The sequence below is a fragment of the Vipera ursinii genome (genome assembly GCF_947247035.1).
Source record: "Vipera ursinii genome assembly, chromosome: 1".
Classification (NCBI taxonomy): domain Eukaryota; kingdom Metazoa; phylum Chordata; class Lepidosauria; order Squamata; family Viperidae; genus Vipera; species Vipera ursinii.
Genome location: NC_139512.1, coordinates 83,637,116 through 83,692,791, shown reverse-complemented (window position 1 = coordinate 83,692,791; position 55,676 = coordinate 83,637,116). Strand labels below are relative to the sequence as shown.

The 55,676-nt window shown below is 37.8% G+C and overlaps 1 protein-coding gene across 1 annotated transcript; it reads right to left on the bottom strand.

Annotated features, from left to right (window-relative positions):
• Positions 1-1,228: 1,228 nt before the first annotated feature.
• On the bottom strand, positions 1,229-35,477 carry SLC1A2 (solute carrier family 1 member 2; the record flags this gene model as incomplete). Its single annotated transcript, XM_083348192.1, has 10 exons — positions 35,342-35,477; positions 31,167-31,319; positions 29,309-29,559; positions 23,882-24,044; positions 21,132-21,258; positions 18,481-18,714; positions 14,559-14,753; positions 12,649-12,783; positions 4,293-4,524; positions 1,229-1,303 (listed from the first exon to the last, which is right to left on the bottom strand). The coding sequence occupies exons 1-10, from the start codon at positions 35,469-35,471 to the stop codon at positions 1,229-1,231; spliced, it is 1,695 nt and encodes a 564-aa protein (XP_083204318.1). The 5' UTR covers positions 35,472-35,477.
• Between the last annotated feature and the right edge of the window lie 20,199 nt (positions 35,478-55,676).

The window sequence follows — 55,676 nt, the reverse complement described above, 5'->3', positions numbered from 1 at the left end:
ATAGAGAATAACACTATTCTGAAAAGAGTATCAGATATTAAATTGGGCTCGCTTTGCAGGATTTGTTCTTCTACAAACGTGGCAAAGAAATAATCACATTTTGAGTACCATAGCAAATAAAAAATAAAACACTCTAGAGAAATGAACTGACATTTGCCAAAACTAATTTGTTCAAATTACTCAATATGATTAAGATTCAACATATTGGGTGGGAAGATATCTAATATTTACAGGAAAATATCTTAGCCCTGACTAAATAACTTTTATAGATGTATGAAGATTCTGCTAACTGTTGAATATTTATTTATTTATTTATTTATTTATTTTATTTAATTTATATACCGCCCTTCTCCCGAAGGACTCAGGGCGGTGTACAGGGCAATGCAATAAAATATCTTCCCAGGTAAGTGAGCATACTTCCTGGCATGGATTGTTAGCTGTGCAAACATGTCATTTGTTTAATTCCAGTGTCACAGATTTGCCTACTGGAAGGACGTTCTACAGGGATATCAACCTACGATCATAAATTTATCCAGTTGAGTTATGCAAAAACTATATCCTGCCTTCTGATCTCAAAAAGGTTGATTGTTTATAGAGCTAAAATGGAGAGATGAAGATTTTTATCATTAAAAGTACTTTGTTTTTTGTTTTCGTTTTTGCATGTATTGGCACTCACTGGAGTTCAGAACTGGAATTTAGGTAGATCACTTATTTTAAGAAAGCTTGAAGAAAAGGGAACTGAAGAAAACCACATGCAAAATAAAGCACATGAAAAGCCTTTCAGAAATAATGTCTTATACATAATGTGTTCACTGTGTTCAGTATGCACCAAGATATAGGTTCACATATTCAACAGGATGGAGATTCTGCATGATGTACACTATACTTAATGCTAAACATTTAGTCCCTGAAGCAAATCAGCTATATTGTGCCTTTAAAAGTCTTTCTTCTTTAAATGCCTACATTTTCTATGTTTTGAACAGAAGGAGGAAACTCAACCAATGATCTCTCTTACATCCAAACAAATAATAAAATAAGATAAACCATTTGGCCAAGAAACTAGAAGAGCAAAGATTTCACAAGACCATTTCTAAGTTTCAGTTAACAGCATTAAGTAAGCACATTTCTATGCTAAATGAAAACAGTGGACAATCTTGGATCTTGATATCTGCTTTACCAAAAGACAACTTCAGGGACTTATTCAAGATGGACCTGGAGTGTTTCCACCTTATTTCTCGTGTTTCCAAAGTTCTTCTTCGACAGCATTGAAGTCTGCAGATTTGCCATTGGTTGCCAAGGTTACCTGAAAGTAATTACCATCAACACCTAGCTTAAAATCAAGGCACTTTTGCAGGAAACATAATGAATTATGCAAATCTTAATATTTACAGAACTGATTATGTTTGTACTTTAATTTTTTTGTAGTCATGCAGTTCTGCCATTTCAATTTTTTTAAAAGAATCTATTGAAAATACTCAAATTTACAGCACAAAATACAACGCAGAGAAAAACTGATAGCAGACCGATAGGCTATTTTTTTGCACACACACTATTAAAAAAATAGCAAAACAGTAAATAGCAGAATTAATTTGCCACAAGAGAGTGACATCTGTCATTACTGTTGCATGTTAAAGGTACAGTTACAGTGAAGTCAAACAAGTATTAACGAGAGTGCATTTTATTTATTTCTGATAAATTTTTAAATTAGACAAAAATGATGCGAAGCCCAAAATGATGAAAACATTCTAGGGGAAACACCCATTAGTAAGCAATAGTCAGGTAGTTAATTGAAAAAATATTTCCTGGCCATGGATACCTTTTTCACAGTTGTAGTATCATAAACACAGCCAGAAAACCCAAAAGGTTAATGTACTTATTGGCCTGATTAGAACTGAACTGGACCTTTGCATCATAATTGTCTTATCTATTTGCACTTCCAACCTTACCTTCCATGTTCTAGTCCTCAGCTTCAAAAAAGAACCTTACAAGACAAGATTATTATTCCACATGATGGACAAATTGGATGTACAGAAAACATGAGGTATGCATTCACATTTGAAACAATTGCAGCCTTTTTTTCTGATTACAAAGAGGAAAATACATGCATTAAAAACAATAAAGTTCACTTCATATTTGAAGTTGAAAATGTAGGGTTAGATCAAAAGAAATATAAAACGTGACAATAAAAATACAAGGAAAAACTGTCATGCAATTTATAAGCCAATATTGCTTGCCAATAAACTTATAATAGTCATGCAGCACTATCAAGATAGGAAGCCAGTTAAATATTAAAAAGTCAAAAGGACAAATAACTATATTAGTAATTAAGTCAAGCACCAATAACAAAACCTGCTGACCAAACCTGGATCCTGTTGCAAATTTTCATAACCACGCATTCATTTTTAGTGCTATTTCTTAATTTTTATTGGGGATGATCAAGTTAAACATTTAATCACATTTGCATCCCATTCGTTTCAACGTTAACATCTTAAATGTGTGCTCCACTGTTTGAATGACTGAAACTTAAAAGTGATTAATTTTTGTGTAGTGTTATTTTATAACAACAACTAATAATATTTTATGGAAAAAGTAGTTTAATGCCTATACCTGAAAAAATCTGCTTAGAACATAATCATAGTGCTATCATAATTTTTCTGTCATGGAAACTGACATATGGATAAAATCTTCTGATTACAATGTTTTTGGACTGAAGCATAATTTTATTGTGTTTAAATGATGAAGTTCTTTTGGAAGTGAAAACTAACCCTTGTAGATAAAAAGCTTAATGACTATGTAGTTAAAACCATGATTATATGTCAAATTGTATGGGGGGAAAGGCAAAACCTACATTGGGTCATCACAACTCAAACTATATGAGTTACACAGAATATTTGTCTCCAACATTAAGGTACAAGTATGAAAGTACATCGTTTGTATTGTGATGTCATAACACACGTTGTCATTTTCACATCATTTCAGTTAGCAGTGGACATCTATGGCCAATAAGAAGCTAGTTACAGAATCAGCTATTATCAGCATAAATATATAAAGATGAAACTGTAGATCTACTAAAGAAAACACTGGATTCAGTTCTGCAGTCAAACCTAGAGCTGCTAGTAGTGACAACTGTGCTTTATTTTGCTTTGAACAAGCTAAGGAAATCACTAATTAGTGTACTGACTTCTCTTTCTTCCCACACTGACTGGAAGCAATCACTTCCATTTTTGACTGATCACAATTTATTCTTTCATCTAAATCCTCAACAGTAACTAATCCTAATTACTTGGGATTGAGAGAAAGACAGTTTGGAATCTATGTTTTTAAGCTAGCTTGTTGCAAACAAACTTATTCTCTAATATTTTATCAGATTCAATTGCCACCTCAAATTGTGATTAATAAAATAAGATTATTCCAGGAATTATTCTAGAAATCTTTGTGGCCCTAGAGTTCTCTGAAATTCAAATCAATCTTGGTCAGGACAATTCTTGTTATAGTTTTCTCTTAACTCACATTATTACTGACAGGATCAAACACAAAGCACAAAGTTGACATGGTAATGATGACCAAAAATAATTCTGAAAGCAAGAACAAACATGCCTGGATTAGTGAGTTTCCACATATTAAGAAGTCCGACACATATGCCCGTATGGTGTATTATGGAAAGCATTAATCTAAAATAATATTGGCTTTACATTTTGCTTGAGGCTCATTGTTTCTCAACAATTAAATGTCTTTCATATTAATCATCATACAACTTCTTAAATCTTTTCCTTAGTTAATTCAATTGTCTGTTGCATTGTATCGTATTGTGTGGTTTAGTATTTATAAATTTATTTTGTGATGTTTTATGGCTGTCTATTGTTAAGCACCCAGACTCACTAGGTTAAGATGGGTGGCCTTATAAATTTTATAAATAAATCAATTTTGAAGAAGAAAAACAAAGGTTTTTTTTAGGAAGCAATCATAATTTGCAACAAATCCATTATTTCATATCAATTAAATCAAAGTGCTTTTAAAAAAATCAAATGAATATTGAAATAGAACATGAAGCCATATTCTTTCCATAACACAGTGAAACATGCTCTTGGTTGTAAACAGTACATGCATCTTTAAGGTTAAACAAAATTGCAATAAATTAAATAAATTTACAAGCAAATATACACATGTTCAACATTTTTAATGGGAGCCAGTTTTCTCCTCATTACATTTTTTTTAAAAATATTATTTTTTAAAAAAGTTTGTACTGTGACTTGCTAGATGCAAGTCTCAATATCCATAAATGTGAAAGGTACCTTGCATTCATCTATTATGACAGAGTTGTGAGCTGTGTAAACACATTGGTTTGAGTTGTTTTCCCTGTGATTTTTCAGATCATCATAAATTGACTGAGTCTTGGTCATTTCAATATCCTCATGTATCTTGTGATGGGCATCGATGTTTTCCAATTCTGCCTTGGATAGATGATAAACAATGCCAGCTCCAAAGGAGTCCCCTACTACGTTGACAGATGTTCTCATTCGATCTCTACAAAGAAAATATTACCAAAAGATGGAAGACTTGAAGCACAAAGAATCAATTTACAGGAGACCTCAGCAAACCTCCAAGTGTGATGGTAGTCAGAGCCAAACTTGACCAATGGCCAAGCTCTAACCCTGTTGCAATCCAATGCATCTGGTAGACATTAGGCCTATTTGCAGTGTGAATCCCCAATGTAAGAATGTTTACATGACAAGAGAAAAGGAACAATATAAAGTAGAATCCTATATTTTCTTAAAAAGCATTCCAGAAGTTGTAGTTAGTAATTACTTAATTACAAAATTCCTTCATTTCAATTTCTCCCCTTTTGGAAAAGAATACATTTTTACCTCTTAACTTGGTTAACATTAATAGTGAAACTCTGATTAAGAGGATAATGTGTAAAAAGGTTCACCTTAACAGGGAGCTAATTATTAGATAGCCAAGAAGAGCTCTTAAAAAGCCCTGAGTATTTATACATTTGCATTCATACTTTCCAAAACCTCTATAAAATGCTGGCTTCTGCTGTAAGGTTTGTTTCAGTGTCAGTCACTGTGTGACCCTTTATTTCTTTATTATTTTCCTAGAAAGATTGGTAATTTTGTTATGTCTGCATTTCTGTAGAAAACATTTTATCCATAGGCCGAATACTGCACAAACACTGTACAGAACTGATCCACTGGAATCCAACTAAGACTCAGGACATTAGCTGCACAGAACCTATGAAGAACATATTTTGTCTAGAGCCAATTTGTTTCCAGTAGATTAGGTGGAAAAGCCTTCTTCAAAAAAAGAAAGTGAAAAGCTATCATAATTAAATATACTTTAAAAAAGGACTGACCAGACAAAATTTTCCAATATGTTTTTGATTTTTTGCTTCTTAATTTGAGGGTTTTCAAAATTTGCTCTTTCTTTATAGCCTGTCTGTTGGCTATTCATTCACGGGCTGAACCTCATCTTGATTTATGATTTGTATACTAACATTAAAATGCCATTTTACCAAGTAAATTCAGAAACTTTGATTTTACATGGCGATAAGTGGAAAGAAAATGAGATCTCCATACTAAATTTGAGAGATAATTCATTTCCTCAGGCATCTCAGAAGCAAAAACTTAACAATCAAGACTGGACAAAACTATTCTTATTTTCCTGTTTATCAAAATACAAAATCCCTGTCCTGGGGGTACTCCTATGATGTTTGCTTTGCTTTGTCAATTTCCTCTCTGTAAAATTCAGTTCTTTGCCACTACTAAGATAATGAATTAATTTCCCTGTGAAAATATAGCACTATTTTTTTTATATAAATGCATTTTAAAATAGGAACAGTGCAATTTGCTAATGCTAGAAAGATATTCTTATAAATATGTGTGTGTGTATTAACAAACTAAACGAACACTGGGATGGAATAAGAAAAACTAAAACAGTTTTTATTGCTAAAAGATCAAGCTTTCGTTGGCTAACTGCCAACGTTGTCAGGATGGAACGCTGGGGTGGGGAGATCGCGTTTATACTGTTGGTGTCTGCACTCTGCTCATGGAGCGCGTCACTGGTCTGTTTGTTGAGGTCGGCCGTATTTGAGTTGTCGCGCATCTGTTTTGGGGGGATGTAGTTGTCTCTGGGTATCTGTTGTTAAAAGTGAATTGCTGATAGTTCTATGTGTTGTAGCCATAGCTCTAGTCATTGCCTGTGTTCTCATACCAGAGGTCCTAAATGGTTGTTGCTCTTCTTCCCTGTGTTCTACATTGCAGGGTGGTTCATGAGCAGAGTGCAGACACCAACAGTATAAACGCGATCTCCCCACCCCAGCATTCCATCCTGATGACGTTCGCAGTTAGCCAATGAAAGCTTGATCTTTTAGCAATAAAAACTGTTTGTTTTTCTTATTCCATCCCAGTATATACACACATACACATACATACATACATAGATACACACACGCACACACATATGCATATATATATATGATTATACAGCAATTTTGAAAAAGTTATATGCATATTAAAATCTAAGAATTAAGTATGAAGTAGCCAGTGCTACATATCACATTATATTTAGATGTATAATTCAAACCAGGCTGATAAAAATAATCAATCAATTTTAATTAACTCATGATGATTAGTCAAAGGCTTTTGTTTGCTAGTACTAAATGGTTGGATACTGGGTACACAGTAACATATTCACTGCATAAATACAAATATCAGGTAATTCAAGCCAACTAGAAAACAAACTACAAAAACGAAACCTCAGTTAGGTTTTATGCTGTTGTTTTTGAAAGTGACAAAATCAGTAGTTTCATTTGGAACCACTTAGGTTTACTAGTACAAACATGGCTTTTTCATGTGAGATTCATTGAAATATGAAATTGTCCCTTCCAGTAAAAAGGAATTTTAAAAAAACAACATTCCATCTCTGAATGTAAAGTCAGTCTAAAAAGGTGTATGAAACAGCTTGATGTTTCTCTCAATAACAGAACAGCCCTCCTGTCACTAAAGCCTTTAAGCCTGTTCAAGATCCCAAGCTTCCTTTGCCATACCTGACCTTTTCTATAAAGATGACATCACAGAACTGCTTATGTTAAACCACAGCATTACCCAACCTTTGAGAAAGATCAGGCATCACAATGTAAACTCCAGCCTTTCCTGCCCAGTTTGCTTGGTTGGCTCCATTGGTGAATGATGGCTATGAAGTCTCTCCATTTAGGAGAGGCGGACTGTTTTGACAAGTGACATTGCTCCAAGTGATATTTCCTTGAACAAGAAAGCAATCACCGATATCAGTTTAACATCCTCTTACCGCTTGTCAGGCTTTGTTCTTTTTTGCTTCAATATAAAACGTGCACTTAAAATATAAATCCAGTACCTGTTGTTTATTGATATAGCAGTTCCTATCTACATCGTGCAATTTTTCCTTGGGCTGCTTTCTATTAACTATTAAATTGCCTGTATTGTTTCCTACCTACAGCAATATTTTACTTTATTTATATACCACCTTTATTATTTTTATAAATAACTCAAGGCAGCGAGCACACCTACTTTCCCCCCCTCCTATTTTCTCCACAGCAACAACCCTGTGAGGTGGATTGGGCTGAGAAAGGATGTCTGGCCAGCTGGCTTTCATACCGAAGCTGGACTATTTTCTTATCTTTTAACCCAGAAGATAGGAATGAGGCTGAAATTTGATATAAACCAGTTGTTAGAGCATCTCTTTTCTATAGCATTGCGGGTAGTCTTTGTTTAGTGACTGAAACTAGAACCAGCAACCTGGTTGCTAAAGAAAGCAGTCACTAAATTAAACTCAGATGACTCCAAATGTGCTTACAATCTTACTTCAGTTTTCCTTTGGTTTATAAACTCAGAAGGATACAACTCTAAACAGCCTGGTGAACCTAAACAATGGGGAAGGTTTCTGAAACTCAGCTCACAAGGAAGTTGGGTAAAAAGGACAAATATTATAGCCGTTTCCCCTCCCCTCCCCTCCCACTTCCCTGACCTTTGGAATGCTCACACCAGCACTGGGATAATTAGCAGGAAAATAATTGATGTTTGTACTTAGATTCATTGGAGAGGAAGGGATTAGAAGAGAGTAAGCAGGCACATAATAGGGAATGTACACTAGCTATTGCTGGCTATTTGCCTAGCACAGTAAGTTTATGAGTCAGGCCCTGCTTGTTGTTGTTAGCTGCGAAGTCGTGTCCGACCCATCGCGACCCTATGGACAACATTCCTCCAGGCCTTCCTGTCCTCTACCATCTTCTGGAGTCCATTTAAGCTCACGCCTACTGCTTCAGTGACTCCATCCAGCCACCTCATTCTCTGTCGTCCCCTTCTTCTATTGCCCTCGATCTTCCCCAGCATTAGGCTCTTCTCCAGGGAGTCCTTCCTTCTCATTAGGTGGCCAAAGTACTTGAGTTTTAGCTTCAGGATCTGGCCTTCTAAAGAGCAGTCAGGATTGATCTCCTCTAGGACTGACCGGTTTGATCGCCTTGCAGTCCAAGGGACTCGCAGGAGTCTTCTCCAGCACCACAGTTCAAAGGCCTCAATTCTTTGGCGCTCAGCCTTTCTTATGGTCCAACTTTCACTACCATACATTGCAACTGGAAAGACCATAGCCTTGACTATACGCACTTTTGTTGACAGGGTGATGTCTCTGCTTTTTAGTGTGCTGTCTAGATTTGCCATGGCTTTCCTCCCCAGGCCCTGCTTAGGTAGCAAAAAATGCTTCAGTGTGAAATCAAACAGGATCTTGTCAGAGTCAAGCAGCAGCCCACCCATGAGGAGTTAATGACTGGTCCTCAAGCTGTCACAGCGTTCCTGAGGCCACATGATTTCAATTCAGGCACTTGGCAACTGGCTTGCAATTAGAGGGCCAAAGGTTCTAATCAACTAATTAAGGTCACGGAGCTGAGCTTGTTAACTTGTGGGTAGCACTTGGGGGGGATCAGTTGCAGGAGGAGAAAAGCAGTTCATGAAGAGATAGCTTATTCAGGCAATCTCTCCACTCTATATGGGTGGGGAAATTTTACACAGGTCAGGCTCACAAAAATGTGACTGTGACTGAGACAGAGATTCTGCAAAGGTCATAAATGGGCATATTCATCACTAAGTTACTTTTTCATTATCATCATCACTGCAAACATTTGCTGTCCAAGGCAATTGCTAAACAATGACTGTACATGAGCCTACAGGACTTTTTGTAATAGAGCTCATCTTACTTTCTTAACTTTTAATATCTAGGGTATGGAATGTTTTTTTTCTCTTTTCCTCCCAGGAGAATTATACAGCATCAATACTAACGTCTTCTTGGTGTCAGATGAATATCTCACGTGCTCAACTGCAATAGATAGTTAACCAAGTGACTGTTTTATCGTTCCACTGGCTGATATTATTCTGTCATATCTTGCTGCCTCTGCAGTTTTAACATTTTAGCACTGTGTTTTAATTATCAGCTTGTCTTGTTTATTGCTCCAATATGTAAGTCAATTTCAGTATTTTTAAATGGTGTGTGCGTTGTTGGGGTGAGAAGAAATATGCCAAGATCAAATCCTTCTGGACCTCTAAATATTTTACGGTAAGTGTCCATAGAAGCTTCTAATCAGAAGTTGATGAGATTAGAAGCTTGCTCAAAAAGTGAATAGCAAATGCTGCATCACTATCCTATCTTTTTTGGGGGAAAAATCTGTAAGGCAACAATGGGGAAGATCCAGTGATAGGACAGTGTTGTGTCAACAACTGAATAAGGTCTACAAACATACGTGTAGTTTTAGTGTCCTAAGAAAGAGTTCCAATGCAATCCTGACAGTCCTTCTGTACATTATAGCTTAAAATAGAATTGCAAAAGAACCAGCATCCATCTCATGTTCTACATATATTACAGCCCATGGCCAGGGTCAGGATTGAATATTTGTCCATCTACCATTCCAGGATTAAAAAATGGAATGTGTATTATTACATGTATCTCTCTGAAGTGATGAAGGCACTGAATGAGGAGATTTTGTGGGCAGTTGTCTAAATTCCAGCTATTCCAGCATTCTTGCAGTACGTTTGATTGCAATTCAGGTGCTTAGCAACCAGCTTGCAATTATGAGTCATACTGTCCTGAAATCACTATCTGTGACCTTTACTGTCAGCATCAAACTATGTCAGTGGGAAAACCATCAGGTCACAAATGCCAATCACATGATGCCACACCTAATAACCATGTAGGATTTGCCTAATGACTGCAACTGGAGCTGCTATTGTAAATCGGCACAGAAGCTCGATCAAGGTTGACTCAGCCTTCCATCTTTCTTAGGTTGATAAAATGAGAACCCAAATTGTTGGGGGCATTATGCTGACTCTGTAAACTCAGAGAATACTGTAAAGCAAGGCTTTTCAACCCATGTACACGTACCACTGGTAGTATTTCAGCACCTGGCCGGTGACACACGTACGACGGGTTGAAAAGCACTGTAAAATCAGAGAACACATCTCTTAAATATACTCTTTAACATCAATTTTCTTCCATCTATATAATTTTCTTAGCTGATTTCCAGGGCTTGGAAGGATCAGAGTTATTAAAATTATATTAAAAAGTGATTAAATCTTTCCTGATAATAGGTTTTCTGTAACTAGTATCCAAAACATTTTTTCTAGTAGGAGCCATTCATTCTTACAGAATTTATAGCCTCTGTGTTTATATGAGTGTGTGTGTATTAAATATGCCCTACGTATACAGCTTCATAATATGAGAGTCCAGAAACAGTGATATTGAGGGCATACTTCTTAGAGCAGGGCTTTTCAACCGATGGTACACGTACCACTGGTGGTACTTCGGCATCTGGGAGGTGGTATGTGTACGACGGGTTGAAAAGCACTGTAAAGAAATAGTGTAAAAGTGGATGAACTGAAGCAGTGGCAGTGCCAAAGAGGCCTGGGGAAGAGTCAGCTGGAGCTGCAGTGTGGCCGGGGCTCTGCCCAGTATTGGTGCGCACAGCTCCAACTGATCGGAGCTTCCAGTGCACCAGGAAGAAAAGGGGAGGAGTAGGGGGAGAGAGAGGAGACAATATAAAAGGAGGAGGGGGGAAAGGATATAAAAGGAGGAAGAGGTGGAGAGAAGAGAGGATATAAAAGGAGGAGAGGGAAAGAGGAGAGGATATAAAAGGAGGAGGTGGTGGGAGAAAAGAGAGGATATAAAAAGAGGGGGAGGGAGTAAAAGTTATAAAAGGAGGAGGAGGAGGAGAGAGAAGAAAGGATATAAAGAGGGGGAGAAAGGAGAGGATATAAAAGAAGGAATAAAACGTACTTTTTTTCCTTTTTATGGTTTGTAACATTTTATTAGATTATAGAATAAAATACAAAAATATAAAAGCAAATAGTAGGACACAGTGGGTAGTAAAAAGGGAAAGAGAAGTGAGGGGGAGAAGAGAAAAAGAAAAGGTATTGACTTGGGGCTTCCTCTGTTGCAGTAGAATGAAGCATTAATATCAAACCTCAACTTTTTGTTTCTCCATAATAGTATAAACTAGCCATTTCTATAACAACAAATCAATCTAATCAGTAAAACCCAAAATTCCCCCTCCCTTTTTTTTAGTCCTCAAGTTTTTGACACCTTGCTAAGCAAGGTGGTACTCGAATATTGTCATGTCCTAAAAGTGGTACAATCTGTGAAAAGGTTGAAAAGCCCTGCTGTAAAGCACTATGGAGTGGTATATACTATAAGTCTAAGTAAGGCAGGGGTTCCCAAGCGGGGGTGTGAGACAATATTCCAGCAGGTGCAAAAACTTGGGTTTTCAAAATTATAATGTATATGCATAATTTGTTGCTATTATTTCAAACTTTTGTAAGGGGTGTGAGAATATATCAGAAGTGTTCAAAGGGTGCGGGGTATAGAAAAGGTTGGGAGCCGCTGGTCTAAGTGCTATTGCTGTAAGACATTATATTATTATAATAGCAAATAGTAGTAATAGTATGCAACATGTACATATTACCTACAATTGGATATCAGAAACAATTCACATACATGACATTAACCCCTTTATATTGTAAACATCTTGCTTTTACTTTGAGTGCTGAAGACAAGGTTATGATTTAACAGCCAAACAGCTTATGTAATAAGATGATGTAATGATGTAATGTAATATAAGGTGGATGATGCAATGATAGGAATGACTCAGCAGAGTCTGTATCCCTTTAAGAGCCTGAGTATAAAAGGGAAGGTTTTGCTGGAGTGTCTCTCTCTCTTCCATTTCCTGCTGTAACTGCTGTGTATTGGAGTTTGCTGTATTAGCACGTGTATGTATATTGTTCCTGGAGTATGATATTGTAGATAGTGTAAGATAAACCACCATTTAATACAAATCACTGTTTACTGTGTTTACCCCTGGGTTATCTCAGCACAATAAGGCTGTGCACACTCTGACAAAGATCAAATTCTGTGAAGTGGGTTGAGCTAAGACACAGTGTCTGACTGTTCCATAGCGATGTAGGAAATTCCCTGATCAATAGGAGCTTGACCATGGATATCCCTATTACCAGTCTGAGATCTTAATTGCTAGTTTGCAGTGTATCATGAGGAGGTGACTGAAGGCAAAAGTTAATACCCTACCAGATGGATAATCAATCACTATTTTGACTTATATCATAAAAACACACTTACAAGAGCCAATCTACTGCCACAAGTAAGCTTATATCCTGGGTGGGAAGTCCTACTGCAGTGAGGATAAGAAGCATGGTCACCAGTCCTGCACTCGGTATACTTGCAGCTCCAACACTGGCAAGGGTGGCTGTCAAACTGCAAAATGAAACATGTCCGCTTATATAATACAGGAATTGTACAAACTTGGATTCTGTTTATTATCTTTTCAAAAATAGTATAGGCAGTCCTTGACTCGTAAGTTCATTTAGTGATCATTTGAAGTTACAATGGTATTGAAAAATGGGACTTATGACCGTTTTTAACACTTATGACCCTTACAGCATCCCGATGGTCACATGATCAAAATTCAGATGCTTGGCAACTGGCTCACATTTATGTTTATGTTTATGTTTTATTTAATTTATATACCGCCCTTCTCCCTGGGGACTCAGGGCGGTTCACAGGGCATATAAATAAAATACAATACTATACAAAAGTTAAAACAAAGATTAAATCAGTGCCCAATTAAAAAACAATAATACAATCTAAAATGACAATTTAAAACCCAGCTCCCCATCAGGCCAGACCGGCCAATTCAAAAAATGGGTCTTCAGACCACGACGGAAAGTTCGGAGGTCATTTATGATGACTGCAGTGTTGCAGGTTACGTGATCACCTTTTCTTCTGAAAGCAAAGCCAATGGGAAAGCCTTATTTATTTAACGAACATGTTACTAACTTAACAACTGCAGTTATTTGCTGTAGTGGCAAGAAAGGTCATAATTCACTTAACAAATGTCTCACTTAGCAACAGAAATTTTGGGCTCAATTGTGGTCATACGTCAAGGACTACCTGTACAGTCCTACTTGCATGGGGAAATATTTCACTTGTTTCTCCTGAACCATCATCACATTGCACACTTCACAACTCTGCTCCGCAGTGTTCTTCAAATTTCCAAAGAGGAGTGCTTCCTACTGACAAATGGATAGACTTGGACCTAATCCATTTTTATAAATTCATAACATCTATTAATTTTATATTAAAGGTAGTTGGTTGAATTTAGAACAGGTGAGGCCCTCTAGATATTGTCGAAGTGTTCAAGTCAGCATTGCTAATGGTTAGAGATGGTGGGAGGTACAATCCAACACAGTAACAGGCCACCATCAGAATCAAAATATTTTCAAGTGCTCTTATTACAAGGGTCCTTATTTAATGAGCACCTGTTCAGCAACCATTTGAACTTGTCATAGTGAATTAGTACTTACAATCCTCAAATTCTGGTCATTGCAGCACCCCTGTACTCATGTGATCATATTCCAGGTGCTCACCAACCAGCCCAGATTTCTGAGCATGACAGTGTCCCATGGCATATGATCAGTCAATGGGGAACCCAGCAGGAAATCAAAAACTATGATAACGTAAGATCCACACTTAATGACAGTAACTGGGGACTGCTGGATGCAGTCACATGACAGTGCGCTTTAGGACATCACTTAGTGATAGAAATTCTGGTCCCAGTTACCATCATTAAGCCTGGATTACCTGTAACATGCCTACCTGTTCATTTTCAAAACCATTTTTCCCAGTTATATTCTTTTATTAATTGTTCTAACATTAAAATAATGTGATTCATTTAGGTTTAGCCAATTGGCCCCTTCACTGGGTTTTTTTCTATTTACAATCAATACAGTGAAAAAATCATGCTCAGTGTTAACATAATATAAATGATGGCTATCAGACTGCCTGTATTTGTATGTAAATGGAGAAACTGCAAAAGAGCTCTTTTCAGTTCTTATTATGATGGAAATGGAAACATTTTACAGATTCTGGGCCTGAGTAAACACTAGCATGTACTTCCAAATGTAAATTATTTTGCAATACAATATTTAATGTTGGGATGCCATTTTTTTTCACCAATCCCAATATATTACCTGACAGTGACTATCTGTCCGGCGTCCAACACAATGCCATTCATCTGTGCTATGAAGATGGCAGCCACTGCTTCATAAAGAGCAGTTCCATCCATATTAATAGTGGCTCCAACAGGCAAGACAAATCTTGTCACACGCTTATCAATGCCCAAATTTTCTTCAAGGCAGCGAAAAGTAACAGGCAATGTACCGGCACTGAAAGACCAAGAAAAATGAATTCTTTTATTTTGTTATTTTAAGCATTTGTACAGTTGTAACTCAGCCTGATTCTGGGCAGCATACAAAAAACAGTAAACAAAATACAAAAGAAAAACAAATGCATACAACTGAAACAATAAGCAATTAAATAGTGATCAGGAGCTAACTTTTTTTTGTCTCCTCCAAATGGGAGCTCTGCTCTTCCTGATCCAACCATTTGAGGGAAGAGACAATTATTAATTATCTTTCCGAAGGCTTGCAGGATTGGAGCCAATGATATGTCAGCAAGGAGACATTATTCCAAAGGGCAACATTGCCACAAAGAAGATACGCTTCCTGGATTCCACAAGATGACTGATGAACTGTGACCTAGGCATAGTTCAGGAATGCTCATAACTTATCTATGCTGTTGCATTCTGTAGCCTTTGGATCAAAGGCTGTCACATGTAGCGTATAGTGCAATAATCTAACCAGGAGGTGACTAAGGAAAGTAGACTGAAAGGGGAACCCTCCAATGTAAGGACAGGCACAAGTAGCATCCAAGATTAAGTTACTCAAAAGTCCCATGGCCACAACTGCCATATGTTCATCAAGCAGGAGGACCTCCAAACTGCACACTGAATCTGGGCAGAACAGTTGACTCATCCAGAATCACTAATAAAGTATCTCCAGTTCCAGGTTTATGGGCTCAAAATTTTTGATCTTGGTATGACTGAGAAGAAGCTTGTTCTTCTCCATCCAGACCCCATAGCTTCTAGATATTGGGATAAAACCTTGATAGCTTTACTTGGGTTGGCTGGAGGTTAATATACAATTGAGAATCAGCAGCACACTGATGATATTGCACCAAATGTATCTTCATATAATTAAATAATAATAATTCTGATTCCATGGTGTTATCTGGCAGCACATGGTCAGCCAAGACTCTCCCAGTGCCCAAGTGAACTTTGTTCATCTACTCTAGAAACTTACACATTTTGAGTGAAGCTTTTCAGTGATGGGACAAAACTTGGCCATTAAGGTTTCATAACTCAAGGGTGCCTTGAACCAGAATTTATTGATCCTATTCCAACATCTTAACTGGTTCCTAGGGTGTCCAAACAATTAAGTCTCAGTGTTTGTTGGTGCAAGTGAAGTTCCTCTCTTTGTAATATAGAGGCAGCTATGTCCTCCAGAAATCTTGGTGTGTCTTTTCCAGCTTGTCTGTGCATGTATATCGAACACTGTACTTGGAACTCTGGTGAAATGAAGTGGATATGAAGACATGCACATATTATGCAAAGTGAACTTCGGAAAGTTCCTTTGGGACATGGGTGCTTCAACATTTCAAAGAGAGGCACTTCACTCATGCCAAAACCCTTTGTAAAGCACTTTGTAAAGTAATCCTTCAAATGCCTTCACACTACAGTTTAAGTTGTAATTGCTCAATAAGCAAAAATGTCAATCCGGAGGCAGAGTTGACAGCATCTACGTTCGGTATCTAGTGTTCAGTTTATTTGGCATCATTTCAACATGGACAAATCATCATGCATTTTGGTATCCAGTTTTTCCTCCAGTTACCCACATATTCTTTTTACAGGGGACAAAACTACAAAATAAGAAGTAACATGCTGACAATTAGCTTCACTTCCAAAATAAGAACATAAATGGATTGATCAATCTAATATTTATCCCATAGGCATTCCTTCCTCTGTGATCTGTATCTCTTCTGATTGTGTTTCAAAGGAAAAAAAATCTCAGTGAACACTATGGAGATTTAAATAACTTGTTATAAACATGCTCACCACCAAGAAATGCTTAACCCCTCCACTACCTAAAACAAATACTTTGCTTTGATGATAATAGTATTTTCTAATGATGTAGCTAGAGAAGGTAGAAACATTCACTTGGACAAATTTTTACTTGTTTAGGACAACAGATGAACCAAAACATAGTTCTAATTCAATATTCATAGCTTTTAAATTGGTGCATGCAGTTTATTTTAAAAATTAGGGAAAGCATCTGTCTACATTCATTTATTTTATTTATTTATTTTAATTCCATTTATATCCCGCCCTTCTCCGAAGATTCAGGGCGGCTTACAAGCATGCGTGTTTGTCACACATAAAAGGACTTGAAAATAACATAAATGTGTTTTTATTATATTTTGAAGAAATGTGAACTGTCCATCTTCTGAAAAATATTTTCCAGTCTGATGAACCAAACCTGGCAGATTTGCAGAAATGAAGAACTCTGAGAAACCAAAACGGTCATATTTCCTATCTCTAATTGTAATTACCTAACCTAGCAGTTCGAAAGCATGCAAGTAGAAAAATAGGGACCACTACGGTGGGAAGGTAACAGTGTTCTGTGCGCCTTTGGCGTCTAGTCATGCCGGCCACATGACCACAGAGACGTCCTCGGACAAGCGCTGGCTCTTCGGCTTTGAAACGGAGATGAGCACCGGCCCCTAGAGTTGGAAACGACTAGCACGCATGTGCGGGGGAACCTTTACCTTTACCTAAGTAATTACATATGAGACAGAATAGAAAATAGGACTCAGTGTAAGGGAAAAAGTAGAACACAGAATAATAGAGTTGGAAAGGACCTTAGAGGTCTTCTAATCCAACCCTCTGCTCAAGCAGAACAAACCATTCCAGACAAATGGAGCACTTATAATCTCTGGAAACAAGCCATTCTACTGATTTATTGTTCTCACTGACAGGAAATTTCCCTTCAATTGGATCTCTCTTTGATAACTGTCCATCCGTTACTTCTTATCCTTCCCTCAGGTGCTTTGCAGTCCCCTCTTCTCTGTGACAGTCCTTCAAATATTGGAAGGCATGTCACCCCCAGTCTTTGTCTTCATTAGACAAGTCAGAATAGACTATAATTAAAATAGACTACAATTAGTCAGATAGGACAGGGGAGGACAGGACAGGACAGAACAGAAAGAATAGACCAAGAATAAAGGTAAGGGCCAAGTATTATTTTCTGGATCCAGTATAAACTAGTAGCTCACATATTATAGACACACTGTCTATACACACTGTCTATACACACATGGAGACAGTATCATGAGTCATGAAACAGTTTATTTTATTTCTGCATTTCTAATTTTGTCCCCATATGCCACTCTCTAGGCACGCTACAAGTTAATACAACATTCAGCCCAAAGGAGAAACTTGCAAAGATGATTAACTGTTTTATGTTCTTGAACTGATATGCATAGATGTGTTCTGCAGTACTTTGATGTTGCTGACCCCATTGTCATTATTCTGCATGTATGTATGCATATGTATTTATAAGTTTATTTGTTTGTTTGCACAGTTTTTGTATCACCCAGTCAATGGACTAGGGACACTTAAAAATAAAACCTAACTCTGTAAAAGTGACAATCCAGTCACCATCAGGTCAAAGAAAAAGAAGAGTCTTCAGAGCAATCTAGATGTCAACTACAACAGGTCCAACTCAATCTCTTTTATCAATATAAATCAGACTGAACCCAATTTTGGTGGTGAAATTCTTTGACCTTCTATTTCGGGGACACTTTTTACACTAACAAAGCCTTCTGATAGTCTCAGTCTGCAATCTTGCAGTTGGCAGGCAACAATAGCCTTGGAGAAAAATGTTTCAGGACACAATTCTTTATCATGATATTGAATTTCCCACCCATTTTGGTTAAAAGATAGGCCCGTGAAAGGAGACATATCTCTAGCAAACATCATCATTTTCTATTAAATACCTTGAAGCTGTGCCTAGAGCAGTGATCCATGCTTGAAAGATTCCAACAAAAAATGAGAAGGGATTTTTTCTTGTAATTACAAAATACAACAGAGGCAAAAAAATCCCTCCATGGATGAGAAGACCTACAATCACGGTTACCATGTACATGCCAAGCTGTCGAGCAACTACTTCCAAATCCTTGATTGCAATGATTTTTCCACAAATGAGGCAGGCAATGCCCAATGGAGAATACCTAGAAGAAATAAATAAAAAGTAGAATTAGATTAATAATAATAATAATAATAATAATAATAATAATAATAATAATAATAATAATAATAATAATAATAATAATAATAATAATAATAATTTTATTTATATACCGCCCTTCTCCCGAAGGACTCAGGGCGGTGAACAGGGCAAGAATAAAAAATACAAAGTTACAAAAGTTAAAAAAGAATTAAATATATGCCCACTAAAAACAGTAAATACAAATATTAAAATAACAATAAAAAACCCACCAACCCCCCATCAGGCCAGGCCGGCTTGTTCAAATAAGAATGTCTTTAGATCGCCATATCCACCTGGTAACAATCAAATGCACTAAAAATAGAAAAATTGCCTCTTACAATTAGAATTTTATTTCACTTTCAGAAATCTTGAACTTACACATTCTACTTCACTATTGTTTATACATTTGCTAAGGATAAAGTCTGTATAATTTTGCCTAATATAATGCAGCTAATGAGAAAATTAAACTCAACATTTTCAGTCTACTTATCTGTTTACACATTCTTTTTGCTATCTTTGGCTTGCTCCTTGCCCACTTGCATTCTTCTACTAGTATTAGTAGGGGAATATTCAATCAGATCTTTATAACAAATTATAGAAGAGTAGCCATGATAGTTTTTGATGGCAATAAAATATTGTGTCATTTAAAGACTAATGCTTTTATTACAGCTTAAGCTAGTCTCCTGGAAACTGGAATGTCACAAATGCTCTTTATATGTTACATCCTCACTATTTTACTATGAACTAAACTGAAACTATGGATTTACATCTGATCCTTCAATAAAGAATCCTAGTAATCAACCAGGAATCTATAAGCTTCTCAATCATGTTGTTTTAAGCACTGTTTCCAAAAGTGCCAGATAGTCTCTTTCCTGAAATATTCACTGAGGATAATCCTTACAATCTGGTTTCAAAGAACCCTTACTAAATGTTCAGCGTTGTTTTATGTTTTTATGGAGTCTATGAGAGTTTCATAAATCATTGAAGTGCTGATAGATATAGAACATTTCCTCAAAGAACAGTTATAAATAATTAGACAGAAAGTATCTTTTAGATCTGAAAACAAATATCTTTATCTCCATACAATAAACATTTTGCCTATATAAATAAACAAGATTCATGAGTGAAATCCCTATAACAGTGACACTAGAAGCTGTGGAATCACTAGATGGATTCTAAACAGTATGTGAGAATAACTGTGATGCAAAGATCCAGTTCTGGTACAGGAAAAACTAGAGCATCACACAGTAAATTAAGTATTACATTTTGCTGGACCAAGACATGAATCAACTGCTATGGACCAGTTCTATAGCTCCCCAAAGATGAAGAAGTTTAAGTTTAAGTTTATTGAATTTATATATAAGAAGGGCCTCCAAAGTGATTAGAGCTGAAAAACAACAATCACAGACATTCTGTACAATTCAGTGCTTCAAAAGGCTGCCATAAGCAGACACTATTATGCAATCTAACTTAGTTCAAATGCAAATAAACGTAATAAAACCTAGGTACAAAATCCTTGAATCTACTCCTTTGTTCTGAGGAGGAAGAGGAGTACTACAGCACAGCAGCGACCAGATGTGAGTTTTCCATGCTCCTCAGTAAGAGGTACTGCATATGATTTCCTGAATCTTTCTTTGAACTGGAGCCAGGTCAAATTGGATAGATTTTAAATGAACAGTAGACTGATATTTTTTCCAAATTAAAAACCAGGCTCTCAGCTACTAATCATTTTCCAAGTTGCTGCTAATCATCTTCAAGAAGCAAGGAAGCTATGAAGAATTAAACGATAGTCTACTAGAATTCTTTAATGAGCTAAAATGCTACATAGTGTAGCATGATGTAGCACATAAGAAATATTCTCGATAGCCCATGTTCACGTTTTAATGAACCCAATCCACACTTGCACAGACTTCTGTCTGCTTACTTATTGTAAAAAGATACCATGATAATTCCTCTCTGTGTTTTTCTCTAAGCACTTTGTACTATGAAACTGGAAACAAAACTGGAAAACACACACACACACACACACACACACACACACACACACACACTATAGTTTCAATCCAATATAGTAAAATACATCAGAGCAAACATTTTGGCAAAGTACAGGCTTACAGTATCTGGGTCTATATGACCTCCAAAATCAAAGGCAACATTATTTCATCATCATTAGCTAGAAGGCATGAATGGAAGATGTTATCATCATCATCATATCCTGCTTAAGAATTTCCTGGACATATTTATAATCCAGACTCCTGGATTATATATACTTTTGGCCTGGCTCAACAAAATTCTCTGTATTATCGCTGATCAAATTCCAAATGATTTCCAAGGTAGAACAGGATTTGGAGTATCTAATAGACGATGACTTTAACTTACCACATGATCATAATTACTAACTTCATTACGATCTCATTCAAGATATTGAAGAAATCTACCATCATCTTGGCTTGTTCTCCCATCTTGCCCATTGTAATACCAAAAGCAATGAAAAACCCAATGAGGCCTGTTGAAAGAATATTACCGTCAGACTCTTTTATGAAACTGTTCTTAAAATTGTGAATTTTTCTGAAGGGGAATTTTCTGTATTCTTCAACCTCAATGTACCATTTTAAAAAAATATGTGATTTTGTAGAGGGGGCACAATTAGAGAGAAGAATTGGGAACAAAAACAAGATAGGCATAGCTCAAACAAGTAGGATTTCTTTTGATTTTGCATTGCATGGAAGCTCATATGGATGTTTTTTAATTTCCTTGCTCTATTCTAGGTAATGTATTTTTTTTTAAATGAAGCTTCACAGTGCAGAATTTTGTAAAGAATCCAGCCTTTGTTATTTTCCATCTGGAATATTCCTATATGTCTGTCAAAATAAATTGTCTTTTTTTTCCTTAGACATCTGTTACCGTGTTTCCCTGAAAATAAGACCCAGTCTTATTTATTTATTTTGCCTCCAAAAGAGGTGCCAGGTCTTATATTCGGGTGGTTGGTGTTATCTTTTCCACTCACCTCCAGCACCGACAGCCCTGCCCAGCTGGCCCACTTCTTCTGAGGCTGAAGGAGCAGCTTCCTTCTGCAATTGAGAATGGTGCACGGGCCTGCATTTTGCAGTCAGGCCTTTCCGGAAGGCCACTGCAAAACCACAGAGGCCTTGTAGAACCAAGCTATGGATTGAATCCATAGTTCTTGGCTGCAGTGGCCTTCCGGGAAGGCCTCTGACTGCAAAATGCAGGCTGGGGATGCCGCAGAAGAAGTGGGCCAGTAAGGAGAGGGCTGGCTGCAAGGTAAGTGGGAAAGGGGCATGTGGGGCAGCTCCATATTTATTTTTTATTTATTTTATTTTAATTCCATTTATATCCCGCCCTTCTCCGAAGACTCAGGGTGGCTTACAAGCTTAGCAATAGCCTTCATTCTATGTATATGCCTGCTTATTAGGGCTTTCACACACACCCCAAGCGGCATTATTACAAAGTCAGCTTAATTGCCCCCAACAATCTGGGTCCTCATTTTACCTACCTCAGAAGGATGGAAGGCTGAGTCACCACAAAACCAGGGCTTATATTTTGGGTAAAGTTTATATTAGGCCCACCCCCAAAAATCAAGCTAGGGCACATTTTCAGGGTAGGTCTTACTTTCAGGGAAACACAGCAATAAGATTTGTTATTGTTAATAATCTTTTTAAGAAGACAGAAATAATTATGGAATGCCTTTTAATAGTGATAAGAGCACTCCATCTCAAAGCATTCCTTGACTATTTTTAGATACATTCTGATGCATAGTGTATGTGTGTGTGTGTACACATACACACGCATGCATTCCACCTTGGCCAGCTTGGGCCAGTCAGTTTCTGCCAGCACTAGCCAGGAGGCAATAGCAAACTGCTTCTGAAAAACCTTGCCAAGAAAACTGCACAAGGTGGGATTAGAGCTCAGTCTGCCCATTTACAGCTTGATGCCTTAATCACTCCCCCAAAATAAAATACATAGCATATAATTCAATAAACATTGTGCACCTCTGTTGATTTTTCTTATCCACTCAGTGACATCCTATACTTCTGACCTTGGTTATGGGAGATTTGGGTGATGTAGGATTTGAGATATTATTTTAAAGAAATCCAGTCCTAACTGGCCATGCATTCTCAGATAATGGAGCTGAAGGAATAGCTTTGCTTTGTGGCTCTTAGTCAAGGATTAGTTTAGTTTCTCATCTCATTAACATCCTTGTGAATCTGATGCAGAAGCTCATAAGGATTTGGAGCAGGGCTACAAGAAAATGTCTGTGAAACTAATTATTTTCAAATGATACCAAGGTGTCTACAAATTCCTAAACAATACAAAAACTAATGATGGAACTGATTCAGTCCTCCCACTTCTCTCCCTGCATTCCTAAATATACTCCAGAAAAAGGGGAAATGTCTACAACAGATTTGGGAATACAGATAGTGTAAAGACATTCTCCTTTAAATTCCTTGCTTAATGTTCCTTCCGATAAAACTGAACTGAGTCTTGGTTTCAGCGGTTTGCAGAATTATTAGCAGAAAGAATGTCTAAGAAAGAACTTTCTTGGCCTCTGATAAAATGTTATGAGGATCAAAGCTTGAAAACAAGTCTAATCTATTTAGGTGTTGCCTGAGAATAAGTGAAATCCCTTAAATGGAAAGTAGCTAATTTTGTCAAGTGGGTTAAAGTTCCATTTTGGATGTCAGCGACCTAATCTCCAATCAGTAGATTCAGCCTTCTTAAAAACATTAGCTTTGTCTCTTAGATTGCTTATTACAAAAAATGATTGGAGACCAAAGAGAAGATTTTTCATATTCAGATTCTCCTTGGCAGGATTTCACAATACCTGATCTTTAATAAACACAGTAGAATATATATGTTACACTTCTAAAAAAAATAGCATATTAAGTGTAGTTTTGATTCAAATGCTTCTTGTTAATTGATATGTGTGATTTGTCCAGTTCAGAAAGACTCTGGGTGTTTCCCCTTCAACTCCCCCCTTTAATAGCACAGCTGTCTGCTATTATCCAATACTGTTGCTTCTCAGCAGCAATTCCCTTTTTTGTCTGCAGTTGTGCCTGAACAATATCCATGAAATAAATTTAATAGATGTCTGAAGGCAGAGAGAATACCTAAGACATTCATTCCATCCTTAAACTCAAGACTCTTCTTAACAATAAGTTGAGGTTCTGGAGTAACTTCTGTTTCATTCATGATGGTAAAGATAGAATCTGTAACATTAGATGGTTCTTCCACTTCTTGCGGCATGAGCACTTTTTTGGTAACTGTTTGAATCTGAAAGAATAAAATGCACAATGAAAATGCAAGTGGAAATTGCCTTTTAGGTACTGTTTTGCAAACTTCATACCAGGGCTTACTCTTAAAATATATCCATGGGTCTAGGTTCTTCACTGTATAGAAAAACTTTCACCAGATAGAAGACCTTCAGAAGTCTACTCTTAATAATAATAATAATAATAATAATAATAATAATAATAATAATAATAATAATAATAATAATAATAATAAAGTTGGAAGGGACCTTGGAGGTCATCTAGTCCAACCCCCTGCTCAGGCAGGAAACCTTATACCAATTCAGGCAAATGGCTGTCCAGTCTCTTCTTAAAAACCTCCAGTGTTGGAGCATTCACCACCTCTGGAGGCAGGTTGTTCCACTGGTTAATTGTTCTAACTGTCAGGAAGTTTCTCCTTAGTTCTAGGTTTCTTCTCTCCTTGACTAGTTTCCATCCGTTGCTTCTTGTCCTGCTTTCAGGTGCTTTGGAGAATAGTTTGACTCCCTCTTCTTTGTGGTAGCCCCTGAGATATTGGAACACTGCTATCATGTCACCCCTCACCCTTCTCTTCATTAAACTACACATACCCAATTCCAGCAACCGTTCGCTATATGTTTTAGCCTCCAGCCCCCTAATCATCTTTGTTGCTCTTCTCTGTACCCTTTCTAGAGCTCGACATCTTTTTTACATCGTGGTGACCAAAACTGGATGCAGTATTCCAGGTGTGGCCTTACCAAGGCATTGTAAAGTGGTATTAGTACTTCACTTGATAGAACTATAGTGTAGCAACTCTTTTCTCTTGTTCTCCTGGTTATTTTCGAATGAGTGAAGGCTAAAATGTCAGTAATGAATGCCCTGTTTTCGTTCACTACACGTTTTATGTCCCAAATTCTAGCTAGTACTCCTGGAAATTTTGTAGGACAATATTCAATTTACAGACACTGCAGAGCTTAGTCCCTTTAACTGAACTAATATGTTATAATAATCTATATAATAATAAGTTGGAAGGGACCTTGGAGGTCATCTAGTCCAACCCCCTGCTCAGGCAGGAAACCCTATACCATTTCAGACAAGTGGCTGGCCAGTCTCTTCTTAAAAACTGATATCTTGCAGGTCCCAGGAGGTGAGCCTTCTCTGCCCCAATGCCTGACATGTGGAATCCCAGAAGTGAGATTAGCCCTATCTCTCAACATTCTGCAACTCTCTCAAGACCTGGCTATGTTATCAGGCCTCGGAGTCCCAAGGGACCAGGGGGATTTTGCTGTGGCTCGCTTACTGTGGTAAATATCACCTTCTCCTATCTTAGGGGTAGGCAACCTTGGCCCTTTTATGACTCATGCTGGCTCAGGAATTCTGGGAGTTGAAGTCCACAAATCATAAAAAAGCCAAGGTTGCCTACCCCGGTCCTATCTTATATACATTTTTATAGTTTGTTTGTAATTGTAACTGCTTTTGTGTATGTATTGGGTTTTTTAAATTTAGAGCTGTATACCCAAGGATAATTTTCCTGTGAGATGGGCAGGCATACAAATATTCTATTTGAACAATCTGGCCTGGTTTGATGGGTTTAGAGTTGGATCTAATTTTAACATAGTTTTAATTATTGTATTATATTGGGCATGATTATTTAATTCTTTTTAACTTCTTTTTTAACTTTTGCATTTATATTCTGATATTTATTGCCCTGTACACCACCCTGAGTCCTTCAGGAGAAGGGCGGTATAAAAATTAAATAAATAATAATAATAATAAATAATAAAATAAATACAATAAATAAATAAAGCAAGGGTACCTCTATGTTTACTTTTCATTACTTTTCAAGGAACTCCAAAAGTCACTCGATACTGTTTATATAATTCATGATGATAAGATGGCAAGTTATTTTTGCAAACTTTATGAATAAGAACAAAAACGCCATTTGAGGACTTCCGAAAAATATGACACTGATTTTCCTTCTGTTACGTTATTGAAGTTTTTCTTTAAGTATTGTTAAAACTACAAGTATGGTGAAGCAGAAAGTGAAAAAGCAGCCTCTTAACTGACCCCTTATGACTACATGGGCATAATGGTGAGAGATGGTGCCTACAGAGAAGGAGTTGGTGTGATGGGCTATAGTGAAATGGCACTTTCCCAGGAAGGAGGGAGCACATCTCGGAAAGAGGAGGAGACAAGAGGCAGCCCAGCCCAGAGGTGGACAGAACACAGAGGAAAACAGTAAAGCTAGCCATTCCCTAATATCTTCCAGGGTATATCTATACGCTGGGAGTACTAAGGTCTTAGTACTATGGAGAAGCAAAGATCAATTCAAGGCACAAATAACCACATGCATGAGTGTCCTTCATTATAGTTGTGTATTTCCCTAGGTGCCATTTAGATATAGGTCATTCTACCACCCCTCCTTTGTATTTTTAACCAGATCTGCTTGTGGTTTATATATATTTTTGGATCCAGACTTTAGTTATCCTCGTTGAATGTTATCCATAATCAAAATCTGTGAAAGTTTATTCCAATGCCCAGCCAGATTATAAGTGCAGTTCCTCATTTCTTTACTGAAAATGTAGCCTATTTGTTGTTTTCAGGGGAGCAAATAATGAGGAAATAATATTCTAGAAACACTGTTGCAGTCTATCCCCATTTAGCTCCAGAATTTTAATTATTTAAATATTACAGAAGCAAAATCATTTGAAATATGCTTTTGTATTTTTAGTTGCTACAGTAGCTTGCTTACCTCTTTTCTGATACGTTTTAAACAGGCTGGACACATGCTGTTCCTTGACCTATTTCTTATTTGTGAAGGTGTAATCTAGTTATGGTATCTGCAGATAACAACGCCTGTCTGGCCCTGGAAGGCGGGCTTCGGATATTGGATGGGACACCCTCAAAGAATATCAAAGTTGTAGGCCAGAGTGGGGAATTGAAAGTCAATCTAAAAGAAGGCAGCTGTAAGCCACTTATATTTTGTTATCAGGAATATAGTTATTGCCAAGTTAAGTCCAAGAATGTGGTGGAACAATTCAGCCAGAGCTTTGTTTTGCTTTTTGTATTACTGTAATTCTTACTGTTAAGTGTTTATGTAATTCATTTATTGCTTCAATTTTAATTTTTTGATGCTTGGAGAATTCATTATGTGAGTACAGATCCATTAAAGCTGATGTGCTAGTGGGTTAAAATAACAGTAAGAATCTGAAAAATAGTGAAGCAATGAAAGAGTTGAAATGAGTTGTTTGGAAGAATAATATAACATTGTGAACAGCAAACAATTTTTTAAAAAGGAGTGATAATACCAATACAGTATAAAGAGCAGCTTGCCTTGCCTCCCACTCAGCCTATTATCTCATTATGCAGCTTTTCAGCAGCCAAATGGTTTACTCACTTTGTGTCAAACGCAATTAGTTAGAAAGGGGGAGACCAGTTTAGCATTTTAAATGGATACCACTTCTACTCTTTTCCTATACTTCTTTTCTGTGCAATTCTGTGACTATGAAAATCATGCTCCTTAATATTAGAATCACTCAAAACTTAAAAAGGAAACTTGCATAGTTGATGTTTGATTTCCTGCTCAGCCTATTCGCCCCATTTTTTTCAGCATCCAATGAACTTTAATGTACTGGAAAAAAATATTTTTTTATATGTGGACACGCATAAATATCAGACAGTTTTGATTGCCTTGTTGCAGTTGTCATCTTGACTTTGGCATCCCTGTCGGAATTTGTGTGTCTTGATAGTTCTGCCTCTTCCCTACCCACTAGACCAGGGGTGTTAAACTGCCAGCTCATGGGCCGGATGCGTCATGGCGAAATCATGCCCACCCCATTGCCGGCAATGGAAAAAAGTTGTGATACGTCATGACACGTCACATGATGTTGTGAGTTTGACACTCCTGCTCTAGGCAGAAAAGATAGCTTAGAGCTACAAGTCAGATAACATACTGTTTTAATTCTTTAAGTCAGTGGCCCCAAACTTTTTGGGCACCAGGGACCAGTTCTGTGGAAAGAGGTTTTTCCGTGAACAAGAGGGGGTGTGGTTTCGCATACTGCCTGCATTGTGACGGATGGAGCTTTGCTTGTTTGCACAGACCGGTTTCTGGAATGCCACAGATCCATGCTAGTACATGGACCGGGGAACCCCTGCCTTAAGCGATGCCTTTAGGGACAACTGAAAAAAGGTTGGCAACAGGCCTTGTCCATTTCATTATAAAATAATCCATGTAACTGCTAAACAAATTAACAGGATAGGAGTGGGAGGAAAGAGCTGAAGGGCATCTCCTGGTGATTATGGCACAAAGTATAGATAATAAAAAGGCAGTTCATATATGATTTGGAAAGTCATACTATTGTACTTTTCTCAGGAAAAAGCCACCCCAGTCTAAGTATGAGCAGATTAAGCAACAATAGAGAAATCTCGCCATCCTTCTCATCCAAAAACATTTCAGGCCTTACTTGGGTAGATACATTCACCAGAGACTATTCAGTCTTCAGGTATCAAACACTTGGCTCTCTTTACTGTTTCCCCATTTACCTTTGGAAGCAGCACTAATGACCCTGAACTTGTTAACAGTTTCAGAATACTGAAATGAATAGCCTAGGCCTTTCAGATTTTATAAATATTATTGTTCAAAGAACCACAAGGTATCCCTGATTAAACACAGGGAAAAAATTCTTATGAAATTAAATATATAGCATATTAAAGTTAAGCACTTTTGGCTGTATTTAGGCAAATGCGTTTATGTCTACTGAACCTTTGAATGAACTAAATATTCGGCATTTATTGAAAATGTTTCTCTATTTTTTTTAGTGAGCTGTAGTTATAGTTCTGACAGTAACAAGATCCAGATTTTTAAGGTCCCAAGGAAATAAAACCAATTAGTATCTAGAGCAGGGGTGTCAAACTGCCAGCCCACGGGCCGGATGTGTCGTGACGAAACCGCGCCCATCCCATTGCCGGCAATGGAGAAAAAGCTCCGATACGTCGCGCGACGTCACGTGATGTCACAGGTTTGACATGTCTGATCTAGAGGAAATTGGATGGCTTTCAACAGAAATGAAGTCATAAATTTATTAATTTTTTGCAGACTGAACAACTTATCCAATAAAGATACAAATAGAAACTTTGTCAGTTATCATTTAGGTATGTTTTATGTATAAAGGTATCAAATTGCTAAAATCAAGTGGCATGTGCAGTGATGATTCTGTTTATCTTATCTCATTTAAGGTTATTTTCACAGTTGTCATGCATATTCCTGTATGAAACACGCAGGTTTTTTACCTGTTGAAAACATGCTTGCACAAGATTTTCAGGAAACAAGTTTCGAATAAGATCCAAGAAGGCATCAAGACTGGATACTTCATCATTCTTCTTTCCTTCTCCCAGCTGCTTCTTGAGTTTTGGATTGCCAGGATGAATGGCTAATACCAAGATCACTCCCAGGATAGCAGCGATGATTGTTGTGGACATATAATATACCATAGCTCTTGTCCCTAATCGACCACTGGCCTTAGCATCCAGTCCAGACAGCCCTGTAAAAAGAATTGAATTGGCAAGAATTGAGATACAAATGGTATCTTCCTGATTATTGAGAACCTAAATAATGACTAAGAGTGCTTCTTGTGATTAACACTGTGAAAATAAGTGTTGCATAAGTCTTAGTGTTGCATTTTGATCATTTTCACCAGTCTTTACATGCAATTATAATATTACAGTGTGTGTGTGTGTGTGTGTGTGTGTGTGTGTATTTGTTTTCGTAGATTTTCACGGGTACAGGTATGTAGGTCTTGGCGTATTCGGGTCTTTTCCCGTGTAAGATTGAAAGTGTCTTGGCAACGTTTTGACGAGGTCCCACTCGTCATCTTCAGGCTGGTGTCTTCGGCTTTGTGCTTTGCATAAGCACGAAGCTGAAGACACCAGCCTGAAGATGACGAGTGGGACCTCGTTGAAACGTCGCCAAGACACTCTCAATCTTACATGGGAAAAGACCCGAATACGCCAAGACCTACACACACACACACGTGTGTGTGTGTGTGTGTGTGTGTGTGTGTATTCTTTATTTTGATACAGAAAGTCATCATGGATAAATATGTACAATAATTAATTTTAGATACCTATAAATCTCTAAGGTATCATAAATGATTGATGTATATTGATGAGTATATAGATCGATCAGTTAAATTATAATCAAAATAACATAAGAGAGCTGGAAGGGACCTTGGAGGTCTTCTAATCCAACCCCCTGCTCAAGCTGGAAACCTTATACTATTCTAGACAAATGGCTGTCCAATCTCTTCTTAAAAACCTCTAGTGTTGTAGCACAACTTCTGGAGGCAAGTCGTTCCACTGATTAATTCATCCTCCATGGTTTATAAGAAACCTGTGTATATTCATCAGTAATCAGTCTCACTGTATTTAGTGAGAAACACTTCTAAATAAATGCCTATAGTTTTGTGGACTTACATTTTTTATTTATATATACCTGGAACATTGATTTACACAAGTTATTTTTGTACAGTGTGATATCTTCTATTTGAGGTGCTTTGTTTGATCACAGCCCTGAAGTAGACCTACTATTATATGCATTACAAATATTCAGAAGATCACTAGATGTCAGCAAGGACACATTGAAACTTCAAACTCTTTGCTCCTATGTAGTGGTCATCCAGATAGATGTTTGTGGCCTAGATATTGTAGTCCTCCTAAGGTCATGATACCTTCTGATAATCTCAGATTAATAGAGGCAATTTCACTTTAATTCTATTAGAGTCATCAATAATTGAACTCAAAAGGAATCTCTGTGTTTGAACAGAGAGAAGAACATCAGAGAAAGGAATAGTGAGGAAACAATATCACTCAATGGTATTAAAAATTAAAAACTAACATCCTAATTCTTATTAATGAATTGCCATTCACTGTCTCAGCATTCTACATAGTACCGATCATGAGAAATAAAGTATCATCTGTTTTTATAAACATAAGTATAAAGTACTGGTTAACATTACTGATTTTGATATGAAAGATATGCTAGTACTGAATTATGGAGAAAAATTATTACATTCCAAAGAGCTATCAGCATTATCCTATAGGCCTTTATTTATCACAGGACATAAAATTCCAAAAGTGTTCATAATCTCACCTGTGATTAAACTTGAGATAATTAAAGGGAGGATCAACATTTTCAACATCCGCATCAAAATATCTCCGGGGAAGGCTATCAACATGACGACATCAGGATTAATAGGAGCTGCCATGCGGAGGAGCATTCCACATAATGCCCCCATAATGACACCTTGAATGTACCGAAAGAAATAATAAGAAGGAAGTTTTAGGAGAAAATAATCTGAATAATTATATGAGTCTTTACCCATTATTTTGTGGAATTATCTTGCAGTTTTCCAACAAGGAAGATACCATAACCAGTCAACAGTTCTCAATTTTGGTAAATAAGGTTGGGGCCTTACTGATGAGCTCAGCAAAATACAAATACGTATATCTTGCACAATCTACTTCTCTGATTTTGGGGAGGGGAATGAGTTGAATACTGCTGCTCAAAGAGCTTGGGATGCCTATAGAGATATAATGCCTGGTTCCCACCTACAGACAGGAAAGGCACTGCTAATTGGTCAAATCTCTCTCTCTCTCTCTCTCTCTCTCTCTCTCTCTCTCTCTCTCTCTCTCTCTCTCTCTCTCTCTCTCTCTCTCTCTCTCTCTCTCACACACACACACACACACACACACACACACTATTTCCCATTAATAGCTAAATGCCAATCTGTATTAACTGTCTCTTTGTGGAAAAGGAAAAAAAATGGGGTGACCTATAGTCCCCTGTCATTTGGCTGTTGCAATTAGTCATATTTGTCTAGACTACTGCAACTACTGCAATTCGTCTAGACTACTGCAACGCTCTCTACATGGGGCTTCCCTTGAGGACCACCCGGAGGCTCCAGCTGGTACAGAATGCAGCCGCAAGAGTTGTGTTGGGAGTCTCCCGATACTCCCATGTCACACCTCTGCTCCGTGAGCTGCATTGGTTACCAGTTGTCTTCCGGGTGAGATTCAAGGTGCTAGTAATGGTGTTTAAAGCCCTACATGGCAGGGGTCCGGAGTACCTTAGGGAACACCTGCTGCCGGCGTCTACTTCCCTCCGCCCTGTGCGTTCCCACAGAGAGGGCCTCCTCAGGGTGCCACCGGTCAGAGAATGTCGACTGGTGGCCCCCAGGGGGAGATCCTTCTCTGTGGGCGCCCCGGAGCTATGGAACCAGTTACCGGTTGAGCTCCGGACGGCGCCCGATCTTCACTCCTTTCGCCGCGATCTGAAAACATACTTGTTCGAGCAAGCTGGCCTGGCCTGAGGGGGGATTGGTGGGGTTTTTTACTATTTTTATTGGGGTTTTTTTAGTATGTATTAACTCTATTTTTAATTGGGCATGTATTTAATTATCTTTTATCTTTTGTAAATCTCTCTGTTTTATTCTTGCCCTGTACACCGCCCTGAGTCCTTCGGGAGAAGGGCGGTATAGAAATATTAATAAATTAAATTAAATTAAATATTTAAAAAGAGTAAAACATTCCGAAAACAAACTTCGGGGGAAAAATATTGCACCTGTAATCTTTCTTCCTTTGGCAATACAGTAACTGCTGCAATGAAACTATTAAAAAATGTTCTGTGCTTTATTGTTATTGAGCATACTTGTTGGAGATCAACCTGGGAAAGGCTTTCAATCATCTTGCAACAGTCAATCAGAGCCAAATGCCCATGTAAAAATAAACTCAGTTTCCGAAAACTTTAATAGCAGGGAGACATTCAAAGTATTTGCATAGCTTTTTCAACAAACAGCACAGCTATCCATTCAGGCTGAAGTGAATAAAGAAAGGCTTTGTGAAGGCTACAGATTTGGCTCTTCCTCTCACAGTACTGTAATTTTTTTTTTTAGTTAACTCTGGGCAGGAAGCCAAGGAACGACACTAAAATGTCAAAACTATTCCATATTTCGAAGCTGCTATACCCAGAAGGCAACTGAGAAAAGTAGATCACTGTATCGCTTGGTCTAGTCTCTGAGAGTGCACGGCAAAAGAGAAAGCTAAAAACCATCAGCCTTCTTCTGGCAGGAAACACGAAGAACATGGATCCCCACCTACTCGTCTAACTTTTCTTCTTTTCTTTTCCTTCACAGTGCTAATAAATGCATTGCTTTTTTCTCTCTTATGAATCGACAGATCTTTTATTCTAACAGAAGCTATTGAACATAGATTGTGGCACTTTGGATAGTTCTCCAATAGGTTACTTTCCAGAGGTTTGAGGATAATAACAGCTGGAATTCATAGTCAACAGGAAATTCTGGGAGTTGTGGTCCTAACACATCTGGGAGGCACCCAGGGGGAAATCTAGATTATAAGCTTCTTTGAAATAATGACCAGAAGACAGAGATTTAAATTAATGGCAGAAAGTGAATTTCTCCTGCATTTTTTTTACCCTGGCAATTCTCATTCAGTCGGAAGAAAGAGCATTTGCTTTAGAAATTTTCTCAAAAAAGGAGAACTTTTTGGAGAAATTATTTTCAAGGCTGATGTACTTGTTACACTGTAGGCAAGTAATGTAATAAACATTGTAGGATTAACATCCCTGCAACATTCTTCAGTATCCATGCTACTTATGCTTCTAATTGCAGACATTGTGGTAGGAGAGCCATGTTATGGTTATGGTAGCCAAAAATCCAAAGGAGTTTGGCAGCATCTTTTCAGACAAACACATATTATTAAAAGACTTAAGCTTTAAGCAGCTACAATTCACAAATTTGTATGTCCTTTAATAGGGGGCATGGTAGCTCAGCACTTAAGAGGCTGAGTTTATCGACTGGAAAACTGACAGCCCAGGTTTGAGACCCGAGCACCACATGATGGGGTGAGCTCTCATCTTCACCAACCTAGCAATTCAAAGCATGCAAATATGAGTAGATAAATAGGTACCACTTCAGTGGGAAGCTAACAGCATTCCATGACATCATGCTGGCCACATGACTGCAGAAATGTCCTTGGACAGTGATGGCTCAATGGTCTTGAAACAGAGATGAGGACCACCCCCTATAGTCAGCAACAACTAGCGGAGTAAAATCCACAGGGACTCCCTTTTGTTTATGTCCTTTAGTAAAATAGCCTCATCTGAAAAGGTGTTATCAAACTCCTATGGATTTCATGCTTTAAATAAATCTCAAAAAGATCACAAAGAAGTTCTTTCCTTTAATCTTTTTTTTCCAATATGATGTGCTACTCTCACTTCTGATTGTGAGATTTGTGTTTCAGAAAGTACTGTGTAGAATTTTCCCTCCCCTGAAGAAGTTTCATGCAGCCAATTGTTCCAAACCCAAATTTGCTGAAGAATTTTAAAAAGTAGCTTGTGTCCAGCTGTAATCCCCATTCAGACCTCTACTCTACCTTTTCAAGATTAACAAATAAGTCCTTGATGTTTAGAAAGCAGTTGTGTCTGGGGAAAAACAAGCACATTCCACTAACATGGTGCGTATTTACAGTATATGTTTCTTTTTCTATACTTTTCTAAATTTTCTCATTATGTGGTCTAGTGGAATTTATTGTGATTTGATCCTGAATCATGCACTGAGTAAGCTGTATATAAATTGAATAAACAAATAAAGTAAGTAACTAAATTATGGTTCTTGGCAACTTCATGAAATTTGATAGTTTACAGTATGATTTATATAAGGATGTTTTATATTTTGAATCACTTATGATCATACCTTTGGAACAATCATCTTTTTCTTATCTATATACAGGTACTCCTCATTAGCAAGCGCCTCAGACAGCAACCACTTACAAATATGATGGAAATGAACAATATTAATAGTACAGGCAATCTTTGGTTAACTACAGTAAATAAGGACTGGAATTTCAGTGCATTCTGTTTTGTAAGACTGTATTATGATAACTTTATAATAAGAGTAGTATTGGTCTGCATGACTTTAGTTTCCTAGTCTGGTCTACTCTGAGTGGCTGACAAAGAGAGAAAGGAAAGTAGAAGTAAAATAGGGAAGCTAACTGAATCTAAAATATATGTTCTTAGACTTAGTAACAATATACAAGCAAACTAAGGGTGTGTCAGAGGAGTCATGGGAAAGATGGTGCTCAACATGAGAGAGGCATCACAAGTGTTTTGGGTAGAGTTCTAAGCATAGTGAAGTAAAGGGGAGAAAGCAGAAGTGTAGATCAGATAGGGAGATATCTTGGGATATCAGAACACGGCATATTAATCCATTAATTAATTAGTCCAATGCATTATTTCTCAGGTTGACTTACCAAATACAGTAAGTGAAAGGAGCAGATTTTTTCTGAGTGAAAGACAGAGTCGTACACAGAGGTTCTTCGGTTTATGTTCCACTGGGCTCATATGGCTTTCATGCATTCGTACTTCTACCTGCTTTGGCATATTGTTGGCACTAGAAGAAAAATAAAATTAAGATATTTCAATGTGAAAACCTGCAAGATATTCTACTAAGAAAAAAATGGAAGAAGTTCATTTACTGTGTTGTACAATAGGTGATTTCACGATTACTGGAAAGGTCTGAAATTACAGTCAGAGGTTCCCCTCTTTCAAGAATAATAGGGATGTTGTAATGGATATAATACTATATTCACATCAGGAGCACCAAAGCACTACTGGATTGAAAGGATTGAACAGTGACATCAGCATTCCCAGGGGCCACCCGGTTGGAGGCTCCTGTCATGTCCCCATTAACTTGGCCACCAAAGTGGTACCAATCTATCTATTCACAGTCACCCACTGTTGAACTGCTGGGTCAGCAGGAGCTAGAGCATGTGACGGGAACTCACCCCATCCCACAGCAGCAACTGGGTCTCAAACGTGAGCCTGCCAATTGTCAGCCCAGTGTCCTAACATTGTGAGCCACTGCACTCCTTTTAATGGATGTAGTGATAATAATAGACAATGTGCCTAGCATGACTAGATTCTATACAGTTTAGTCCTACTCGCACATTTACAACATTGTTGTCTAAAACAAAAAAATCAGCAGAATAAAAAGAAAAGGAAATGAAGACGTTAGAGATGAAATTAAATGCTGACTGACATATGACTGGAAATGCCAGTTGAAAAGATAGATTCTTAAGAGTCGTAAAGAGCCATATCAAGTCTTGAGTCCAACATTCTGATTAATGCTGGAATCCAAATTAAATTACCCCAGAGAAATAAATGTCAAACCTCTCTGCTTGTTATCAGATTTTTACAGGCATGAATATGCACTTGCTTAACATTGGTGAGGAAAGTTTAAAACAATTAACAGAGAGAAATGAAAAGACTGGTGCAGTCCACAATGGTGCTCTTTCTCGTTTTCCCACCTTCTTAGCAATTTTAATTTAGCCATCATACTGAAGGAAAATCTTCATGCCTGAGGGATCCAGAGGCTGGCTTTAAAGTAACCGTCTAGTTGTTTCCTTGACAATCTGATCAGAAGTCTCCTTTCTCTTTTCTCTCTCTTCTCTTAGCTTGAATGCCATCTGCTTCATAACAGCTGTTGTCCCAAAACAATAATGAGGGCAAAAACTCACTAATCAGCTTCAAAACCTTTTAATGAGCCTCAAAATAGAAATTGTACCTGCATGCGAGATATATTGCTTCATGATAGGTCAGCTCAAACATTTTGCTCCCTGCAGTGAAGTTGTAAATGGTGCCCTCTTCATTCCTCAACGTCAAGGGACACATTATCCCTGGCCAACCAAGATACAGGTTGTCCTTGACTTATAACCATTATGGACCCTGCCCAGTTTGGTTGTAAGTCATGATATTAATAAAGCAGGTTATCACATGATCAACCTGATTTTACCACCATTTTTTTTGCTGTGATCATTAAGTGAGTCACCATGGTTGTTAAATGAATCCATGGTCAATAAGCGAACCCATTATTGTCTATGGGACATTCTTGCCAAAACCAAAAGTAAATGCCCATTTTTGGCAAAAACACCGTAAATTGTGATTATGTGAATGGCCATAAATAAAGGCTGGTTTCAAGCACCTAAAATTTGGTCATATGACAGCTGTGGTGGGGGCAGTTATTGGAACTTAGAAATTGGGTCATAAAATACCTTTTTAAATGGTTGTTAAGCAACTGGTCATTAATTCAAGGAATACCTATATTTTGGTGTCTAAAGCAGGAAAAGGAACTGACTGAAGCATCCACCTCATTCTGCTTACTGCTATTGCCAACTCCTTTGTGGGATAATGCCAGCATTAATTTTAGAGATACAATTTTCTTATTAACTTGGTGGAGCAGTGGGCTAATGCCTCCTTAAGTAACACCAGCTGCCTGCAATTAGTGCAGGTTCGCATCCCACCAGGCTCAAGGTTGACTCAGCCTTCCATCCTTCCGAGGTAGGTAAAATGAGGACCCAGATTGTTGGGGGCAATTAAGCTGACTTTGTAATAATGCCGCTGGGGGGGGGGGCGAAAGCCCTAATAAGCAGGCATATACATAGAATGAAGGCTACTGCTAAGCTTGTAAGCCGCCCTGAGTCTTCGGAGAAGGGCGGGATATAAATGGAATTAAAATAAAAATAAATAAAAATAAAACTCTACTTCTAAACAAATATTTTTTATTTTTTTTTAAATAAAATTTGTATGTGCAATTTACAAACATAAAAAATACAATGATGACAATACGACATTAGTTATAATAATAAATAGAAAAGAACAGAAAATGCAGTGCTCCACCTTCTTATTTCTCCAATATAAGAACATTTCCAAAAATCAACAGAGAACACATCTCTTAAAAATACTCTTTAACATCAACTTTCTTCCATCTATATCACGGTTGTCGAACTCGCCGTGTCATGTGACGTGTCACGACATATTGCAACTTTTTTCGCATTGCTGGAACTGGAGTGGGCATGGTCTCTGCATGATGCAACTGGCCCACGGGCCGTCAGTTTCACACCCCTGATCTATATAATTTTCTTAGCTGATCTCTGGGGCTTGGAAGGATCAGAGTTTTAAAAATTATATTAAAAAGTGATTAAATCTTTCCTGATAATAGGTTTTCTGTAACTAGTATCCAAAATATTTTTTTTAGTAGAAGCCATTCATTCATACAGAATTTACAGCCTCTGTGTTTATATGAGTGTGTGTGTGTGTGTGTGTGTGTGTGTTAAATATGCCCTATATAGCTTCATAACATGAAAGAGAGCCCAGTAACAGTGATATTGAGGCCATATTTCTTAAAGAACTATGAAGTATTTCCTTGTGGAATAACCACTGATACAAATTTGGACATGCTATGCTTAAGTAAGCAAAGTAAAACCAAATCATAGATACAATTTAAGATATATTCCTTAACCCCACTCTAAGTTTAGATCACACATGAACCCAATTACAAAGAGGCTTAATATGTCATGCGAATTAGCTCAGTGTTTGACACAGAAATCTATGTGATGAAAACCAAATCTACACCATCTTTCTCTGTCATTAAAGAGAAAATGAATCTTGACTCTTCCAGATTCTTCACAAGAAAACTTTAGTCTAAACAAAAATGCACGATGCTTCAAATGAACAGCCCAGTTGAGAGCACAGATGAATAACCAAGCTCAGTAACTCCATATGTCCCACTGAAATTAAGCAGCATCTTCTTTTAATTTTGCTAATATAATTTGCAACAAAACCCTCCTTATCTATTTCATATTAAATAATTCGATCAGCCTGCACTATACTTCCAAGTGAAATAAACTTTCATGAGTAACAGCATTTACATGTTTTTTGGAAGCAGATGGGAAGGCTTTCTTTACCCTTGAAAGCCAAAATGTGCACTTGAGTAGCCCCTTCCTATTCTCTTGCTTCATATGTCACTGTAATTTTTGCTGTATTAAAATCAACGCCCTACTCCACCCAATGAGAACTACGGAAAAATTCAAAATACTGAAATAGGTATTGACCTATTATTTTAGCTAATTTGTAATTAGTTAAATAAACAATAATAAAACTATATTATTATAGCCATGGTGTCATAGTGGTTAGAATGCAGTATTGCAGGCAAACTCTGCCCACAGCCAGGAGTTCGATCCTGACTGGCTCAAGGTTGATTCAGCCTTCTATCCTTCTGAGGATGGTAAAAGGAGGAGCCAGATTGTTGGGGGCAATAGGCTGACTCTGTAAACCGCTTAGAGAGAGCTGTAAAGCACTATGAAGCGGTATATAAGTTTAAATGCTATTGCTATTGCTATATCTCCTGGGATGAAGTTTTAATTCATCCGATCATTTAAGTACCAATTAATATAAGTTAATAGAGAAGTTCTCTCCATTCATGGGGCCTAGGAATATTGCTTGAACAGAAGTAATCTAAAAGTAGGACCTGACTCCCTTACCCAAAAAGCCTATAGGTGGTCTTCATTTAGTAATCACTGATTCATCCCCCTTCAAAATTATGAGTAGTAGTACTTATGACTAGTTCTCATTCTTATGACAGTCACAGTATCCTGCAGTCATGTGATTGCCATTTGCGACCTTCTTTGCTTTCTTCCTACAAGCAAACTCAATGGGAAAGTCAGTAGGAGGATGCAAATGGCTATCATGTGACATTTGCACTTAACGATGTCACTAGTTTACTGGCAACTGGAAATGCCAGAATTTCTGTTGTTAAGTTGCATGATCATGTGACACTGCACTTTATGACTACATTGCTTCCAGCATCAGCTACTGTCCTTAGTGCAGACTATCTGTATGACAGGGCAGAACAGGTTTGAGAAGGAGACAGTTTCCCATTAAGGGTATGAAGGAGAAGGAACTTTGTCAAGGATCTACAACAAAACATTTCTCAACATCTATGAGTGAGGCAGCTTCTGAGAAGCCTGGGCTTAAAAAACAAACTAAATAATAATTTGCATTAATTTGCTCCCTTTCATCAAGATTTTGTCTTAAAAGGCATCTGCTGCCAAAACAGCAAACATTGTTCTCACTGCACGTACAGTAATATTTTTTACAGTTTTTAAACAATATTTTAAACTGTAGTTTTAAATATTTTAATTATTATTTTTCCTTGTTTTTATATAATTTGTAAGCAGCCCAGAGTAACCTGGAGTAACCCTCAGGGAAGGTGGGCGGCATAAATATTTAATAAGTAATAAATAAAGTTTGTCTATGGTACCGTTGGACTTTTAAACTGTACCAAATGAACCATAATAAATAATGAATATAGCAGAAGGCCTAATATATCCAGCATGAAAAGTAGACATTTGAGTTTTTAATGTCATTAGGGCTCAGGTTCTTTGACAAAGTGATTGGTGGGATTGAAGCACCGGTCTAATATCAGTCCAAACCAAGAAATGACCCAGTGAAATACAATCAATTTTAATCCTCTGTTTGGAATCTTGCCAAACTAAAGTTATAACATACCTTATAACCTACAACCTACTAGATATATCCTGAGTGATTCCAGGGTGTGGCTTTCCTGAACCTCATCATTACCCCATCCAGGTCAGGACTGTGCAGTCTCTTAATTCAGACTTCTCTTTGTGTTGCCAAACTCTCCCATATTGCTGCTCCAGGTGCACATGCCATCACATCTAGCTTATTACTGCAACACATAAATTGTACTCTCTTGCTTCCCTAACTTGGTAGAGAGATGCAAGCATTGTTACCATCTATGGGCCTCACCACTGTAATTTAGGGACAAGACAATGCATCCTTCCTAAGCCACTTGAAGTTCCACTTCCGAGCCGATAAAACCATTATATAAAAGTGAAAGTGTCTGCAGTTTTCTTTTTCATCTGATGAGTTTCTGAGGGCCTTCATTTCTTTTTCTGTTGTCCTTTTTTTGTCTTCTCCTCTGTACACATATTACCAAGATCTGATGAAAAGGGAAGAAGACAGAAGAGAGATCTAATTCATTTTCTCAATGACAGGGGTGAGATAGGGAATAATTTCCCTTCATACAATTGATTCCAGAATGACAGAGCACTGTGAACAGGGATACCTAAATCTCAGGAAAGTTCAGCGTTCTGGTTTAGGGAGTTTATTATTAAGGAACTGATAATGTGGCTTTACTGTATTTTTTAAAATAGAAACATTTAGCTTCCTTTCAAAAATATATAAAGCAAAATGATTTATGTGTTAGACCAGGGCTTTTCAACCTTTTCACAGATTGTACCGCTTTTAGGATATGGCAATATTTGAGTACCACCAGTCACCTAGCAAGGTGTCAAAAACTTGATGACCCCCCCAAAAAAAAGGAAAGAAAGAAAGAAATAAAAAAGTGACAGAGCACAGGTAGTCCTCAACTTACAACAGTTCACTTAGTGACTGGTCAAAGTTACAACGGTACTGAAAAAAGTGACTTATGACCATTTTTCACACTTATGACTGTTGCAGCATCTCCAGGGTCATGTGATTTACATTCGGATGCTTGGCAACTGATTCATATTTATGATGGTCAGAGTGTCCCAGGGTCATGTGATCCCCTTTTGCAACCTTCTGACAAAGTCAACGAGGAAGCCAGATTCACTTAACAACCGGGTTACTAATTAAACAACTGCAATGATTCACGAGAAATATGGCAAGAAAAGTCATAAAATGGGACAAAGCTCATTTAACAAATTTCTTACCTCTCCCTTCTTTCGTATCCTCCCATCTCTCCCCCTCCTTCTTTTATATTCTCTCTTCTCTCCTCCCTTCCTTCTTTTATATCCTCTTCTCTTTCCTTCTCCTCCTTTTCTCCTTTGCTGCACCTCCAGCTGATATCTCTCCTTATGGCTGTGTTTCTCCATCTCTCTTTTGCATTCCCCTTCGCTTTCCCTCATTGTCTTTTTTCCCCTTTTCCTATCCTGCCCAAACCTGCTCCTTTTATAGCCTCTCCTCTATCTCCCTTCCTCCTTTTCTCTTCTGGGTGCACCGGAAGTGCCGATCCTGTGTCTTGTGTGGCATTGCCACCACTTTAGTTCATTCCCCTTCTCCGCTACATTTATCTAGGATGGTCACGTATCACCTGCCAGGTGCCAAAGTACCACCAGTGATACACGTACCACCGGTTGAAAAGCTATGTGCTACACCCTTTCTCTCAGAAATACCTGTATTTTGCATTTTGCAAACTCCATTCATCCTTTTCCTTCCATCTATTTTTTCCAAAGTAAAGCATACACTTTGAAAAAACACACACACTATCAAAAGCTACAATATTCGTATTTATTATGTATCATGCCCAACTACACACGGCACAAAGCTTTCAGCTATAATGAACATCTCTATATTAAGACCATGATTTACAGGATGGTTGATAGAGAAAGACAGTGGATGTACTACAGCATTTAGGCTATAGTAATATGCCTCGAGATACTAAGCAGACCTGTTTCAAGCAAACATAGCCAGCATACCTTTGGGGGAAAAAGATCTGAACATTTGTCAGTTCATAATTAAAACAACATTAATTTGCTTTTGTAATTTGTTTCCTAGCATCCTTTGCCTTCCCTGTGGAAAGAAACTCTTTCTTTGATGCAGAACGTAGGGATATCTGATTAACTGCTACTGGCGTTCAACTTGAATCTGAAATAATTAAAATCAGAAATCCCTATGTTCAGCCACAACAGACATATTTATAAGAATATTAAAAAATCCTATTACGTTTTGGAAAATATTGGGATCCACTAGTTGCAGCTTCATACTCTCTTCTGATTTCAATTAATTAGCTTCTCTGTTCCAGAAGCCATGTTACTTTCTAGATCTGAACCAACTACCATGTTTCCCCGAAAATAAGACCTGGTCTTTTTTCTTTTTTCCTGCAAAAGAGGCACCGGGTCTTATTTCCAGCGTGTGTGTGTGTGTGTGTGTGTGTGTGTGTGTGTGTGTCTTTTCCATAGTCTCACCACACGGCGGAGGCACCGACAGCCCTGCCCAGATGGCCCACTTCTTCTGTGGCTGAAAGAAATGCCTTTGTAGATGAGAATGGCGGTCCAAATTGATGCGTGTGGCGCCCCCCCGCCTGCATTTTGCCATCAGAAGCCTTCTGGAAAAGCCTTTGCAGCAGTGACCCGAGCTATGGATTGACTCTGTAGCTCGGTTCTCAGCTGCAGAGGTCTTTCCAGAAGGCCTATGATGGCAAAATGCAGCCCAGGGGGCAACGAAGTAGGCCAGTGAGGCAAGGCAGATGTCCATTCATGGGTGGCCTGGCTGCAACGTTAAGCGGGTGCAGGGCACGTGGGACAGCTCCACTCTACCACCCATGCCCTAGCTTGACTTTTAGGCGTATGCCTCGCCCCAAAACTAGGGCTTATTTTTGGGGTATGCTTTATATTAGGCCCACCCCAAAAAATCGAGCTAGGGCTTATTTTCAGGGTAGGTTTTACTTTCAGGGAAACACGGTATAGCTGAATCTAGATCTAACTCAACTATAGCTTCCATTTCCTCAAGACTCCAACCAACATTTCAGAGGTCTATTTTGAATTTTGAGGTTGGGGGAAAAATATTCATTGTAGTTTATTGGTTTCACATACTTGCAAACATAAGTTTTGTAGAAAAGCAAAAACAAATTAAATTTGATCCTCCAAGGAAAGTGCACAGGAAGAAAAGTGGGCAGTAGTTATCTAGTCTTTTAAATCCTTTTTGTTTACATCAAGAAGAAACCAAGCAAACCTAGTTTGGTTCCCTGATAGTCTCTTAATTGGATCCACTGAGAAAAAATCACAAAATAGGGAATAAAGAAAAAGAAGCAGCCTGTGAATTTGTGCCTGGTTTTTCTCCTGACAGAAAAATATGGGGAAACCAGAATTTCACCCTCTTCCTAATGAAGGGTAGAAAGGGAGGAGTACAGTAAAACTATTAAACTAGCACCCCCTTGGTAGGATCTGGCAAGATGGCTGAGGCAGTTAAAAGAAGGAGGGATCAGTTAAAACCTCCCTGCTGTGAAAATCAGTATATTTCCAAACTCTGTAGAATGACAGCACTTCCAGCTGAAAATGGATTTGAGTAGAAGTAAAGTAACTCAACCCAGTTTCTCAAAGGAACAATAGTATGTGGCCACAGGAATGGAGCTAATCCAGTATTGGCACAATCGGCTCTTATTTATGCCGAACTTGCACAATAAAAGAACGAAAACCAGGCATTCTACAAAAAATAAATCCAGATTCATTATGACTAACATGTAAAAGCTCATAAATAATATTAATTATTCTGATTTGTTGATAACTAATTTTTAATTTCTTTACTGCTTTTTTTTCTACTCTCATTTGTACTCATTTCTTCTGAGTGAGGCCAGAATACAAAAAAAAAACAAAAAAAAAACCCAAAACATGGTCTCACTGTCACACATAAGAACATCAGCCTTCCAATTATTGACTGATCCGGTGAATTCAAAACATTTTGCCTATTTTTGTTTTGGGGAAGGAAAGAAAGAGGGATTTTTAGGCTCAAAATATTAGCCTTAAATCTTAGAGATTAAAGACACCCCTTGAAACCCCCATTCTTTGCCTAAAACATCTGCAATTGGATCACACCTGCTTCTTGCCTCACCAACATCTGGATGCAGCCTTCATACTTGCACCCCACTTTGTACAGCTCTCACGCCAAAGTTATGCTCTCCAATGCCAAGGAATCTCTCTGAGGTCATTTTTAGCAGAGTGCTTGTTCTACATTTATTTCTGCTGCTGCAGAAAGTAAAGAATATCTTTAATCCCCTGAAAAATGTAGCAGAACTCAAGGCTTTGGGATTTTCTTCTCTTTTCTAAATCTAAACTTACTTGGAACCCATCACACAAAACGCTAACAGATGGCAGCAACCATCACCTATAATAGTACCCACGGGCTTCCTCTCACATTACTTACTGCATCTTGTAAGCCATGCAATCAAAGTGAGAAATTATTTTGAAAAGAAAAAAAAAGTGAAAAGGCAGGACTGTTGGATTAAAATGTAATTACCACATACAAGAATCTATCTAAATCATGAGTTTGAATTTAAAAGAGATTTTATGTACTCTCAAGATCATAAAAGACAACTTTCTACACTCACAGAAAAACATGATAGCTGTACCGTATCTGAACTGTTGTTTAACCACAGCTGGAGGGAAGGCTTTACCCTAAGCATTTACATATAGTAGTTGATTTTTAGGCTGTAATAAAATAAAACCAATAGTTTTTTTTATCAAAAGCTTTTAAGCTTTTCAAGCCTCTTACTGTGTATGTATGTATATATGTGCACTTGGCTTACTTTCTCCCTATTTTTGTAAAGTACTTCACTGGCATTGAATCAGATCACCCAAACTTTCTTTTTTGTTTTTTTTTAAATAAAACATTGGAAGAATTTGAGAACACAGCAGAAAGAAGCTTGTAGTCACATCCATCGTCTTTATTTCTTCAGAAGGGATAATTTAAGCAGGCCACTCTAGAGAAATCGACAATAACTGTAGCTTTGCTCTACAATATATCCAAATACTTCTGAAATCTAAAAAAGAAGGAAAATACAAACAGAAGACCAAAAGAAAGAGAAAGGGAATGCATACACCAGCAGAGAAATAGCAGTGTGTGCAAAAAAATAAGCAACTGGCTGGAGGCACTGAGATGATTGCCGGATTTAGTAAAGGACTGGATGAATGCCAAAAATACAGAAGTTGAACTTCAGTAAGATTAATCACAAGGTTACATGGTTCTTAGGCCCTAAGTCTTTGAAAAAGTACACAATCATTTTTACACTGCAGACTACATGAAGATTATGTGCAGTGCACTGGTGGCCTATTTATTTCCAGGCCCAATTCAACACTTGAAGTGCTCAAAAGTTGGAGCCTGTGACCATATTCTAGTAGCTGGGACCTAAATGCTCAAAAAGACTGCTTCCTCGCCCCACAACGCAGGAGCCTGCTAACATTTTAAATTTATCTATTGATCTTTTAATTCAGGGGTGTCAAACTCAATTTCATTGAGGCCCGCATCAGCATTGCAGTTGCCCTCAGGGGGCTGGGTGGGTGTGGCCAGGGTGGGCGTGGCCTACTGGGTGGGTATGGCCAGCTCGACATCGTTCGCATCAAGGATGCCTATGGGGGCCTGGGCAGGAGTGGGACAGATCTGAGGGTCTCTGGCAGAAGGAGATGGGACCAGGGCAAGTGCCAAGGCAGTGGGGGCCGTTCCCTCACTGTTTCCAGGATGGCTTTGCAGGCCACATGAAACCACTTCACGGGCCGGATCTGGCCCCCGGGCCTTGTGTTTGACATGTCTGTTTTAATTATTTTTATTTACATGTGCTAAGAACCTAAGAATGCCTCAAGGTCTGGTCCCCCCAAACCATGGACAGCCTAAAGAAATGTGGCAATTACTACTGAATCCTTTCTCCTCTCCCATCTACTTTTCACCTCACAGAAGGTGAACTGCTCTATTCAGACACAGCTTCATCGTCACTTGCCAAAGCACCAGAATGCAGAGTGCTGAAGATCTACAATTTAATTTGTTTTGCAAAATTGTTTTCCCCCTTGTTTTTTACTCAGGCAGCTTCAGTTGTCAGTTGCTAAGAGAAGTTTTAATTTTCTAGGTTTCCATTTCTATCATGAAGTGAATACTGTATGTATGTGTGCGCGTGCGTATGTACATATATGCCTTAAACACATCTTTAAAAAGTAATAAATTGCAAAATGTCTTTTTAAGAGGAAAAAAGAATCCTTCCAATTCTTACTGTGTCCTTTAATAATTATGCATTATTGCAGAGAAGCACAGACGTAGAGTAGATGCAGTCCCACAAGCACCACCTTAGTGAAGGCAACCAGGGATTTCTCATGGTGAAATTATAACTATGTATTTTATGTATTTCCTTTATGACAAAAGGGGAAAAAAAGTATCCACGAATGATGAGGGAGTATATTAGGTATTGTTAATTGGATTTTTGTTTATATGTAAATTAAGTAAAATCACAGTTAGTTTTTATACAGTTCCATCTACTTTTCTTTTAATGTAGTCCAGACATCTCAAACACAAGGCCCAGGGGTCAGATCCGGCCCGCAAAGTGGTTTCATCCGGCCTGCGAAGCCATCCTGGAAACAGTGAGGGAACGGCCCCCACTGCCTTGGCCCTGGCCCAGAGACCCTCCTCCTGCCACAGACCCTCAGATATGTCCCACTCCTGCCCAGGCCCCCATAGGCACCCTTGATGTGAATGATGTAGAGCTGGCCATGCTCACCCAGTAGGCCATATGCACTTTAGCCACGCCCACCCAGTAGGCCACGCCCACCCTGGCCACACCCACCCAGCCCCCTGAGGGCAGCCGCAATGCTGATGCGGCCCTCAATGAAATTGAATTTGACATCCCTGATGTAGTCCTTAACCAGTTCATGAAAATTCTTTCCTATCACAGAATCTTCCTGTATTCTGATCATAGTTATGAAGAGGAAATAAATAAATAAATATCAACAGAAAGGGGTATCTTTTCTCCCTTCCCATCTGTTGTTTCATAAAGGACCCCTTTTTTTCTAAGCCCTATCCTTTTCCTTCAAGCAAAGGTAAGTGCTCTATGAAAGTGAAAAAAGTTGCCTATATTTTTTTCAAAAAACCAACTCTATTTGATCTATTAAGTAAGAAAAGGAAAAGAAAAAGTAGTTGGGAAATATACTCAAGCCTACAGTTCTCAAACATCAATGAAAATCACTCCTACAGATGTTATTTGTCATTTCTTGAGTTTATGTGTCAGTTTTATTTCTTGAGTATTTAAATGTGGCTATTGATTTTTTAAAAACACACAGGGGAAAAAAATAACGAGGATCCACAGAGGTGGAAAAAAAATCCAGTGCAAAGTAATGCTAAAATAATTAACAGAAAAAAATTATGTATTTGATTTCTATAGATCTCCATCCCAATAAGTGACTCCTGTTAAAAAAGATATTCATTTATGCATTTTATGATGTCCCAAAGTACATACGCCTGCTACATTTTGAGCCCACTTCCAGCTGGTTATTTCTGAAAAGACGCCTACCTGTTCACTTATTTATTTACATATTTACATTCATTGCTTACAATATATCCCAAATCCAGAGAATTCTAGGCAGTGTACAGCAATACACAAAATAAAAAATAATTAAAAAAAACCCAAACTGAGTTATAGAGGTTGCATTTGACAGTGGACTACCCCCCACCATGGTCCCATGACCACATTTTGGCACTTTGCAAACGTCCTGCTTTTATTGTTACACAGTCACAAATGAAAAGTGATTAAAGAAAAAGATACCAAAGAGTTAAAAAGACACAAAGCAGACAAAAATTTCCAGGTAGGCAGGCAGTTAAAGTGGGGGATGGGGAAGAGAGGGGGAAGTTTTTATTACCTACAGAGAAACTGTGAGAAGAATGATTTGGCAAACAAGCTGGCGGATTATGGCTCAAGAAGAAACAAATTGAACATAAATAAAACTACTTATCAGCTTGAGGCAGAGAAACTCAACATGGCCTTTTATAACTTTTTCTCTGTGCGAGGGCTCGTGAAAATCTAAAGCCAGAGGACCCAGGGAAGCTTCAGTGGACTCATTTAAGTCTGAATTAAATCCAGCTGTACATGAAGATTAATACACAAAGGAGAAATGGATTTATGACCTCACAAGAGCAAAGCCATGGCTGCACTGTATTGTTATGACCCATTTTCTCTAAGTTCAAGTTTCAGTAAACTATTCTGACAATGGAATTCCTGCACCTAGACCTATAGCATTCCTTTTTAATCCATGTAGAATTAAAGTCTTAATCAGAGTTGTTATGATTGATCCAATGTCTTCATGGATTAGCACATCTTCCTTTATCTCCCCTTCCTTTCCCTGTCTACCACTATTTCTTTGCTAAATATAGCAGCTTATCTTGGATTCTTTATTATAGATTTATCCTGCATTTATCAAGCAATAGGATTTAATGTTAAATATAACAATGGAAGGAAGGAAAAAAATACACTGTATGTGACACACCTACCATGTTAACTAAAGGTGACTCAAGGTTAGGCACTAGAAGTAAAAACACATGCCAGCCCCTCTCACCTCTTTCTATCAAAACAATTGTCCCAAATGAAACCTTTTAATGAAATTCACACTTCATGTGACCTTGAAAGGTAACGATCTAAGCCACTGGAGTGGCAGTACTGGATATTTCCCAGTAATAGCCTTATGCTGATGAATTTATTTTCATCACTTGCAAAGAACAATCCAGTTAAGAGTCACTTTGATAGAAATCTAGGCAAATGAAAACAACCTACCCTGTGGAGGTTGCAGGAGCCAATCATTTTGTTTTTTAAGGCTATGCTTAATCGTGAGTTGTTAAAAGCAGGATAGAAATCAAGTGTAGCATTACAGAATCTCTTGTGACATATTATTTTTGGTACTGAAGCTTAGCATGTGTGGCTTTATCCTTTTGACAGCTGTTTCTTGAAGCAAAATGAACGATCACAACATAGACTGATTTGATGAGTGAGTACATGCCATCTGGTATAATCAAAAAGGCTTTTTACACAGCGCACCTTAAAAACCAGTCCAATTTCTCTCTCTTTCTCTCTCTCCACACATGTACACTTGCAGCTATTTTAACAGCTGCACAACATTAAAATATAACTGGCAATGGATATTTTGCATACAGATGCATGCAGAGTTTTCAATACGATTTCACATTAAGTATAAAGGGAGGAGATGAACAAAATACATGGTATATGAAACACCTACCATCTCAAGTAAAGGTGACTCAAGATCAGCCACAAGAATACATGCCAGACTCCTCCCATTTCGTCTATCAAAATGTACGTCCCAAATGAAATCTTTTAAGGAAATCCTGTTTCATGTAACCTTGAAAGGTAATGATTTGAGCAACTCGACTAGTAATACTAGCGCGGACCTCATCCGTCAAGGAATTCCAGCTGGTGGAATCTACAGAAGGGTCTTTTCTGCCATGGCTCCCGCCCTCTTGGACATCATGCTCCTCAAGGTGAGGAACGATCCCACCCTCTAGCCCAGGGGTAGACAACCTTGGCTCTTCATAAAAGAGCCAAGGTTGCCTATCCCTGCTCTAGGCCTTCTGAAAGAGCCTCAAAACCTGGCTCTGCCTATTGGCCTGGTGCCCCAATGTGGATGTTCCATGTTGGAGGTGGTTAGTGGACTCAGAAGAGGATCCCACCTCCATCCCTCAGCATTCTGTTTTTTATACATATTTAATCTCTGCCCATTTAATATTCAGTGTTTTGCATCTTTGTTTTTACAACGCTTGTAAGCTACGATCATATTAATTAATTAAATGACTTTGTACCAATGGATATCAGCTGGAGCACAAATTTCCCCAAGGCACAAAAGACTTACTTATTCATCTTAGCCTTTAACCAAATTAGCATATTTGTGGGAGGCACTCCTGCATTCATGATCCTCATCATGAATGCAGGAGAAAAGCAGATTAATTTTTTTTAAAAAAAAGATTGAGATGCATTTCTAATGAAACATGATATACAGCCTTACTCTATTTTCCTATACAGCACAGCAAACATAATATTTCAGAGAATATGCTGGTGTCCAATTATGAAGAAAAATCATGAGCTGGCCATTAACTGCACCTGGTGCTGCTAACATTTCTATTCCCGTGAACCAGAAAAAGGGACAGGAACACAGGCTCCCCTCTATGAATTTGTTGTCCTGAATCCTCCGTCTCCCCAAATGCCATGGTTGTTATAAAATGCAAAAAGGCATACAGGATTTAAACTTCTAAGTATTGTAGAGTGAAGCCGTTGCCTACATTTTTAGCTGGAATTATCCTCAGTGATCTCTAAATGGATAATAATAATAATCCCTGCTTATGGACGGTTGCCATGTTTGTTGTGGTAAAGTCTAAAGTGCATTATATAAACATAATCTAGGATGAAATGGAGAGATACAAGGTAGAACATAAAGAGCAGCAAAGGCTAAAAGTTAGTACATGATTAAAAACAAAGTATTTGATTCAGTCCTTGGTAATCAGTCTTTTCTTTCAGTCAGAGGTGTGCACAGGATAAAATAAAGTGCAATAAGAGCTCTGCCTCTTTTTTATGAGCATTGTGCATGCAGCACACATATGGGTGCAGCTTCAACTGCACCACTGTAGTTGTCCCTTGATTTGTTTGACCATACCCTATGGAGACCTCTGCTTTCAGTCTTGCATTTCACAGACTATTACTCAATACAGTAACAAATATTTAAATAGGAAAGGAAATTTAATGGGTGGGATGTTTCTGACAAGCAAATAACTTAGTTTCTGCTTGAATAGATAAAATTACAAAAGGGCACAATAATGTGAATACATTTTGTAAAATATTCTGAGCATTAATTATGCAAATTACCTTCTTATACATAAACCTCTGAAATTGCTAACGGGAGGGCACATTTTCTAAAAAAGAAATACACCATTTAATAGATAAATATATATCTTCTATCATCTATCTATCTATCTATCTATCTATCTATCTATCATCAAGAGAGAGAGAGAGAGAGAGAGAGAGAGAGAGAGAGAGAGAGAGAAAGAGAGAGAGAGAGAGACAAAGAGAGAGAGAGAGAGACCGTCCGCAGATGTACTGGTTATCCTTTGAATAAACAGCATACCAAAGGCAGCACAAATATCCAACAGAATGTAAGATGCAGACAGGAACAGCATAAACTGAACAACACAACCAACTAGTTGGTACTGTGTACATGAACATCTGCACAGTGTATATATTAGACCCTCTGAAGTCTAGAAGGGAGGTTCCACAGAAGATCATAGAAAAAGATTTTCTGTGGAAATCCCACAGGGCTAAGATCCTGTGGGATTTCCAGATCCAAACAGATAGGCAGATACTGCTCAATCAGCCAGACCGGAATGGGACAACTCGCCATGGCCAACTCGCCACAGGACAATTCAACAATTCAATTTAATTATTTAAAATAATTTTAAAAATATTTTAATTTTTGTCATGCAGATTTCATTTTGTCCCTTCTTTTGCATATGTTACCGATTCTATTCCACTATTTCTTTGATATTAATTTAACTCTTATCTAGTGGTGGATTCAAATATGCGAACAACCGGTTCTCTGTGTGGATGCTGCTTCCAGAAGTCCATTCTAGGCCTGGACAACAAAAAATTAGCTACCGGTTCTGCCAAACTGATGTGAACCTGCTGAATCCCACCACTGCTGTTATCCCATGGCAAGTTAGCTGGGGTGAGCTGTTCCACAGCAGGTTGGCCATGGCAAGTTGTCGTAGACTTCAGCCAGTCATCCTGGTGACAGACAAGGACCTGAAGACAGTGGTGGTGATAGATGTAGCAGTTCCAAGTGACATAAACATTAGTCAGGCGTATGATAAGTTGAAGAAGTACCAGAACCTGAAGGAGGAATTAGAGAGGGCATGGCATGTAAAGGCCATAGAACTCCTAATAGTGGTAGGAACACTTGGGGCTGTGACTCCTAAGCTTGGAGAGTGGGTCCAACAGATTCCCAGGAAGAACATCAGAGCTCTGTCCAGAAGAGTGCACTACTAGGAACATTTAAGATACTGTACAGAAGACTCAGGGTCTCCAGTATTTGGTCCTAGATTGAGGAAGACACATCCCCCTCATAGTAGTGAGATGGTGTTTCTTTTTTAACAAATTACATATAGCACATGATGGGTATGCCTTGCGTTTTCCCTTCTCTTCTACAGCACAGAAAGTCTTGAGATGAGGTGCAATTAATTTGATTTGATGAACTATTTTGATAAAAATGACAGGTTCAGTGCAGGGCAGGAGAGAATTATGGATATACTGTACTGGGGAAGGACCAGAGTCATCTTAATCCAAACATTTATACAACCATCTTCTCACAGTTCATTAGCTGAAGAAATGTGGCAGGCGCCATTATATATAAAGCACCACTGCTTGGCTTGTTAGACACTCCCAAGTTAATTTATTCTTTGAAGTGACAGGGAACAATATAGAGCAATTATTAAGGCATCTAGTGCTTGAGACCAAAGTAGAATTATCCTTGTAAGATGGGCAAAGTTATCTTCCATTTTTAGGGATGGTAATGTTTCTATTGAAGCAGTAGGCGTGAGCTTAAATGGACTCCAGAAGATGGTAGAAGACAGGAAGGCCTGGAGGAATGTTGTCCATAGGGTCGCGATGAGTCGGACATGACTTCGCAGCTAACAACAACAACAACGTTTCTATAATGGATAATTCCAGTGAAAGAATTCTGCTCATAAAAACTCTGAATTCAAATTAGTATTATTTTCTGCAGCCATCAATTACTGCAAACATTCAAGGTAAAATTCTTATACCATTTATTTCTAAGAAAACTGTATGATAAGAGAAATGTCACCTTGGTATAAACTAAATGACCTTCAGAGATAAAGAATATTATAGTAATAGCTTAAGAATCCTAAATAATTATATAAGACAGACTAAGCTATTATTTCTAAATATAATTTGTAACTCTTTACATTTACCAAGTTTTGTTCATTGCCTATTAAATTAGGCTCCATTGTAGACTAACTAGATTTCAAATAGATGCCACTCTTGCTAGCTCTATGTTGAGAACTACAGTACAACTAAAAGTTGTGTTGTTTGGTACAAAGGCTCAATTACAGTACAAGTTTGATCCTGGAACTTGAACTAACCTAATGCATTGTTAATACATGTTATTATGTATCAAAAATAGCTCTGAATATTAAATGTACAGTCTAACTGGAGATTTTTTTTCATGCAAACATATAGTTGAAAAATGGAAGCACATTTATTCTTTCTTCCATTTATATCAATAAGATGTATGTGTTTTTATAATTGGAAAGTCTGTGATCTTCATTTTAAAATTTCTTATCTACACTAGTTATATAGGAAAAAAGGCTATTTTGATAAACCTATCCTAAATTGGTAATTCAGCGTGTATGGCTATAGTTTGGGCATTATTTATAAAACTATCTACCACACAGTCCAATTTATCCAAAATGATATAATCAAAGGCTTTGCTTTTCTACTGCATTTGCTTGGCCTGTGTTCACTACTTCTCCCATTCTCATTTTGCATTGAAGTAGTAGAATGAGTAGTATGAAAAACAGAAACATGTTGAGATTATAAATTCCAATATACTGAAAATCCTGGCTACTTTCTGGCCACAGGAATGAAAAAAAAGAACAGGATTTCAGAGGACCTATTAGGGTTTAATAAGAAAAATACCCACATTCCAAATTTTATCTTTGGAGGATGAAACTTTATGGAAAGTTTTAAACCTCCCTGTCGGAGTAACTTTCTATCTTAAGAAAGAATGCTGTTTCAACTTGTGTTACAATATTTTATAACTGAAGTCTGGTAGCCAAACTTTCACAGCTGTCTGTACATATTGAACGTGTGTTTGTGTGTGTGTGTGTTGGGTGGTGCTTTTGAATCAGTCTTTACTCTTCCTGACTTCCTGTACTAGCGTCTCCAGCTTGTTTGTTAAAATTTCAGAAGTGGTTTGCCATTGTATTACTTTCATTTATACACAGTGTCTTGTTTCTTATCCTAAGTTTATAATTTTGAGTAAGATTTATTTGAGCTCTATTTCTGTTGCCAAGTGTGACATTTGTTAAGTGAGTTTTGCCTCATTTTACAACCTTTATTGCCACAGTTATTAAGTGAATCACTGCAGTTGTTAAGTTAGTAACACAGTTGTTAATGACTTTGCTTGTCAGAAGGTTGCAAAAGGTGATCACATGACCCAGGGACCCTGCAACCGTCATAAATAAATGCCAGTTGCCAAGTGTTTTTCACTTTGATCATGTGACCATGGGGATGCTGCAATGGTCGTAATTGTGAACAGTCATAAGTCACCTTCTTCAAAGTCGTTGTAACTTTGAACGGTCACTAAATGAACTGTTATAAGTTAAGAACTACCTGTGATTAAGAGTTCTTTCTTTATTATAGCGCATATATGCATGAGTGGGTATATAAATAGAGAGAAGGGAGAATTCAGAGGTGCTGTTTTGTTTTGTTCTCTCACAGACAAAGTAAGTGTGAGAATTTTAGGGATAGAAAATGCTGTAACTTTTACCTCTCTGTAACTTAATGGGTTTTTCACCTATGAAAATACAAATGGGAGTGTACCTTTTTACAGTAGAAGTATGTGAGTGTTTATTCAGAACAAATCCAATTAGAGTCAATGAACCTATTCCCCAAGAAATGTATTACTAGAGATTGCATAATACATTAATAAAAAGGAAAGATGCCCTTGACTGTTGCTGCCAGTTATCCTATTTATCTTATTTTCTTGGCAGTGTTATAAAAATGCTTTTCAGGATATGTTTTTAACTTCACAGTCTAGCCTACAGCCCTGGAATTCCCATGCAGTCATCCATCCAAATACGAACCAGGGCCCACACTGGTTCTTTCAGAAATTCAACAGAGCAGAACATTGTTTGTCCATTTTTACACTAGACTAGGGCATCAGGTATTCCTCAATTTACAACCGGTCACTTAATGATCATTCAAAGAAAAACCTTATTTATGATGCATCTGTGAAGTTACAGCAGCTGCACCATTTTGGGTGCTTGATAAGTGTCTTGCATTTCTGACTGACTGCAAGATTTTGTGGTCAGCCAATCACATTTTGTGACCCTTTTTGCCATATTCCAGCAAAAACACACCTCTTAGATAAGTTGGATTTAGACTTTCAACCATGTGATTTGCTTAGCTCCATTACTTGC